The sequence below is a fragment of the Ischnura elegans genome, chromosome 2 (assembly GCF_921293095.1).
Source record: "Ischnura elegans chromosome 2, ioIscEleg1.1, whole genome shotgun sequence".
Taxonomy (NCBI): Eukaryota; Metazoa; Arthropoda; class Insecta; order Odonata; family Coenagrionidae; genus Ischnura; species Ischnura elegans.
This window is the reverse complement of record NC_060247.1, coordinates 141,722,681-141,784,657: the sequence shown is the minus strand read 5'-3', so window position 1 is coordinate 141,784,657 and position 61,977 is coordinate 141,722,681. Positions and strand designations below refer to the sequence as shown.

Below are 61,977 nucleotides of genomic sequence, written 5' to 3'. Positions count from 1 at the left end.
CTACCAAAAATGCACCAACGCTCCCCTTCCAGTGGGTGTGCGAAACACAATTAGCTCAAAAACAGGTTAAAATAAATTTGTGTATGGACTCTTTCACACTCAATAATGCGATGACTATTAATAACTATACACTTATTTTCGAAAGAATATCATCCATTTCCTCAATATTTCATAATGTTTTGAATAATCGGGCCGAAATATATATCTATTTGGTAATCTTATGGCCTCACCTTCTGATTTCACCTCTAGCAACGTAAGAAAAACACCCCGCTGGATCTTTCACCCGACCTAAGCCCCATGATGTACCTATGTGGAATTACCGTGAATTACCTCTCACACCGAGCCGGAGATGAGCAATATATAAGGACCATGATTATGACAAAGGAATGGCAAACGATGGGCGCCAAAACAATCGAAGTGCGAGAAGCGCATGTCCACGACTTGTGGAATGCATTTTGGCCCCGTAAGTGTGACAAATTAGTTAGGTCAACGCCTAAACATCTCGAGAAAGTTGTAGAAACAGCGAGTTACGTTACTAAAAACTGTATAGTTTTTACTTCTTAAGCACTTATTTCACCCATAAAAATATTCATCCGAGCAAAATCACGTGTGAGCGTGAATAAAGTTTGACGAGATGATTGTCATCCATTTCGGTCCTTTCTATTAGGAATACATGTGCAAAAGTTGAAGGAGTCATTAGTTTAATAAGTTATCCGTAAAAAATTCATTATTTACTTGTTATTGAGTCATCTGCATATATTATGCTGTTTCTAAAAATGCCTCTTTTAAAAAATGAACTAAGTAACTGTGATTACTTCGGACTCGTAATCTCCCAGAACTTCACCACAACAATCGCGCACGGAATATACCCACAGGGCTGCGGAACCACGTATTATAAACAGTGAGCCCAAATATGAATCTAAAGATATAAAAAAAATCGACGAGGAGCCCGAAAGAAACCAATTCGACGCACAGTGGGCTGAAATCGAAAAAAGATTACCAAAACCTTAAAAACTATTTTTTTGAGCAAGGATGTTGAAAGTTGGCACAAATTTTCTCAAATAAATTTTGCATAACTTTCCCAATATATTCTTTCTTGTGCTCTCAAGTTAATAAATACAAATGTAAGTTAAATATACCGCCAAAGTTGAGCAAATTTAGCTGATAACGGCCAACTTAGATTTTTACTGAAAATTGCCAAATTTATGACCTTTCAGTGATTTCATGAATTTATTTATAGACGATACTGTAATTATTTGTTAATAAACACCTCTTTCTCTTCCATTTGGGTGTTTCCAAAGATTTTATTTCATTATTAATCATCGATATAAAAAATGGCGAAGCCTTTATTCAGCTAATTTTTTTAGAAAAAACTTTGAAAAAAGTATAAACTTCCGCCGAATTACCACACCTCTCTATGAAGCTTCTACATTGTGTCTCTAAAGTGAAATCCTGCTCATTCTTACAACCCCGAGTTCTACATCGTTTTCTCGAGGGTGCGTTCGACTCCTGTTCTGGCTGGCGGGGGCGGAGTGTGCGGCCATGTGGCAAGCGTGTGGAGGCATTGTGGACGAATTCACTTATCTATCTTGATAATCGATATAATAGAGGTAGCGTATAGTCACCATAAATCAAAGTTAATAAGAATTCCGATGAAGGACACTTATTATGTACTCGCTGAGCACTGCAAGAAGTATACTCAAAGACTTTAAAGACAGATCAATCCCATGTTTTCTCTAATTTAATTTTGCAGGTTAGCTTTTCTCTCTCGCTGTTCGTATCTAAGATCTCCCCGCGTCTATTGGTGACGTTGAATTTTAGTGTTCTATTCAAATATTAATGGCAACATATTTTCTAAATTGACGGTTATTTTATCTGCCATTGCTTGAAATCAAGACGATAAGATAAATGCAAGATGCACTCGAGAAATCCGATGTTACTGTGAATTGGTTGAATTTCCACACTACTGCTGATCTCCACTCGCTGGTCTTTGCTTACGTGGTTCCTTCGTAATTCCCTCAACTTGGGAAGACGTAAAATTGAATGGCCCAATTAAACTTCGGCGGATGGAGTAAAACCACGGTCGAGGCAGAGAAATGGATAGTTTGAGCGGCACTTCAGATCACTTGAGACATGCGAAAATTTGTAAACGTGCATTTAAATCACATTTTTTCTTTCCTAATCTAGCAGTTGCTAAAATAAGGTCCTTATCCTATAATCATAGTGACGACGTGATAGGGACAGGGATTTGGAGCGATTGAGAGGTCCGACTGGCAGGGGCGCAGCTAGGAATTAAAACTAGGGGGGGTTTCAGGCGAAACTAATTCTGGGGGGCCTGCGGGTATTGCATACCCGCCAGGGTAAGCGGGAGGTGCAGGGGCCCTACTCCAAAAAAAATAAGATAAATGGTTCAAAATGGTGAGTTTTGCGGCCTCCTGAGGGATATTTTATTAATCCTTACACTATTATACAATTAATATTAATGCAATAAACTAAAATACATCTACATCTACATAATACCCTGCGAGCCACCTCTAGGGTGTTTGGCAGTGGGTGATCAATCACCAGCATGCAGCAAGCATTTGGACTCCCACATGCACACCACACCGTCCAAAAAACGTCCCGTATACTAACAAACTATACTACTATATGCTGTTAGAAATAATAATTGAATTAAGAAACATGCATTAATTTTTACATATGTTAGTAGGCTACACTACAAGTCATGCAATCTATTTACGAGTTCTATTGCTGCCGTTATAATCTCTTATTGATCGTGGAAAAAATGACATTCGGAATCTGTCTGTTCTACAATCTATCTCTCTTATTTTATTTATAGGATCTGATCTTCCGTAGTATGTTGGGGTTCGTAAGATATGGTTAACTTCTTTAGAAAAGACACAGCTCTTGAATTTATCTAAAAGGTATAGTCTATTTTTCAATCTACGGTCCGACAGAGATTCCAATCCGAGTTTATCTAAGAGGTCAGTTACACTAACAAGACTATCGTAACGACCTTTCACATACCTGGCAGCTCTTCTTCTTTGTTCTCTGTTATTAAGCCTTTTTCATAAGGGTCCCAAACACTGGCAGCGTATTCTAAATGTGGTCTAACGAGGGAAAAGTAGCTAATCTCTCTCACTTTGTCGTCGCACTTTCCTAATATTCTTTTAACAAATCCCATTTTACGATTAGCTTGACCGGTTATTTCTCGAATATGTTTATTCCACGATAGATCATTATTGAGTCTAACTCCTAGATATTTCACGGATTCAACAGTCTCTAATTGGGTACCCCGAATTATATAGCTACGTTGTAGGGAGTTGTTCTTCTTCCAGAAATTCATTACGACGCATTTTTCCAAATTTAATTCTAACTGGCAAGCATCGCACCAAGCTTGGATAGCAGATTAAACTTAAGGAAACAGAAGGAAATAGATTAAACTTAAAAATTTCTCTTACCTCTGGGTGGGGTTTTATCCCCCAAAACCCCCTTCGCTGCGCCACTGCCGACTGGGTCTAACCCACGGTAGCCGATCATTCGCACCCACTTTCCGAAGGAGTCTCCTCGCCCGGGGAATCAAGACTCGCTGTTCCGCCTTAAAAGTAATGAAGGATATTTACAATACGAGCAACTATCCGAGTTACTTACCTCAAATGGAAATACTTACCTCTTATTCTGTGTATTTGTGAAGCAGACACACCCAATGCGGCGCACGTTCGTCATTGGCTGCAAATGATAACGTCATTGTTTCATCCGTCAGTTATTGCGTCTATTCGAAAAGCTTTTCGAATTCGAAGCCGGCGAGTCGAAGGTCGTTACGTGGTCGCGCCGAAGCACCTTCGGCTTCGTCTTCAGCAAGCCTTCGGAAGCGGACCCGAAGTCGAACTCCGTGCCGAAGGCGAATCCGAAGACGGTCTCGAATTTACATGGTAACCCCCCTGGAGATCGGAAGTCGAGAAGCCTTCGGCTGGTACACAAAGACCCCCTCAGTCGCCACCGACCAGTGGTTCGGCCTGGCTGAGGGCCCCAAAAAGCACACACCCCTGACCATTGCACGCCTTTTGCACTCTTAAGGCAGGTCAGGGCTTCGACTTCAGAACACCGTCCCACACAGACAATGGCGTGGCCTGGCTGACCGAGTCCCCGGTTCTCACACGCTGGGGCAGAATTGGGTCGTTGTTCTGCACTCTCCTGCGGGGGAGTGCTCCAATAGGCACTCAGAGGTTGGGGGTTAGAGGGGATAGGTCAGAAAGGCAGATACGCTAACGTCAGTCGAAATGGAACGATTGTGGTCTCGTAAAAACCATAGCTATCCAAGGAAATAACAAAAAACAGTGTATACTAAATATTCACAGGGACATGATAATTTTTAAATCTCGTATTTTTGTGTGTCCCTTACGCTTTAACACCATACAGCATGTACAGCGTAGTTCGCTGGTCTTCGATATAATCGTTTCCTAACTGTGTCTAAAGACGTTTGAAAAATAAGTTTAGGTTTAGCAATATGTTGTGTCCGAATTCGCACGCTATTAATGTTAATTGTAGCCTATCGAAAAAACAATCAATCTTTGAACTTTTACCTTAGGTATTTGAACACCTCTCCTCCTCATTGGATATCTTCAAGCGTGCCCCTTCTTTTTAGTTAGATATGAATTAAACGAAAATATGTGTTCGGTGACGAGGTCGACTATAGCCAACGATAAATCCGTGTAATGAATGACAATCAGTTTCTAAAGGCAAGGCAATTAAAGGAATTCTTTATTATTAGTGATGAGGTTGTCCACGAACTCTCTTGCAATATGGTGTAAGCATAGACTAGCTGTATTCGATTGCTAGATGAATTTAACGTTGTCATTCTTAGCACGAGTTGCCGTGTATGTATCGAGGTTAACTTCTCTCAGTATTTATGTTAGGGAGTGGGGAAATCGATATATAAGAACACTCCGACGGCCCAACGTGTGCGTTGAAATGAGTTCCCTCACTGCATTCCATTCGATTATAATAAATCCAATAGGGCCTTTTCTTCTGAAGTTTGACTCCAGCTTCAGTAGCCTTGTCGTGTCCGTCTTCGTCGGCTTTTGGTGCCCTGAAGGCGAAGGATGCAGGTTGCTTCATGTGCCAACCTTTCAAGTTTTCACCTACCCAGCCCTATAAGCTAAGGTGGCCTCGTTGATGTCTACATATTATAGAATACCATAGGTTATTGGGTACTCGCTATGATTACGATATGGGTTTGCCATTTTCCGCTAAGCAACGGGCAGTTTTTACGATTGTAAGCAAATATAGGAGTAAAGAAATATTTACGTCCACTTTGGTATAAAATTGAGATACCTGATTACATTGCGACTTAAATCGGTTATGGTGAAGTCATCATTCAATTTCCATCGCCTAAAAAAAGAACATGAGAATAGTGGTAAATTACTGCTATTCTTTGAAGTTGCAAGGATAAGTGCGTGAAGGGCTTCAAAAGAACATTTCACTAGCAAATCTTTCATAAATGTTCATATTACACGCATTCTACATTCTCTGATGTCTTTTTTTAATTAATCTCCATTTTGTTTATTGGTATGACATGCATAAACATACTGGTTGTATAAAATTTAATTTTTCTGGTTTTACTGTCCGTATTTGGGTTTAATATTTTCAAACAATGCTTAAAATCTTAAGAAACTTAAAATCGAATTCCCGATAAATTTAAAGATCGTGATATGTATACTTATCGATATATATCTCCCAGGCCCACAAAACCACCCAAAATCAGGGGCTGAGAGTATAAGTATAGTACGAGGTCTCAGCTGAACGGGGAAATCGAGGAGGATCCTTTTCAGTGACGTTACGTCGACGATAATTCACTGCGCACACCACACGATGTCTCGTAGCCATCGAGCTGAACAATCGTCGCTTTTTTAACAATGTCATGTAGGAGACCGGATGCTGGCTCTTCATATTGAAGGAACCTACCTAAGCATCCCACGCTCTCTCCGTTCTTTTCCTCTGCTTGCACCTTACCTGCACATCCCTCTGGTTTCCGGTCGCTCCTTTCCCACCAATAGGTACTGCAACATCAGCGACCTACGAGCCTCACATGCCACGGCGATGGCAACGAATCGGAGAGGTGAATACCGATCACGTGGGGACGCCTAAGGTGGACTTGGGAGTCTAAGCAGCTTGGCAGCAGGGAGTCAAGCGCGAGATGTAGAGAGAGCAACATCAAGTTGGGGATCAATAAAAGAATGGTCTTTATCTCACAAAATCTTTCAATTCTGTTCCCTGTACTTCCTCTGACGGACCAGTAGCGGTCGTAAATCTTACATTGGTGTCAGAAGTGGGATTTTAGTCAGAGGAGGATACATATCAGAAGATAAGACCATGTCTTCTCGAATCAGTTTAGGTGGACGAGAGGTGGAGCTCCAGCAGGCCATGAACGAACTGTGCGAACGACTCCGCGTGGTCGAAACGGAAAATAAGAGGCTGAAGAATAACAGCGCGGCAACCGCGACAGAAACTCGACCACAGCTCGCATATTTCACGGCGGTTGGCGAGTTTTCGGGAAAAGTCGAGGAGGATGTCGACGCCTTCTTTTCAAAGTTGGAGGGAATCGCAGATCTCGGTGGATGGTCCGATGCCGATAGATTGCGAGTCGCTAAGCTGCGTATGCTCGGAGACGCTAATATTTTCATTCGTAGTAAAGACGAATGCCGCGAGGCAGACTCGTACGAAGTTTTTAAGGCTCTCGTTACGGCGCGGTACCGCTCCAAAAAGAGCGCGCGGTTTTTCCGGGAGGTGTTGTCGAACCTCCGCATGTCACCGGGCGAAGGCATTGAGGCATTCGCTGACCGAGTGCGGGCGATAAATGCGCGAACCTACTCCACTGAGGGCCCAGCAGAACGAGTGGCGGAGCGACGTGTCGAGGCGGATCAGCGGGCGCTCGACACGTTCCTACGTGGGCTAACTGGGGAGGTTGGCCATCAGTGTCGACTGACTGCCCCTGAGACCTTCGATGCTGCCATCGCTAACGCCATCCGGATCCAGGAGACTGAGAGGAGGCCGGCGGAGGGACCAAGGGATGGACCACCCGCCCGCCGAGTATTCCATGCCCCTAGCCAGCGCGTCTGTTTCAACTGCGGGCAGCCCGGTCACCTTTCCAAGCAGTGCAGCCGAGGAAGGCGCTGTTTTATCTGCGGAGGGGGAGATCATCTGGCCCGTGATTGTAGGAGCCGCAGCGGGGTCCAACAGGCGGGAGATTTAAACGGCGCTGGGGCCGGAAGAGCCGCCGAATCCGGCCCCTGGTAAGTGTAATCCTACCTCGTGTGGGCAGTAGGGGGGATTCATGCGATTTGGTGGCAGTAGTTAATATTTTAGGAAGAAAATGTAAAATGCTGATAGACACGGGGGCTCAGATTTCCCTAATCAGGCGCGCTGTATGTGGAACAGACAAAATCAGAGCACCTGCGGTCAGAATTTTGGGTATTGCTGGGGGAAAAATGTGGAATTACGGGGAGAAAGAAGTGACCTTTTTTGTGGGGGCAGTGAAGTATGATGTAAATATGCAAGTGGTTGAGCGAGTTGCAGAATTTGACGGGATTTTAGGCTTGGATTTTCTTAAGAAATATGGGGCATCAATTGATGTGAGTGGGAGTAAACTTTTTGTTGGCAAAAATAGTTGGCCATTAACAGGGGAACTAGTAGAGAAGAAACAGGACCTGAAGGACGAGATTAGCCCTAATAAGAAGGACAGTAGTTCTAAAAGACACGAAAAAACTATTAAAAATGTAGAGTTGAGGTTAGCAAATCCTATATCTGTGCCGCCGCGTAGCGAAAAAATAATTAGAACAACAATTGTAAGTGAAACCTCCTTTCAGGGTCGCGAAGTTATTGTGGAACCCATAATTCCGGATGTTGAGGGGTGTGCCGTGGCTCGTAGTTTGAGCGGCATAGGCGAAGATAACTCTGTTATCTTTCAAGTGGCGAATTTTGGGACAGAGGAATTAAATTTCCCAAAGGGGACGTTATTGGCTACGGTGGACGAGCTAGTTACAGGGTTGGCGGGCGAAAGTGATGTGGTAAGAGTTGGCCAATTAGGGACGATAGAAAATGTCACCGATAAATTAAATTTTGCTGACAAGCTAAGTCACCTATCGCCTGATGAGGTGAATGTGTTGAGGCCTGTTCTGGAGGAATATTGTGACCTTTTTAGTCATAAGGAAAATCTACCTGCGACAGATATCGCGTACCACCACATACCTACTAATGAGGTAAAGCCCATATATCGTCGCCCATACCGCACTCCGTACCATCAGAAGCCATTGGTAGAGAAATTTGTGCAAGAGCAACTTGAGGCTGGGATAATTACACCTAGTGAGAGCCCATGGGCATCACCAGTCGTTATCGTGCCCAAGAAATCCACAGATGGGAAGCCAAATTTTAGATTTTGTGTAGATTTTCGGCAATTGAACTCCATCACAACACCCGATGTCTATCCGATTCCAAATATCGTCGATACTCTTGATTATTTGGGGGGGTGTAAATATTTCACGACCTTAGACATGACCAGCGGGTATCATCAAATACCCATGCACCCTGAATCGCAGCCTAAAACCGGTTTCGTTGTCGAGAGTGGGCACTACGAATACACTAGAATGCCATTTGGTTTGCGAAATGCCCCTGCTACCTTTCAGCGAATGATGGACGGAGTGCTCCGCGGATTAAAACCCTTACAGTGTTTAGTATATTTAGATGATGTTATTGTATTCAGTAGCGGAATTAAAGAACACTCCGAGAGATTGAGACGAGTTTTCGAAAAATTGAGGGAATCAAAACTTTCATTAAAATTTGAAAAATGCCACTTTGCCTTAGAACAGGTAAATTATCTCGGCCATATTATTTCGAAAAAGGGTGTGCGGCCCGACCCGGGAAAGATTGATGCGGTGAAAAACTTCCCAACCCCAACGAATGTGAAAGAGTTGCAATCTTTTCTCGGTCTAGCCAACTATTACCGACGCTTTGTCGATCGATACGCCGAGCTGGCCAGGCCCCTTACAAGGCTTTTGAAGAAGGGGACAGCGTTTATCTGGGGACCGGATTGTCAACACGCAATGGGTGTTTTGAAGGATGCACTGACTTGTAGCCCTGTGCTTGTATACCCTGATTTTAACAAACCCTTTATTCTCTCCACGGATGCAAGTAATTTTGCGCTTGGGGCCGTCTTATCACAAGAGGTCGCGGGAGAGGAGCATCCAATAGCCTATGCATCTCGGCAACTAAATACCGCGGAAATCAATTATTCCACGACTGAAAAAGAATTGCTGGCGATCATTTGGAGTGTTCAGCATTGGAGGCCTTATTTATTTGGGAAAAATTTTAAAATTGTGACAGATCACGCAGCATTGAAATGGCTTTTCAGTATGAAGGACCCCTCTAGTAGGTTGATGCGATGGACGTTAAAGCTCGGCGAATATAACTATTCCGTTGTTCACAAACCGGGGAAGAAACATTTGAACGCGGATTGTTTGAGTCGTAAAGTGAGGCTCGTCGACACCATATTTGATGATGACGTAGCAAAAATGCAAGTAAGGGATATGCAGTGTAAACAGTGGCGTTCATCACAAGGTTTCGAAGAAAAGGGAGGGTTTTTATACAAAGATACGCGTAATGGATTGAAACTAGTGGTTCCGGAGATAATGAGATTAGATGTTTTCAGACAGTATCATGAGCACCCTTTGTTTGGCCACGCAGGTGCGCAGTCAACATTCAATAGAATAGAATCTCTCTATTGGTGGCCTAAAATGCGAGCGCATGTTGAAAGGTTGGTGAAAGAGTGTGTGTCATGCAATCGCCGTAGCCCGTATGGTAGAACGAGAGCGCCTTTGCAGAAGCTACCTGAAGCCGAAGCCCCTTTTGATTTCGTAGCGGTCGATGTGGTAGGACCCCTACCCGTGACGGAGAGTGGAAACAGATACATTCTCTCCATATTAGATCATTTTTCGCGGTATTTGGTCATGGTCCCCTTGGCGGATCAGTCGGCAGTGACTGTAGCTGAGGCTTTCGTGAATAGGTGGGTTTTGAAATTTGGTGTGCCAAGTAAGCTTTTGAGCGATCAGGGATCTAATTTTATGTCTGAACTGTTTACAAATATGTGTAAATTACTGAAGATTACGAAGTTACGCACAACACCCTTCCATCCGGAATGCAATGGGAGAATTGAGAGGGTTCATCGAACAATTGCGGTTATGATTAGCCATTACGTAAACTCTAAAAACAATAGCTGGGATGTATTACTCCAATATGCAACTACAGCATATAATAGTAGCACGCATAGTAGTACAACATGTTCGCCACATGAAGTTGTATTCGGGTTTCCAATGAAAACCCCTTTCGAGTGTTTGGACAGAGAGAGTAAAAAGATTGTCGGCGATTATGTTACGGGTCTTCGGAAAATCCTGATGGATCTGAGGTCGAAGTGCCGCAATAGTTGTAGGAGTGCGCAGAGAACACGAGAGATTCAGTACAATAAAAAATGCAGGGATGTGAAGTACATGTGTGGGCAGTATGTGTATTTGAGTGATGCCCAAATTAAGTCAGGCCGAGTTAAGAAGTTTCATTGCCCATGGAGGGGGCCATACGAATTGATTGAAGTTCTCTCGGACACAAATGTGCGGCTGAAGCTTCCCTTTCGAAATGTTGTTGTACACAAAAATAGGCTTAAACCATATCATGGTACTTCCCCTCCCACTTCAACTAGCAGATTCCAGGAGCGACGTCGAGGGCGCCCACGGAAAACCCAGACGACGGAGGACGAAGGAGCCAGCTGTGCGCCCTGTCCAAGTGTGGAAGACCCCCCCTGTTTTCCCCTTCCCAGTGTTGTTTATCCCCCCACCTCATCAGTGCCCCCAGCGAGTCCCCTGACCAGCGAGAGTGATAATCTGGAAGAGTACGCACATCCCAGAGAAGACCGCGAAGAGGATACCAACGTCCTTGCTTCCCCATTCCGTGCGCAAGCACATTCCGCGGAAGGCCGCGGAGACTGCGGGAGCACCGACGCAGACGAAAATTCCCTTATCTCACCAACCCTCCCCGCGCGCTCTCCCTACCCTTTGAGGTCGCGAGCGGCTGGCCAAGCCGGACCACGCTCAGAGAACGAGGACGTTAGTGTAAATGTGCCAGCAGAAAGTGTGGTGAACGAGGAGAGAGCCGAAGGTGCATATAACCTACGACCACGTAATAATAAGAAATAAATTGTGTCTTGTGAGATTGAACATTGTTTAATGAAATTTTGTTGATGCTGGGTTTATTAGTATTTAATCTTTGTATTGTTGATCAAGGGTCGGAATGATTATGTATTACGGGATGGTATGATTTTTACAGACGTTTTATTGAGTGTTGGGTTTATTGTGGTATTTCATCTTGAATGTCTTCTTAAAAAAAAATTGTCCACTGTGTGTCCAATTTTGTTTTGCGGGAAGGCGATGTAGGAGACCGGATGCTGGCTCTTCATATTGAAGGAACCTACCTAAGCATCCCACGCTCTCTCCGTTCTTTTCCTCTGCTTGCACCTTACCTGCACATCCCTCTGGTTTCCGGTCGCTCCTTTCCCACCAATAGGTACTGCAACATCAGCGACCTACGAGCCTCACATGCCACGGCGATGGCAACGAATCGGAGAGGTGAATACCGATCACGTGGGGACGCCTAAGGTGGACTTGGGAGTCTAAGCAGCTTGGCAGCAGGGAGTCAAGCGCGAGATGTAGAGAGAGCAACATCAAGTTGGGGATCAATAAAAGAATGGTCTTTATCTCACAAAATCTTTCAATTCTGTTCCCTGTACTTCCTCTGACGGACCAGTAGCGGTCGTAAATCTTACAGTCACCGAAAAATTCCAGAAATTGTGTTTGTACCACATTCCAGAAGCGACGACGAGAGACGCCAGTCTATTAGAGCAGATGCTTCTAAAGTTTGGACTAAAAAAACGGTAGAGCCAGCTGTCTACCAAATATTCGGTAGTTTGTCAATGCAGTATTTGTGATGCTCGAGCGTGACTTTTCTAATAAAGCACTTCAAATGTCAAAATCTAATACAATTCCGGGAAGACGCTATCACAGGATCTAGCATTTTTTATCCTTTAATCTGTGTGGTCTTGCATACTCAGTAATTTTACTATTTCTTCTTCACCTGTTTTATTTAATCTTCCATTTATTTCTTCTCTCCGGCGGTGCAAACTTACCTTCAAAGCTGAAAATTGTCAAATTCTCATTGCCTCGGACACTGATTGTTCCTTCTTACATCGAAAATAAGTTTTTATGTTTATAAAATATTTAGCATTACAAAAGTATCAAATATATGACCGTTGCGTTATTTATTAATAATTGTTTAACTTCCTAACACCCGACCGTTTTCTCCCGCCCCTCGAGCTATCGTGTTGCGTAAAAAGCGCGTGCTACCGCGGGTTAACACCTTAAAACTAAATTAAATGCATGAAATGACTGAATAGGACTTGACCATGATCTGAAAACCTGATTGCAAGAACCAGACAATGACCAATTTTTGCGAAAATGAAAAATAAAATATATGAAAACTCCAAATAAGTTCAGCAGAAATTGTCGAAACCTACCTTCTACCGATTCTGCCCTCCGAGTGACCATTATTATTTTCTATTTTTCTCCAAAAATTCACCTTTAATTATTATCCGGTCCTTGAACTGTCTTTAATTACCTAATTAATGCTCTTCATTCAAATATAATGATAATAGATCTTATAGCAAGGCGGAACTTCCCCAGGTCGCACCTCCAGTTCCAAATGATTCCAAATTTTGTTTTCCAATTTTCTCTGTAATCAAAAAGTGAATGGGATAAATTTAGGATAGTGGGTATAGGGCCTATATTGAGCAGTGTCCCAAGCCTACAATGATGTCGGTGCGTCACTGGGGGAAGTTTAATATCTATGCGGAAGGAGCTCTACTTGTTCCAATGTGAAATAATCAGGTTGGGAAAAGACGTATGGACTACTGCACTTCAATCTCGTAGTAGGTATTACAACTTTTTGTTTTGCGAGGTAATGGCAATTTCCGCCTCGCTATATTTAAATATATAATATGTGAGTAATCAAACCACTTTTTATGGTTAATTTCCTCCGCTAGCAATAATAATTTATATAACTTTATTCAAAGTTAAACTTAACCAGCTTCTGATTTCTCACATGAGAATAAATTTTAAAAATCGATAAAAACGAGGGATTTCAATTTGAAATCGAAATAATTTTTGATTCAAAGGATTAATTGTTGTTTTATACCATGTCTCTTTTAAACTTTATTAATCTTATGATTACCCTAAAATCTCAATCACGTAGGAGTCAACAATTGATTTCAAGTACCCTTCATTCGTTACCATGGATGAGATGTTCAAGGCTCTGGCGCTGAGCAACAATGGGAGTTCCATGGAGACCACTTCTCGGGTTCCTCATTTGGCCTGTATAGCTGCTTAGTTGTGGACTTGCTGTCTTTAAGCCATAGCTAAGAGATATAATGGGCTGCGTTCTTTGCTGCTGCGGACGCCAAGAGGAGGAGGTGACGGTCCTGGCTGAAGCAGTGATGGAGGGAGTTGTGGAGGGAGATGATCCCTCCGAGATTTCGCTGGATGCGTCCAGCGAAATCTCGGAGGAAGGCTACCTGGGGGACATAGAAGACGAAGGAGAGGAGGAGCTTCTACCTGTCCCCCACGATGGCCGCGGTGAGGGCTCGGGGTCCTATCACCACTTTCAGCCGCTGGTTGAGAGGGGCCATGGGTCTTTCGAGCGCAGCCTGATGGCTGGAGGTGACTTCTCGATGGATGACATCTTCCACGAGTGGTTCCTGCATGACCTTCTTTAATACTAGTATTAAAAGAGGCCATGAGTACCTCAGTAACCAAGCTGTGGAGTGAGTGAGAATGAACGGGGCCAGAGGAGGGTCACGGCCCTACTCTGACCTCGGGGGTGCGTGGTATAGGCCTGACCGGAACCGAAGGGGACCGGAAGGGGAATCCCCACATTAAACAGGATAACGAGCCGAAAGCGCGGCCTCCTGGGCTCGGCATGGAATGCGCTGAAGAAGCGGTGGAACACGACAATTGTTCAACCCAAATACAATTGAAATCAATCCATGTGAATTAATTTCTCAAATAAAATATATTTTCGTCTGTCTTTTGCCTTTATTAATCCTTCGTCATTCAATCCCGACGAGAGTAATTGGATGTCCATGAGTTTTAAATATTTTTTATATTTCTCTGAGGCTTTGGAGGAGGATCTATCCCCTCAATCCCCCTCTCTCCCCCCATAGTTACGCCACTGTTATGAGACATCAATGCCTGATGGAGTCGAGGTACAACTGGGTGGCAGGAATGGAAAAGGAAGACCACGAATAGAGGACGTGGAAAAGATTAAGAAGGACGTGATATATAAGATATTCGTACAGTGGCGGCTCGTGAGTCAAATGCTGGGGGGGCGCACTCCACCGAGGGGTCATACATTTGTAATATTTTGTGTAATTTAGTGAGTTTTTTAAGGCAATATAGGAATTAAATTTTGTGATACCATATGTTCCGTTTTTTCAACAACAATACCTAGTTTTCCTAATAAAGCTTGATTAATAAATTCTTAATGTAGTAGACTCTCGGTCATACGGATCAGCTTAGTCCGGACTCTCGATTGTACTGATCAATGATCTTGAAGAATAAAAATATATTTTTTGCGATATTTTACCAATAAAAACGAAAATACGTAACTTTACGTTTTAGCGCCTACATCATTTTTCGCGCGGATATGACCGCAATAGACTTCTTTTTCGTTTTTGCAATCATAATGCGTTATTTGTCAAATCTATACAATATTTGCAATGATTTAGGTAGCAATGACACTTGTAACACCTGAGGAGGGAGGGGAGTGTCAATGACCTCCACTAGGCAAGAAACACTTCTACAATGCGCGCGCTTTGTTATTTGCAGATGTAACCTTCGATTGCTGTGTTTTCGTTTTTCTTGAATACAGTATGATTTCAAATCAATAATTAAACATTTCTCACACATTTTTAACAAAATATGAAATACTCTACTTTCTTACCTGTCTTTAGTTATATCGCTTGTAGCAGAAGTCCATCATTCTTTCCCTTTGTCCAGCAAAGTGATTAATTACACGTTCGTTGAAATCAGCGTCCGGCAACAATTTTTTTCGATTGAACACATGGCAAGGGCACTAAGTCTATATTCTTTTATCGTGCTTCTAGTAAATGTCTTTAATCGTTTCAATGTTTAAAAACATCTTTCACTTTCTGCTGTTGTCATTTGTATGGTGCCGATGATCTGGAGTAGTTTAACTCATTCTGGGAGAACTTTTAGGTTGTTGTCATAAATAAAATTAAGAAGCCGCAATGAACCGGTTGCCTTTGAAAAATTTCTTCTGCTGTATATAACTAGAAGTTCTTGTTTCAGTTCCACTTTGCATAGTTTAAATTGTTTAGCTATGGTTTCAAGTTCACCTCAGAATAGAACCTACTTTTTCCCTCAGTGAGGAAGTACTAATGCTTGTATCCTTTAAAAAAGAAAAGGACTCTTATGATTGGGTTTACTTAATAAACAAGGGGCGACACAAAATAGGCCAACGAAAAATACAGAGTCCGAGAGTCTTGCCGTTACTATTAGGACGACATAAGGGAAATAGAAGTCGTGGTCCACTAATGCTGATTCAGCCGAAGGACGAATTTAAGGTCAGCAAAGGCATTCAAGCAAACAAAAGACGTCACGGACCATCTCCTTGAGTCTAAGATTCATATGTGGTAAACACACGAAACGCCAACGGGTCGCACTTGGAATAACCGTGTCTTCGAAATCATTGCCATGATAAAATAGAAAATAAATGCTAGATCGTAAAAGAAGACGACTCTAAGCCACAGATGGGAGTCGTTAGGATCTCCGCACTCATATAAACTCTTCGAAGCCACTTAAATCAGACCCAAGTGGACATTTTCCGTCAGACAGCTACCGCTCTGCCGCTGAGGAATTAGGTGAACATGAACTACGTAATACGACAAGGACGGCTAGGAAAATGATGAACCTGTACACAAAAGGTGTATTGCACGCGGCGCATCTTGACATTCATTGAATGCCTCTATTTAAAGTCACGTTCTACGGGGTAAATCATGTTCAATCCTTCACCCTATCACGTACGCACCTAGTTCCTAAATTATAAATCAGTGGGAATGTTACCTGATTTTTTCCAATACTGCAGGTCTTTTGATAAATTTATCTGAAGAATAGGTACCGCATTTCTAATCATCGGGAAGTTAGGACTAATTCGTAACCATAACAGAACTGGTAAAGGAAGTCCTAAAAGTACTGGGAAAGGAAATTATATATCAGTGGGAATGTTACCCGATTTTTTCCAATAATGCAGGTCTTTTGATAAATTTATGCGAAGAATAGGTACCGCATTTCTTATCATGGGGATGTTAGGACTACATTGTCAAGCCCTAAATATTATAATATTAGTTTCCCAAAGGTTGTTGAAATTTGTAACCATTACAGAACTGTGGCAAATACTCGAGAATAGTTTTCCTGCTTCAATACGGCCTTTAACTGGTTGGATTTTATGTGTTCCGGGATTCGAACACCCGAAAACGCAAGCATAATGGGATGAATTATTTTCTTTAGCAATACCAACCAGTAATTTAAAATGAAAATCGTATGACTACACCCAGAACAGTGACTATTCTGATTCCGTAGGTCCCTATTCTATGGCAACACCAAACAGGCGCCAGATTATACGCCCGCCGCTCCGGCCGGCGCAGCGATGCCAACACACTCGTCGATCTGCGCATGTCCGGACGGCGTCCCAAGACTCCCATAAGGCACAGCCTTAGACGCGTCATAGCACCAGCAGCCCTCACCACTACCACTCTCCATATAACTGCATTGGGATGGATTGGGACGTTCTGGCCAGCGCCCCACGGCTACAAATACGAACTTTTCGCGCTATTTTGTTTCGTGTTTTTCGTACACTCTCGATGCATGCGATTGAAAAAAAACTTCGATTAATTAGATGTATAATTATAAATTAACGGATGTTTATTTTTTTCCTTACTCAAATCTTTTGGAGGAGCGGCGTCCGAGAGTCCTTATGGGCAAGACGCCACTACAACTTGACTGGGGTAGAAAAGATTTAGGTGGTGAAAATTGAAAAAAAAATTGAAAAATCATTGAAATAACCATTTTTCCTCGTTTTTTATTGCATATGATATGGTAGCTAATGGAAATTTTTTAAAGTGATTAAACCACGTTCAATCCCTCCCCATTTTGCAAAGGATTAAGTAATATAGCATAAAATTTAAGAGGGTAAGGGGGGTATACGAGTGGGTATAGGAGGTGGTATAAAGAGCTGCCAAAAAAAATCTGGACACAAATCATAATTGTCAAAATGTTATAGTAACAGCGTTTGGGGGGGTCATGATTTGACTTCGTTGTCCTCCTTACTTTTAAAGTAAGAGCTGCCCTGATAAAAGTAAACTCCACCATGGTGGGTAAAGGAGGGGTAGTAGGCTTCATGGTGGGTAGTTACCCTTGCACAACCCACGCCCTACCCACCATTAAGGGTAAGGGAAGGAGAGAAAAATCCTTTGTGTACCCTTACTTGGAACTCCTTCCCTTACCATCCGTGTACCCTTCCTCTACCCACCGTTAAGGGTAAGGGAAGGGTAGAAAAATCCTTCGTGTACCCTTACTTGGAACTCCTTCCCTTGCCATTCGTCAACCCTTCTATTACCCACCGTTTAGGGTAAGGGAAGGGTAGAAAAATCCTTCGTGTGCCCTCCCTTGGAACTCCTTCCCTTACCATCCATCTACCCTTCCTCTACCAACCATTAAGGGTAAAGGAAGGGTAGAAAAATCCTTCGTCTACCCTTCCTAGGGACATAGCATTTATAACTGAGGAAAACATATCCTGAAAGTGTCTCCTCAGCTACTTTCACCTGCTAAAGAGTATTGAGGTCTGTACAAGAACATAAGCAGTCTTTGAAAGAAAAGATAGACGGGCTACACAACTAATCTTTAAAATTTCCTTGAGGAAAACAATAATATACATATTCAGTGGCGTAGTCAGGGGTGGGGTGCGGGGGGTTCGGACCCTCCGCCCCCCCGAAATATAAAAACACAATCATTTTCTTTCATAAAAGAAATCAAAATATTGAAAAATAATGAATTTAAAAAATATTTCTTTGACTATTGAAGTTTTTTCGATTATGGAAAGTGTTTGAATAAGTTGAAACCCAATACTTACCATCCTGTTTTTCAAAACTTTCCTCACCTGGTTTTGGACCCCCCCCCCCCCACTTCCCCTGGTTTGGGACACTCCCCAGTCCCCCTGGGGGACTGAGGAGTTTATTTTTATCAGGGTGAGTCCTTTCCATGAAATACATTGGAAAACGTTGGGAAATACATTGTAAATACATTGGGAAAAATTAGGAAATGCACTGTAAAAGTTACTAACCATATGTTTTGACACACTTGGACACTTTTAAAGGTATCTTCATGTGTCTTGGCAGTCGCACTTGCGGATGTTCATCTATGAAATAAACTATAGGTCTATTCAGTACGTCACTCTCTTTCCTGCGTGTCGGTTTATAATCTTCCAAGTTATTTCTTTATTTTTCTGGCTTAAGTTCGATTTATCGTGTTAGTTTGTGAGCGATGAAGTGTTTTCTCGCGATCATTCCGTGATCTTGCAAAAATCATCCCAATTCATTCTCCAAAACCTCTGGATATTTAGTGTTTAAAGACCAAGGGAAAGCTATGACTGCAATTGTGCGGAAATCTTATGAACTTTATCTCTGGTGTAAAATTGGTGACCAAGACAAATCGTGGGCTGCTATAATTTTGTTGCAGTGGTTGTCATAGAAGATTTGTGAACGGCTAAACTGGGGAAATCGTTCCGTATATTTCGGAGTGCCAATGGTTTAGTTGAACCCACTTGCCGTTAAACGGATAGCTATTTTTGCCAAACTGATACTATGCGTTTAAAAAATATAATCCTCAATTTATTTTTTTATCCAAATTTACCATCAGCAATTCGCCCGGTGAAGCATAGTGATGCTATTCCCATCCCTAAAGATGAAGCTTCTAGCACCTTCGATGATTCTGATGTCTTAGTGAACGAAACTACACCGGAAGTGGAAGCAGGTCCTAGCCGCCGAGATGTAGATTACAGCCCTGATGTGGAAGAACCCCAGAATAGTCTAAAAGGGCACCTCATCCCATAACACAAGAGGTCCTAAGTGATCTAATGCAAGATTTAGACTCACCAAAGTGTAAACCACAACTTCTTGGCTCGCACTTGCAGCAGTGGAATCTTTTGGCCGATAGTGTGAATGTTTCTTATTACAGAGGCAGACAGTCAGCCATCACTCAATTTTTTTCAACAGATGATGAAAATGATATGATTGTCTGCACTGATATTGAAGGGCTGATGAGGGAATTAGCGACTAAATGTTTAGTGCCAATGATGTAAAATGCATTTCCAGGCATGTCATTTTTCAAAAATTTGTCGTTGCCCCCTCCTCCCCCGCCAACCCACCCCCCAAAGCAGCTCCCCCTGGTTATGCCACTGGAAAGTGCACGTTGAGTCTCTGATAGATGGAAAATCAGCATGTAACTGGAATACTGTTGTTGTACTGCCAATATTCAGAAAAACTCAAAAATTAAGCATCCTGTTACCCTTAAAATTGTAAGGCAAGAAAAAAAAATTGCATATATTTGCAGTTTTTTTCTCAAAATTTTATTGAATAGGAAAAAATTCTGACAGTAAATATTAACCAATTTGGAAAATAACTCATATTTATCTGTATTATTAATATTGGTGAACAACTCTTGTGCGGTATATCACAAAATCCACTTCAAGAACAAAGGGACAAAATGAGACACACTATTAGATACCTGTTAAAAATTACTCTTTAGCACAATGGGTTGGTTAACCAATTTAATATTATTTTTATTATGATAGATAGTGAAACTTAAAGAGAACGCTATTTTTCCATTCATAGATTTTTTTTCACCCTACTTTTGAACTATTGAAAAATCAAGGGCCTCCATCCCTTCTCAGATGAGTTGATGAGGTCGCAAACTCATGCTCAATGGTTCACCACTTCTTGGCAACTCTCTGCCCCTATGTGATTTACTCTTATGGAAAAAGTATTGAAAAAATGTAATTGGATTAATTTACAATTACACTATATCAAGCTTTTAATGAATCATAATTACATATTTCTCTTTGAAAAAGTAGTCAGTAGGATTACACTTATGATTACTTTCAATTTTGCGACAGTACATGATGAAATCACTATTAATATTTTTCAAAACAGGGACTACCTACTAACCAGCATTTTAATTCTTGCATAATGTCATTGCATACTTTTACTACCTTGACTAGTGGCAAAGTGTCTGGTCATCTCTGGATTCCCTGATTACTTAACCAAAATTTGAAATATTATGAAGACTTAAGAAAAAGAGAGAAAACAATTCAAAGTAATGGTACAGCAGCAATTGTTCCATTTGTTGCCAAAGAAACGACGTGAAAACGTTAAAAAAAAAGCCATAAATTTGCTCACTTTGGAGAATTCCTTATGGTGGCCCCTCCATGCCCACCCTCGCCTGTCTCCTCAACTGAAGATGGCTATGGTGTGACCCCATTGTTGTATCAACCAACCCAGTGACAAATACAGAGCAAACTCAAGAGGGGGGGTGGTGCTAAAGATATCTTGAGCTACCTTCACTTTTATCGTAATTAAAAAATAATCAACTACTCACTCGCAAAGTACTTAAGACAGTTTTCACTTTTATTTAAACTGATCATACACATTTACCCAATACTATTCCTTTTGAAAATCTCTATTTTTTTTTCTTTTAGGGATTTTGTTTTCCTATAGTAATTTGACAATGGGAAACTCGTTCGTATAGGAAATTTTTATATCCCATAGGAAACTTCTATGTTCATATAGGAAATTTTGAAATTTTTATAGGAAATTCAAATTTTCCTATAGGAACATGATTCCTATATGAAAGTTTTGTTCTTATAGGAAAATTTGATTTTCCTATAGAAAATTTCAAAATTTCCCAAAGGAACATAGAAGTTTCCTATGGGAACATAAAAATTTCCTATACGAACGAATTGTGTATGGCCTCTTAATGGGAAAATAAGAAATTTAACCTCTCATGGTAGTGAAATGGAAATGCAAGAATCAGCAGAAAAGACTGCCCTAAGAAATGACTAACGCTGTCACACTGAGCCATTACATAGTGGTGGCATTGATGGGGGGATTCCACAGCTGCTGTAATAGCTCTGAAATGCACCCAATCACAGTGCTGGATGGTAGGAAAGGGGTGATGAATACGATACGATCGACGTGAAACCTTCACTAATATATAACAGTCACTACATTTTTCCTGTCTAGCTTATCTAAATTGACATAAAATGCAAATTGTAAGTTTTACGTGTTTTAATCGGTTGAATATATTATTTATAGCAAAAAACAATCACAGCAAAAGAATTCTAGCCAAGTTAATCGTCCAATCCAACTTTTTAAACCAAGAAATGTGCATGGGTAAAGTGATAAATCGATTAATAATAATAATAATAATGACAAACACACAAACTGTCAGAGTGTATCGCCAGCAGTGAGTTGGGGGAACTAGAATGACCCATACGCTCAGAGAGAAGTTTTGAAGTGGATAAAGGCCTTTAAGGAAGAAATTCACACCCAAAAAGGCAATACATAATGAGCAAATCAAAAGTAAAATCAAAGTTCATCGTCTTTTTAGAGAGCAAAGGAGTGGTCTATAAGGATTATTACCATAATGCTAGCAAGGCAGTTGAGGCTAAGTTATATTTTAAACTCTCCACCAAATATTGCATAGCCACTCTCAGCATATGTATTTCAATAACCATTGCCTAAAGTTAGGAGTTGTTCATAAACACAAAATATTCCACATACCCCCACGTCCTGCCTTGGCTCTGGGTATAAATACATACTGATAGAGTGCCATAGTTGTATCAACTTGAAAATGGCAATATGTTTAAACCATGGCCGATAATTGAATTTTGTATTAAAGTATAAATACCATTTGTGGTTTTTATCATGTATCAATAATGTAGTCATATTCACTCATAGCCCTGGTGAAGGTGCTAAAATACATTGGCAAAAACTTGAATTAAAAATTCTTCATGACCTATACTGCAAGACTTTGAATCAACATTCATTTACAATGTTGCAGATTCCTTTGAGAAAGCTAAAAAGGAAATGGTAAGCTACTTTTGGCATTTCAAACTTGGAATCGGAGGAGGAAGCTCCTTCCCAGCCAGCTCATTATAAGTCATTGAGATAAGGTGAAAGGAAGAAATAAGGAAGGCGCTTATCAAGTAAGCTTGTTATGGATTTTTTTACGGCCAGGCCGACAAACATCCAGAGTAATGACAATATGGATGCCAAACTTTCAGCACTTCAGAAGATGTTGTTTTTATTCCATCGTTTTATGGTATTCATTAATGGATTTATGTATAAGAATAATTTTTCCATTCTTGGCACTTCTATAACATGAGTAGAAGTAACATCATACGGTCATAATTTGAAAATCATTCACATTTATGAACTTATGGCGAAACGACGGTTGTAAGAAGAACACATAATTTCATAAGAATAGCGATGTAGAATAATATAAAAATGCTGGAAGGAATCTCTAATATAGTACATATCGTATTCATTGAGTTATCACGCCATAAATTAAAATTCATATAAATATTGTGTGGACCTTGAATACCTAATTTCAGTTATTTATGCACTTATCAGCCAAGTTTTGCTACATAATTGGATTTTTAACTGGTAACACTACGCCTCCAACTCTCCTCAGTTGCCATGGTGTAGTAGTTAGCGTACAGAGCTGGGGATGCATAGGTCAAACGATTGGTTCTTTCTCCCCATAGTCCATTTTATTTTCTTTCCACCGTAAGGATAAAGTAATTTCATGTGTGGCGGGCGTTCAAATCATAGCGCATGAAAGAACATGAGACTTCCAGCATGATCGAACCAGTGGAATATGAGAATGGAGATGGCCTGTTTTTACCCGGAAACAAAGATTTGGGTGAAGATAACCTAAATCTTGCTGATATTAATCCACCCTCAGCATCTGAACTGAAGTAAGTAAAAATATACTCCAAACAGTGGTATACCAAGGCTACTTGGCACCCTGGGCTAAATAGATGTCAACTGCCTCCCATTAACCTTTAAAGATTCAAGGTTAAATGATTTTGGCAAGTATATGGTGCCAGTGGCGCCGACTCCATGAGGCATGAGGTGGCCCGAGCCCCCTCAAAGATTCGTTTAGGGGGGCGGAGCCCCCTCAATAATTCAAGAATATAATTAAGTTATATTATGCTTTGTGAAATCACAAAAATATATTGGTGATTTTTTTTCCCATGTTTGACGATAGTTACCTTTTAAAATAAATTCAACAATGTGTTAAAGCAAATAATTATAAGGTTAAGCAGGTTAACTGAATCAGGTGGTGTGAATCACGATAGCTTTTCGGTGCTGCGACACACTTTGTATTTAACCTCTTCCCGGGGAAAGACCTCCAATATGGGTCCCCCATTATTTTTTATAAGTCGGCGCCCCTGTATGGTGCATGAGGTGGCTGCCCTATAAATATATGCTAATGAATCCAAACATATTTCAACTCACAAAAATAATGTAGTGGTAGGGAAGAAAAGGTGTTTCTCATGCAAAATATTTATCACATTTCATTTCACTAGCTCTCAACGGGAACAAAATAATTCAAGATTGATGTCAGACAATTAATCTTCACAACAAGAATCGATTAAGAAAACAGTTTTTTTCTTAAAAACACAAGTACCCCTTCTCACTTGCAATGCCCTCTTTTATTTTAGAATGTACTTTGTTGTCTTCTACAGTAGGTACAGTTACTGTCCCTTCAAGAAGTCGATATACGTAGATATTTGAGTTCTAAAGTGCTGTATGTCAGATACTACTTGGTCAGTTGTAACAAAATATGTAAACTAAAAATGAAAGGCATTTATATCCATGTTTCCTCAGTATCGTCAGCAACTCATCCTTAGATGAAGGAGCTATTTTTTATCTGGCTCATAATTATCGTGAAAAATGGTATGGTTTTTGATGCTCAGGAAAGAATAGTTCTTCTTGGCTTGCTATTTTTTCAAGAACATCTCCATGTAGTGACGTAAGAATCCATGCAATGGTAGAACAGATTCCATTAAATGCCTACCCAAGAGCAGCACAATTCTCGTTGAAATATCAGAGATCATTCTGCTTTAGTAAATGACTTTTTGAAAAAACATAAGCATTTTAAGCATTGTGGAATTTTAAATGGGTTTCTAGTGTTAATAACAACAAAGTTAGTAAATACAAGGTAATAAGGCTGTAAGCGTGGAAGTCCGTTATTTTAAACGCAAAAATTTCGTTAAAAAATTGCTTATGCACAGAACAAAACAAAGAATTCATTTCAGAGTATAAAAAAATTGTAGTATGCAATAAAATACGTATATCATTGTAAAAACTAAAAAAAAAATAACCACTTCGCTACAGATTCCTGCAGTGAGGATGGATGGTCATAAATGAGTGAGAGGGTTGGACGTGATGTGCCGAAGAGTGGCCTTAAGGATTCGCTAAGCCGGGTCTCAGGGCAAGCCTGAATGCATCTGACAATTGCTACCTCAGCTGCCACTTCCCTTCCCTCGCGTCACCCAGAGCCGACGTCCAGTCGTCTGCTTTGAAAAATCTGCGACAGCTATACCCGACGTCAGGTGTTATGCGTTTGAAAATAGCCATCGGCTCCACCTGAAGTCCAGCGTGAAAGGGTTAACAAGTGAGAGGCATAACATAACTCTGTGAAACAATCGTTTAAACAACTTGTTAATATCAGCTCAGCGTTCTTTTTAATCTGATCCGTTCAGCCATCCATAAGTAGGTAAGTGTTGATCTCAGTTTACTATGGTGAGTTTTACTCTTGCACTATTTTAATATTCTTTCTGGGCCCCCATTGCCCATTGCTCATGATATTTTTATTTATTTATTCATTGCCGCACCACCAAGTGTTCTTTGGCCTTTACATCAGGGTTTTCATTACATTTAAATGTACACAAACACCCATGTCCTGGATAGGATCAACCTACCCAGGCAGGACTCGAACCCACGACCTTAGGTTTGGAAGATGAGGACTTTACCCTGCCACCACCGAGGCCGGCAATTTAATTGATTGAATTTGATAATATATTTAAGATACAAAAAAACCTGTAAGACTTAAGTGCAATGTGATTCAAATGCATTCCGCAGGGATCCATATTGCCCTTCTTTAAAAATTTGTATTTTTCCCCTTCCTTGTACGTACATGTTCAAGGGCAAAAAATTCTAGTTGTTCTGCAGCACATGGATTTATGATTATACTGAAAACTCCTTAGAGATAATGTGTGAGTGTAACTCACGAGTATTTGAAAAAAATGTCCATGTTCAAAAGAAAACTTATGGCATTCCTCATGACTCATTGATTTTATTCCATCGTAAATCATTTTTTAGCAAGTCATTTCATTTATAATTGGTGTATCCTGTACAATGGAACAAGAGGGTACCATATCCTATTCATTATTTTATATACCATATAAGATCTATTATTATTTTCATTTTATGTTTATCTCATAATAAAAGTATTCTGGCATCATCAGACATGAAAGGCAAGTACCAAGTTGTACTTACTTGGATTGCTACTGTGATGGTATATGACAATATTGAATTTTTACAACAATATGCTCTCATATCAGAAAGCATTTTTTTTGATTCAGTAGTTTGTGTTCATGGCGAAGCAGTTGAGTTTGTGCCCTTGGTTCCATTTCAGGTACACACACACATTTTCAGCCAGCTCACGGTTATTAAACCCTTGGTATGACTCATACATAATATGAAAAAAAGTTCCGCAACATTATATTTCAGGGCCATGGCACAAAAGTATGGACCTCTGCTGCAAAAAGATCGCTTCATGTTCATGGATCAGCTGAGAAATTTTTGGGCTGCCCTCAATGCCAATAAGCTGTATTTCTACAGCAATGAAAGAGAAGCTAAACCTCAGAATTGGATCTGCATAGATGGATACACAGCCAAATCCGCACCCAATGCTGTGAGGGATTTCAAGAAAAAGCCATTGTGCTTTGAAGTCATTTGTCCAGCAAATAAAAAACTGCAGGTAAACAATTATCATTTTCTTGGATGAAAATGATAAATGCTGCCATGTCTGTTTCCTACACAGAATTTCAGATATCACGAAATAATTTATTATGTACTCAGGAGTTAGAAATGGGAAAATTGAAAAGGATAAAAAAGCATGACTGCCAATCATTCATCAGTATTAAAATTCTGTGTAATATATAACATGTGAAGCAAAAGTGATGTATTTCCCTTAATGCAATTCATAAGCATATGGTCTGCAGGTCCACATCATCCAGTCAAAACTGGAAAAAGCCTTCGGAGGCATTTTATTTTTTACTCTCGCATACATGTACAATGGACAACAATGATTTATTTATTACATTTGGAGAATTTTCATAGTGTATATATATGATTTCATATTTTTTTCTGAGTATAGCAAACTGAAAGTTGAAAGGATTTTTTCCATGTTTTTGTCCAATATCATCAAGAGATTTTAGCTCAAATTTTTGCTACTGCAGTTGCATTTTTCTTAATTCAATATTATTCAGTCTCTTTTTTTGCATCAAAAGTTGTGTTCTATTTTTGTCATAGTACCCAGATAGCAATGCAAGCTGGAATCAAGCTTGATTCAAGCTTGACTGATCAAGGCTGCAAGCTTGCAGCAACCTGGAAAAAACAAGCCTGTTAGCTTGATTCAAGCTTGAATCAAGCTAACTAGTCTCCACCAGTCAAGGTTGTTGCAAGCTTGAAAAAACAAGCCTGAATCAAGGGTATGACACCTTCCCACATAGCATTGCAAGCTGGTAATAAAAGGTGGTATAACACTGTGTGCTCTTGCTAGCCACAGGTGAGTGAGTTAGTGTTATATATGAGTGGTGAGTTGTAAGTGAGTTTTGTGAGTGACTTAGCTTTCTGACCAGAAAATATTTCAACCTTGACACGACAAGGGAAAATCAAGTTTGGCAGCTTGACATACGCTGGACTCAGGCTTGAAACATTCAACCTTGACATGACAAGGGAAAATCAAGTTTGGCAGCTTGACATAGGCTGGACTCAGGCTTGAAAAATTCAACCTTGACATGGCAAGGAAAAATCAAGCTTGACATAAGCTAACATGCTATGTGGGTAGAAACAAATTAGACCATTAGATTGTACTAAGTGTATACTGCTGCGTGGAAAGTTGCTTCAAATGTCAAATGACATGGCATTATTAACAGAAATAAAATAAAATGCTCTATTTTAATTTTAAGATTATTAGTTAGCTCTTCAAGTCAAAACCACAACATATATTGCAAAGCAGTTACATCGTGCCACAGTGCAAAAATTGTGAAATTGCAAAAGCAGGCCATAAGGACTCTCTTCAACCTATCTTATAGAGAGTCCTGTAGACCTTATTTTAGTAGGGCCAGCATAATGCCCCTACCCTCCTTGTATATTTTTGAACTCATTCTGTTTGTTAAAAATAACATATGAATTTGTATGAGTTAAACTGCAACATTCACTAGCATCATACCAGGTCAAACCTAGATATCCACATCAAAACTAGATCTACCACACTAAATACTGAGGGTCCATACCACAAAGGAGCCAAACTCCACAATTCACTCCCTCAAAATATTTAAAAAATCAGCAATTTGTATAAATTCAAAATTGAGCTAAAAAAATTTTTAATACAAAAACCTTTGTATTCTATTGATGAATTTTATGCTCTATGCAAGGAAAAACTTAAATGAGTAAGGGTAACTATATTATTTATATGTATTATGCCTTTACCACTGATTTAAATATTGTCCTGATATATCTTTAATTGCCATTGGTGTACATATGTACTGTGTTCTATTGCCATAATTTGTTTGTGTTTTATGCTTTATGTAATGTATTCCACTTGACGAAACTATGAAATTGTATTGCCTTCAGTGAATAAATTATTATTATTATTATGATAGTGACAGCTTTGTTGAAAAATGGTGAACTTCATCGTTAAAATTTTTCTGGTCTAAATTGGAAGTGATACACTCGCTACACTTAGCCGATGAAGTCTATAAAATGTGAGGAGTAAAACAATACTTTTCTCACTTACAATGGTGCTGTGGTTAATGAATACTTACTACTTCTGGTATAAACCGGAAGTGATACTTTATTAACATGCAGCCTAAAAATCTTACAGAAACATAAGTAGAGCGATTCATTGTTTGTTCACTTAAAATGGTGCAGTGGTTGAGGAGATTTATGCCACTCCTGGTCTGAACAAGAAATTAAATTTTGATAAACATACCCCATGTTATTATCGTTAGGTAATTAAAAAATGCCAACAATAGTTTGTTTATCAAAATATGTGGAACCATTGACCACTATGGTTGAGAAATAATGCATACAAACATACAAACTGAGGAGCTAAAAGCAATACACATACTCTTCTTTCGTTCGGCAGTTGTGTAAAAAACTAACTCTCAACTAAAATTAATATTTGTTTATGCCCAAAATACATAGTTCATCACATTTATTGAAGGGAAGAATGGTAAGGAAAACAAAACTGGATATGTTCTTGAGTTTTTTAAATGATATCCATCCTACAATTTCATTTACCTGTGAAAGAGACTCCAACCATTGCTTAAATTATCTGGATCTTGCAATCAAACTCGATACATGCCAGCATTCCTTCTCCATTTTTCGGAAACCCTGTGATTCCCATCATGTCATCCCAGCAAGTTCAAGACACCATTACTCACACAAACTTATGGCTTTTCATTTCATGATTCATCGCCTGCTAAGCATACCACTTTCAGAAGAAGACTTTAACAAAGAAATCACCACCACTAACACAAATTGCTTCTGCCAATGGTTATTCTTAAAATTTAGTAGATAAACTGATTTTTTAAAAACAGAGAAGATTGGCTATCGACCAAATGTTTTCGGCGGACGAGGATAAAAAGAAGCAGTGGTGCACAGTGTCGTACCTCGATGCACTTTCTCTGAAAATGACTCATCATTTACCCAAGGACAAATTCCGCATGGCTTTCAAACCTTATGCCACTCTAAGGAGACTGATCGTTAAATGCAAGGACCATATAGACCGATTGGATAGATGTGGATTATATTCATTGAAATGCAGCGATTGCAATGGTGCATACGTGGGACAGACAGGAAGAAGTTTTGAAATCTGCAAGAAAGAACATTTAAGTGGTTACAAACATAACAAAGATGAAAAAAGTAATTTTGCTAAATACTTAATATGTAACTGCCATAGAAGCGTTTTTAAAATGAATATTTTAAATTATTGCAATGACCACCGTGAACTGGATTCTAGGGAACAGTTAGAAATTTTAAAAATTATTGAAAGTCAAGACAGTACTCTTATAAATGAATATCTCTACCCATCCTTTTCCCCTATTCTGGCGTCTGTCTTAAAATTCATCAAGTAACTAGGTAACATTAAGATAAACAAATCATAATTAGCGCCTGATGATGATGATTATTCATTGTAACCCGGGTTGCGCTCTCATATAAATAAAAAAAAGTGGTATAAGTAACTGTGTATATCCAGGAAAAACTTATAATGGAATACCACAAGGTTAACGAAGAGTTAGTGAATTATGTGAAAGGCTTTTCTAAATTTCAGAGGCAAATGAATTGCCAAAATATTTGTGAGGAAGCAAAGCCATTATGTATTTTGTTTTTTCTTTTTTTGTGTTTGAAAGTTTTGAAGCATGCTTTAACACAATGGGGAAGTGTAAAGGAATAATATGTATATGTATGGATGAAAATATTAATCATAGAAAAATGGGTAGTACGTAATGTAATGAAGCCATTACTATTTATTCCACAACAGTTCATAGCAAGCTCACCGAATGATATGGAGCAGTGGGTAACAGCCATAAACAAAGGAAGTGGTTCATCAAGCAACATTAGAAGCTCAGACACAACAATCCCAGATGAGGACAACACAAGCACATATGAAGATGTGGATCTTATTTGTGCATCGCTCCAAGGAGAGTCAGGAAGTCTCCAAGGTGCACAGAATGAGAATCGAACAGCCCAAAGGAGAGCGGAAGATGATGCCATCTACTATGACATAGACTCAGCCTTCAATGCAAATATCACCATCCCTCAAGACATTTATGATGATACAGACTCTTCGAAAAAGTTTGACTAGGCAATATACGATGATGTGGATGCCCTCAGAAGTTTGATTAGGAATAAGTTCTAATCAGTAATTTATGCCAGCATTAGATAAAATTAAAAGTACCGTACGCATTTATCTGAATATAGTCCCCCCCTTTTTTCAAAAAATGTCCATGGTAATTATAAAGGGGGGGTTAAAACATTCATATCTTCCAGTATTAATATTAAAAGTAATGTTTCATTATTTTAAGCAATCTATAACCAGCAATAAATCACAAGATGAAATGGGTCTCATTGAAAGAGGCACTTTGCACTCTATAGGTGTATCACCGTATAAACATGTCTTTGTATAATGCCTTTAAGTAAGGATCAGAAATCACAGTTAAGCAGGGGTACACAACCCATAGCATCAGGTGATTGGAGGAAGGGGAATGTAAAAACTACTACTTATATTTTTAGGGATTTCTGTTGTAAAATTTATTAAATAAATCACCAAGACTACGGGTGGAAATGGTTAAAGAGTGGAACATACCAGCTACAAAGAGTAGAAAATTTGAGCTACAACACTATACAGATGTCTATTTTAGGTGTTACCATGACTTATGATCTCACTTTTCAAGACCATATTGACATTATTTGTGACAAAGCATCCCAACTCTTAGGCTTTATACATAGAGTTACCAAAGATTTTACGGACCCTAATATTATGGCTATCTTATTTAAATCTCTAGTTCGTTCAATATTAGAATACTGTGTTGTTATCTGGTCCCCATTCTATGATAGTCATATCAATAGACTTGAAAAAGTACAAAAAAAAGTAATCAGAATGATAGGGTACAAGTTGGTTTATTCATACCTGGATACACCATATGAGGAAATTAGAACTGCTTTCAACCTTCCATGCTTAAGTCAAAGACGACAATTATATCACCTCAAATTTTTAAAGAAATTGGTAAATCGTAACATTTTTTCAGAAGATTTGTTTAATATAGTTTCCTTTAATACTCAAACTTTTAATCAACGTCATCCCCTGCTGTTCAATGTTCCTTTTGCCAGAACTAACTACAGCAGACTCCCGATTATCCGGCTGCGGTTTATCCGGGTTGCGGATTATCCGTGCATGATTTTAACTCTCGCTCAATTTTTTCCGCAATCTTGTAAAAAAACTTAAATCGGACCCAAAATCATCGGAATTACTGCATTAATGCTAGGATACACCAGGCTTATCATTTCCGTCAGAATCCCGTTCGTAAAACGGAAGCGATCGCGCGCTAGCCGCATTCAAGGGAGCACCGATTTCGTGTTTTCCAAGCCTATCAGTGCGCGAACGCACTCCGTGATCACGGATACACGTCCCGCAGCAGATGCAACCCGGGCAACTTGTGCGAGACGCGACTGCGTGGCGTGGTGCCTGACAATGTAGTTTCCGACGTCGAGCAGTCGTTTTGAAGCATTCGCGCCAATCACTTTTCTGTATCCGCGATCACACAGCCACGAAAGTGTGGTTTTCGAAACCGGGCCTTACATGACCCAGACGGCACAGGAAGTTTTCGTACCTAAATACGAGGGTGGACAATCAAGATACAAAAATCGCGCTTAGGAAGTTACTTAGAAGGTTTTGTTTCTTTATTTCCTTTAATGACGAATAAAGATGCAAGAGGACTGGCAAATTCATATGCATCGATAAAATTGTATCTCATCGATAAAACTGTATTCGGTCTGGGACTATTTTCTTACGCGGGTGGTGCCATCTGGTGCCATCGTGCCATATCCTCCTAGAAAGATCACATGTCTTCACAAGCTAGCACAAGGCGTTGGAGATCGCGTCGTTTACGTAACGTCTTACCACATTTCAGGGATTTTTGTGGTTAAGTTTGTGAAAAATAGAGTGTCTGGTAATAGTGAAGTTTCCCTTATTCTTTAATTTCATTCACTGGGCTTCAGAAACGTGTTTGTGAGATATTTTTGTTAAAAATGCCTTTCGTGTGTTTATTGTCGGGATGACGTAATGGAAACTCCGGGACATGGTTCAAGGTTTTAGCTTTCCAAAAGATCCTGAGTTGAAGAAGAAGTGCATTTGGGCGATAAGAAGAAAACATTTCACCCCTACGAAAAGCTGTGAGGTATGTACTCTTTCTCGCTGTAATTATTTGGATGTAATTTTAAGTTAGAAGTGGCTTGGGGATGTTGATGCATCAACATCCCGAACTATTCAGTACTGAAGTACTATAGTACTATTCAGTACTAAAAATGGTGATTCAAAATATTGTAGCAGCAATTCTTTTGAAAATTCTTGCATTTTAGTTGTCTTTTTTGTATTAATTCATTCGGTAAACGTGTGGTTTAAGGAGAAACTATAGGAATAAGCTGCCAAGTTTATAGGTTCGAATATTGCTTCTTAGCTTGCCCTATGGTGTATTACACGTCGGCTTTCATCATTTCAAATTATCTTATGCTATAGTTTAAAACAATAAAAATATCAGGCATACAAATATTTACTATATTTACGAGCCTAGTAATTTGATTTCTCATGGAGAAATACCAAAAATTGGAAATGATTTGACCTAATAAGTTACATGGTATTTTATTATTTATTAATTTTAGGTGTCTGAGCTTCACATCGCACCTTGTGATATCAGAAAATAATCTGTGGCCTTGGACGAGAAGACGAGGAGAAAATTCTTGCTGAATTGGAGGTGCCCAGATTGGAGGAAGGTACCATTGCTTCACTGTTACCTGTCGCCAAGAAGACAGACATTGTGGCAGAAGTGACATATTTGTGGATGTGGATTTGATTTGTGCAAGTTGGTGCAGTGATAGTGGACGTTCATCGGAGAAAGTATTGACGATAGTTTGTATGTATCGACCAGTCCTCTTTTAAATAATTTTCTATTCGAAAGAGAATAAGAGTAATTGTTTCGCTAAATTAGATGTGGGATAGAAGAGAAAATTGGAAATATTATTGTGGTTGACAATAGAAAATACATAATATATGTATTGTATTTCTGTGGGTTTTTTCTTTCCTGCCTCTTTAAAATTTCTTGCGGTGGTGACTTCATGCAAAGTAAGTATAAAATCGGAGGTGTGATCTAAGAGATAACATGTTTTATTTTACAAGTGTTTATGCTGGTGATTTGGCAGGACTTTCATATTTTTAATAGGGTGATACATTTACTGCAGTGACCTAGGGACTTTTACTCATCCCAAATAATTTTTCAAATACTTTAGCGCCTGATATGGGTAAGTTTTAGTAGCTGAGACTGAACTATACGTTAATTTTTGCTTGGATTTTGATGAATTCGATCATACTAATAGCAGATGTGTCAGCAATCCTGTTTCATCGGCAATTTTTATTTAAAAATTTTATTTCGTCAGGCTTAAGGGTAAGCTTTTTAATGCTCGTGGGCTATGTGATGTCTTATTTAGTGTCAAAATTAATAAGAATTTACTCTCATTAACATCTCAAGGTTTCAAAGTAAGTACGAGCCACTTAACAATGCTGGATGCTGGGGGTGCGTGAATTAGCCATGAGAATCTCATTTTTCGCAGAGTTATTTAAGTGGCCGAGTAAGTTTTGTAAGTTCTCAATGGGTAAATAATACTATATCATGAATTCTAATTACCATTAAAAACTCACAACCGACAAAACTTTGTCGGTCGTGAGTCTTTCATGGTAATTAGAATTCATGATATGGTGTTATTTACCTATTGAGAACTTACAATTCATAATGATTCGTATCAAGGTTCTCGCTACGGTCGGTAGCTATCGATTGTGTTGCGTTCGATACATTTTTCGATCGTGCGAGTTACGATATATCTAATGTCGACCTAATCGATTGAGATTAGCCTGAGTGCCGTGTTCCTGCGCGCTTCGTATCCAATCGTACGTGCTTAGTAGCGGACATTCACATGCTGCGTACGCGCTTCGTCGACAGGCCGCGAACGGAAATTATCCATTGACGAAAAGTGACGAAGCGGCATAGTATCCCCTTAGTCAATGGGTACTATGTACATACGAATTAGATACGGAGGGTTCTGTGCCGTCTGGGGAAGCATTAATGATATGAGTACATTCATGTTATTGCCGCTAAAAAGATCGCGAACTGGCGAAGAAAGCTCTCAATGAGTCCGGGAAGCACGCTAATAAAGCAGAATAACGGCATAAATAATAATATATTGTTTGTTTTACGTAAATTATGATCATTACAAGACATTGGAGTTGATGTTTGGGTTATCCGTGTTTTCCGATTATTCGTGCCGTCCCTCCCCATCATTAGCCCGGATAATCGGGAGTCTACTGTATATGTATAACCACCCAATATTCAGAATGATGCGCTTGGCTAACTCCAACTAGGAAAAAAACTTATCAATTCATCCTCATTAAAATTCACATTTTATACTGTTAGTGTATGTACCTTGGTACAGTGTATGTACAGTGTAGTTTAAGTACCTTGGTACCTTGGTTTGGCTACCTGCATAAACTGAATATAGGTATGATATTTTTATGTTATTGAACTTATTACAACTGATTTTATATTTGTAATGTATAATTCTTGTCAAAGGGTAACTGCCCGTTTATGAATAAATGAATGAAGTCATGAAAAGTAGGTTACAACTTCTGCTTTATTTATATTTGCAAGTAGATAGAGATTGGTTGAACAAGGATGATTTTTTAATGTTATAGCTTACCTTCTATTTCATTAACTGAATGATTTAAATGAATTTCGAATTTGGGTATGTGTCTGAATTGTCTGTTACTAGCCTTCATGGCATCTTGTAAAAATATAGATTGATGATGTAATAGAGAGCTTTAATGGAAAATGACCCCCTCGCGAGGCCACTAAAACCAAATCAGACTAAATCAATAAAGGAAGAAACGGAAAAGTTATGCTTTATCTAGCATCCTAATTTTGTAATATTCAAATAAATGTGTGTATGGGGGAGTTCTCTGCATTTGGGACACTCTCAGAGAGCTAAGGGGCAGTTTGGGTGTTATTCCTCCCCTCCAAGTCTATCCTCAAAAAATGCCACCCAGTGAGCGTATATGTATCGCATTTTGAGCACTGAGAGGATCTAACCGGAATATCTGCAATGTCTACTCCTTACTCAAAACATGATACATACTATCATAGCCAATCCACTTTCAGTTTTCCCATGCTAACAGAGTTTCTAAATATATTTCATACTTTATATTTGTTAAGTGAAAGTATTTAATTATCTAAGGATGTTATTATAATTATTATAATGATTTTATTTCTGCTGGTTAGCAAATAACATAGAAATTGTCAAAAGAAAAAACCACTGTTGTAGAAAATGTAAAAGTTTTCAATTGCTGATTTGACTTGTTTTACGTTTTTCATTGCTCTTTTGTTTTTTTTGGCTGACTGGGTTTTTATCGTGATTATTCCCTGTATGAGTCTAGTCTTGTTCTGCGCTGCGAAGAAGCAACAAATAAATTCATGTTGAGATAAGTCGATCTTTCATTACGGAACCTCAACATGGTAGCAGAGCGTGGCTCCTTGCGTTCCTTGGTTGCTTAAATAGTCTTCGTTGCTTTCAATCGTGTTTTTTCGCGAGTTAAATAACGTTTTCGCGCCACGTTCTCGTTTGGACATTTGCTTGGTTGCACTTGTGAACGAACTGTTTGCTGTTAAGTGTAAAGCATGGAGCTCCATGGAATCGAGAAGTTACGCGGTAGTGAGAACTGGACAATTTGGAAATTCTCGGTGAAAAATGTACTACGAGGTATTGAAAATGCATACGAGGTCTGCACTGGAGAGGTCTCAAAACCAGAGGTTGTGGGAAGCAATTCATCCTCTAATGAGCGCACTTCCTATGATGCAGCGTATAGAGTTTGGGACAAGGCGGATCGAGCGGCATGCCAAGTCTTGGTAAGGTCTATTGAATCTAAAGTGGCTGCTCTTCTCGTCGCGTGTGACTCGGCGAGAGACATGTGGTGCAAATTGCATGCTGTATTCGAACAACAGACTAAACAAGCTGCTCACACTGTTCAAGCGGAATTTTTTGGCTTCGATATGAGCCTCGCCGACGATATGGTCACTCATATCGCGAAGTTTGAAGGGTTAGTCTTACGAATGCAGCAGTTAAACGTGAAGCCGGATGAGTCATCGTTGATGGTTAAGTTACTGGACACATTGCCCGACGAGTACGAGAGTCTGAAACAGGCATGGTGGGCGAAACCTGAAGATCATCAGACCTTCGCAAATTTGGTGGCAGTGCTGACTTCTGATGAAATACGTCGTTTGAAACGAGCTGAAGGAAAGGAAGTGGCAGTAGCACTGATGACTGTAAAATCTAAAATTCAGGGAAATAGCAATTTTTCCACTTATGCCGCAGGTTCAAGTAGAAAGAAAGGGGAATCTTCACGAGAGAAAGTAAAAGATAAAAGGAAAATCAAGTGCTATGGTTGTGGTGGACAAGGGCACATGAAAAAGGATTGTCCTAGTTGGAAACAGAAGAGGGTACAAAATAAATATAGTGCGCCAGACCGTAATGATGAGGCTGATCAGGCTTTCATTAGTGAACTTTTGAATGCAGAGACTGTTGGTGATATGTGGGTTGTAGACACCGGTGCCACCGATCATATATCTAACCAGAAAGAATGTTTCTCTTCTTTTGAACAGTTTTCAACGCCATTGAAAATACATATTGGTGACAAATCCACAATGGATGCACTAGGTAAAGGGACAAACAAGTTTGAATCCTGTGTTAACGGTAAATTGCTACCGTGTCGCATGGAGAATGTACTATATGTACCCACTGCCCGGAGAAATTTGTTCTCTGTTGTTTCCGCCCTTGATAAAGGCTTGTCTTTTAAGTCGTCGAAAACTAAGTGTGAATTTCTTAAAGACGGTGTAGTGAAAGCTTGTGGCGTCCGGTATGGACAATTATTCAGACTCCACATCCGTGTGCTGAAGTTAGATGTAACGGGTGCCAAAGAGATGAATGTAGCATCGAAAGACACACTACAAATTTGGCATGAGCGTCTTGGTCATCAAAATAAAAGACATGTCCTGAATTTTCTCAAACAACGGGGAATCGAGGCTACTGAAGGTGAAAGTTTTTGTGCCGCTTGCGTTCAAGGTAAGCAGCACAGGAGTAGCTTTCATTCAAGAAGTCAGCGAGCCAAAGAACCTGGGGAGTTGATACACGCTGACATCTGTGGGCCGATGGAGTGTGAGTCTCTGGGTGGAGCACGTTACTTTCTATGCTTTACATGCGATTACTCGAGGTTTCGCATGGTCTACTTTCTGAAGGAGAAGTCAGAAACTGCACAGAAGATTACAGAAGTGTTGCAGATCGTGAGGAATCAATGCAGACGACCTGTGCGTGTATTTCAATGCGATGGTGGTCGAGAGTTTGTCAATCATGAGGTAGAAAAACTGTTAAAGTCAATGGGTGTGGATTTCTGTGTCTGCAATCCATATACGCCAGAGCAAAATGGTTGTGCAGAGCGTAGTAACAGGACTGTGGTTGAACTCGCTCGCACTATGCTATTAGCAAAGAATTTGCCTAAAACATTGTGGGCAGAAGCAGTTAATACGGCTGTTTATGTTCTCAACCGAACAGGCCCAAGCAGTGTGGATGGAAAAACACCGTATGAGATCTTTACAAGGAAAGAGTTTCATTTAGACAAACTTCGGGTTTTTGGTATCAACTGTTACATTCACATACCAACAGTCCGTCGGAAGAAATGGGACCCAAAGAGCCAGCGTGGGGTTTTTGTGGGGTATTCTCAGAATATAGATGGATTTCGAGTGTGGATAAAACCTGGAAACAAGATAGTTCGGAGTTGTGACGTCGTATTTGAACCTGAGACTTGTGGGGGGCTGCTGACGTTATTTCCAACTGACGTGCATGATGAGCTGGAGCCTTCAAATGATCCTGAAGAGGACTGCGTTACTGAACCCACTGATAAATGTGAGAGAAACCTACGGGATCGTTTGAAAATCAAACCACCTGAACGCCTCATTGAGTCAATGTTAGCTGAGGTTGATGAGCCAAGCAGCTACTCGGAGGCAATGAAATCTGATCAGCGATTACTCTGGGAGAAGGCTATGGAGGAAGAGATGGCTGCCTTAAAGGAAAACTTGACCTGGACCCTCACTACGCTACCAGGTAATCGCAAATCCATCTCTAATCGATGGGTTTACAAAGTAAAACGTGCAGGTGATGGTCACATTAATAGATACAGGGCTCGACTTGTAGTGCGAGGGTTTAGCCAGCGAGAAGGAGTAGATTATAGTGAAACTTTTAGCCCTGTTGCCCGGCTCGATACTATACGAGCTGTATTAAGTATTGCTGCCAAGGAACACATGCATTTGGCACAATTTGATGTTAAAACTGCTTTTCTCAATGGGGTTCTTGACGAAGAAATATTCATGAAGCAGCCAGAGGGGTATGATGATGGCACTGGCAGAGTCTGCAAGCTTCACAAAAGTTTATATGGGCTAAAGCAATCCCCCCGGTGTTGGAATAAGTGCTTTAAGGAAGTTCTTAAGGACTTTGGACTGTGTGAGAGTGAAGCAGATCCTTGCTTATTTTATGGGACAAATTGCCATGACAAACTGATAGTGGTCATTTACGTTGATGATGGACTTGTGGTAGCATCAAATAAACATAAAATTACTGAATTTATGCAACGTTTAGAAATGGAGTTTAAAATCACTAGTGAACCAGTGGGATACTTCTTGAACTTACACATAACTCAAAAAACAGATGGTTCAATCTTCATAAACCAAAGTTCTTATGTGGAAGAGGTGCTGCAGCGGTTCAATATGGCTGAAGCAAATCCAGTTTCTACACCAATTGAACAGTATTTGAAAGAAGAGGAAAGGAAGGATGCTGAGAAAACAAGTGCACCTTATCGAGAGGCTGTGGGCTGCCTGTTGTATCTGGCTGTTGCTACTAGGCCAGATATAGCATTCTCGGTGAACTATGCATCCCAATTCCTTGATAACCCAGAGGTAAGACATTGGGGTTTAGTTAAACGGATTTTGAAGTATTTGCAGGGTTCAATGTCACAGGGGATTCTCTACAGTTCATCTGAGAATGGTGGGGAACTAGTTGGTTACAGTGATGCTGATTATGCCAGCGACCCCACTACGCGGCGGTCAGTCAGTGGCATTGTGTTTATGCATAGTGGTGGTGCCATCACCTGGGCCAGCAGGCGGCAACAGTGTGTGTCGCTGTCAACCACAGAGGCTGAGTACATTGCTGCTAGTGAAGCCGCAAAAGATGCTGTCTGGTTGAAGAGACTCTTTGACGAAATTTCCCCATTAAAGTGTCCCCCGGTGTTGTTCTGTGATAACATTAGTTCTATTAAGCTTGCTAAAAACCCTGAATTTCACAAGAGGTCTAAGCACATTGATGTACGTTATCATTTTGTTCGTGAACAACTCCAAAAAGGACAATTATCAATTGAGTATGTTCCAAGTAAAAATCAAGTTGCAGATGTTTTTACTAAGCCTGTTCCAAGAGTACCATTTGAAAATTTGCGTTCTTTATTGGGCATGTGTGAACTTTAATTTGAAGTTGAATGTGAATTATTTATTTGGAATGTAAGGGTTTTCTCTTAATTTTGCTACTGATGAAGTAAGAGTCATTTTGAGCAAAAGAGATGTTATTGATATTTGATGTATTTCTTTTGTTTGTTATTACAGGGTTATTGCTGGGTGTTATTGCTGGGTGAGGCAAGAATGTTTATTCACTCTAATCCCCCCTATGTACATTTGTTTCTCTTTCAATTCTTGAATGAGGAGCATTTTTCAATGAATTCTACATGCAAATAACAATAACTATTATATCTGGTCTACTGATGTGGAAGGCAGATGAAAAAACAGCATTATCTATGGTACAGTTTAAATCCATGACTTTTTCCAGAGTGTCATTCAAAATCATTCCTGAGATATGAAAAAATGCATTTCTTAATATTAGACGATAATGTTAACATTTTGCACAATTAACTGTCAGAAAATAATGTGTAGATAGTACTATTCTTGTGTACCTAATATAAATACTTTGTGATTTTTGAGACGTGAAAGAATTCTGACAATTTGATTCAGAAGTTTTTATACAGATTGATGTTTAATGTAACTTATAATAAAATATTTATTGAATAAAAGTATGTACCTATATTGGGGTTATTTCACAAAAATATCTGAAAGGATTGTCTCAGTAAATCTCTGAGTTGAATTTTTTTATGAGGAATGTGGCAGTTGACACTAAATAGAGCAATAGAATAAATTCATACTATTCAGAGTTTTAGGGATTATGCTGTAATATGTAAGGAAAGGTATGAAAAATCCAGTTTAGCGACTCTGAAAGACTTGAGCTTCCCCACTACCCTTGAGCTACTGGTATTGTTAGCAAAGTGGATTAGAAGCAATTTTTGTAAGAAAGTCAATGTAGAAAAGGATGTTTATTGCTGATACATACCGTAACAGAATGCGGAAATTTACTTCATCTTGCAGCACAGCACTGCGATTGTTAAGGTGGCAAGACTGTGTGAAACATCATCCTAAATAGTAGGCAATCACTCACACAAATGCTAGACAAAACCACTGGCAGACGTGAGTGAATGATTGCATATACAACAGGATGTAAAAGAGCCGAACAACATTGCTTTCAGGGCCTTTCAGCACCACACTATCCTATGCTTACCATACTACTCAAACCTCTCAATTTCTCCCGGTAGGTCCACCCATGCCATATAGGCCGAAGGGTAGGAGCCAGACGAATGGCATTCCTCATGATGGTGACACGTAAAAAACACAGTTGAAATGGAAGTACCTACCAATAATCTCTTCCCTGAAAACATATTCAACCAAACAGCCAAACCAAATGGGCCTCCGAAAAACATTGAACGGGACCTGTCAGAAAACCATAGATGTCGCTCATGGCGGCAGTGGCGGCTCGTGAGTCAAATGCAGGCCAATACCATGGCCCGACGTTTAACTCTGTGACCTTTGACCCCCATTGTGACCCTCGGAGGTCAATTAGTGAATAATACGTGTATTTGGACAATACCAATGACTTGGGCACCCTATAAAACCCATGGATCGACACCTTTGTTGGTACGTCATTCTTTTTGTCACCCCTATGACCTTGACGGTGACCTTACTGGGTCAACGGTTGAATTTTCGTAAATAAAAGTGTTATTGTTGGGTTTTCGGGTCCGAAACCCTAAGAAATGACACCTTGGTCAATGAAATTCAGACATTTTTCTATATCGATTTATTTAACATTGAAACCCCATAAGGCATTTTCAAAATTTTGGTTTGGACCCAAATTGTGAGGTCAAAAGGTCAAAATTGTAAAATTTTGTTTGCACTCAACAAAACTTAGGACCTTTCCCCATAAGTATGCATATTTTCATGAACATTGCTCAATGGAAAGTTACTAAAATTACAGGTCAAAAATGACACACGACCCCTAGGACAGTATTAAGCTGAGCATCAGGATAAGAAGTTGACTGCTAATTTCCGGGTTCTCCAGCCGCGTCTGTCGTTTATAGTTGACTACAGTTTCGGAAGCCATCCTGCTTCCGTCTTCAGGTCGAAGGTGAGAAGTGTTCATTTTTTGCCGTCTTATATAGCACTGGCCGATCTCCTCCTGTGCGCTGATTGGTCAGAACTCTCTTCCAAACGTTGCTGATTGGGTAGCCGTTGTCCCTGTTAATATTTTGCCTTTTGTGGATTTCAATCGCTTCCCTAATTTGCCTTGGGTAGTAGCGACTCTCTTTTGCCACTATCTTCGCTTTTTCAAATTCAATGTTATGGCCGGCCTCACTCCAAACATGCTCTGCAATGGCTGACAAGTGCAGTTGTTTTTTATTGGTAGCCCTCACATGCTCCTTCATCCTTGTCGCCATTCCTCGGCATGTTTCGCCAACATATGATTTTCCGCAGGAGCATGGCACTGTGTACACGCCTTCGCATAGTGCCTGCGGGATACGATCTTTTGGTCCAGGTACAATGTTTTGTATCTTGGTCACGCAATTGAACCTTGTGACCACGTCATGCTTCCTTAGTATCCTAGCAATACACTCTGACACTCCTGCTATGAATGGAATTGTAAGCCGTGCTGCAGGTTTGGTCAATTCCTCCTCCTCTGTGGCCTGGCGTTCCTCAGATGGTCGTGAGTGCATCTTTTTGACCTTAGCGGCCCTTTTGAGGACCATTTTCCGGTCGTAGCCATTCCTGATTAGTGCTTTGGTCAGGTACTTCTTCTCTGATTCTAATGATTCGGCGTCGGAAATGGTGAAGGCTCGGTGGAGTAGAGATGTTACCACCGAGGCCTTCTGGGCGGGATGGTGGTGTGATGCTGCGTTCAGGTATCGGTCCGTGTGCGTTTCCTTTCTATACACCGCATGTCCAAGACTGCCATCGTCTTTCCTCTTAATCATTACGTCCAAGAAGGGCAACTTGCCCTCGCATTCCTTTTCCATTGTGAAGCGGATCCTTCGGTGTTGTTTGTTGAGATATATCAAAAATTTGTCCAATTCCTCTGCACCGTGTGGCCATACGATGAACGTGTCATCAACATACCGAAGCCAAAGCTTTGGTTGCTTGTGGTAGGTATTCACGGCCTCCTCCTCAAACTTTTCCATAAAGAGGTTGGCCAACACAGGGGAAAGGGGCGAACCCATCGCTGCTCCGTCTGATTGTTCATAATAATTGTCATTCCACAGGAAGAAGTTGTTCCTCAGGCAATGCTCCACAAGCTTGGGGAAGTCCTTGGGAATTCCTGAGCTTGTCAGGTTTTTCACAATTTCCACTGATTCTTCAATGGGCACGTTCGTAAACAGCGACACTACGTCGAAGCTCACCATGATGTCTTCTCTCTCGATGGTAATGCCTTTTATCATATTCACGAAATGGGCTGAGTTCGGCTGGGCCGAATATTACGTTGAAAGAAAGGGCCGCTCTCAATGCCCTTCGTGAAAACAAAAACATCGTGATCTTGCCTGCGGACAAAGGAAATGCCACCGTTCTCTTGGAGAAGGAGAAATACAACTCAAAGGTAGAAGAACTTCTGTCCGACACCATTTACGTCAAACTACAAAAGAACCCCATGGCCAAAGCAGAGCGGGAGACAAGAGCCATGATCAAGAGGTCCTCTATTCCGACTGAAGAACAGAGATGGCTAATTACGTCCGCACCGAAACCACCGAGGCTATACGGCTTACCGAAGTTACACAAGGAGGGTGTACCACTGAGGCCCATTGTAAGCCAAATTGACGCTCCAACCTATCGACTCGCCAAATACCTAGCCCAAACTCTACAGGGTTGCGTGGGAAACACCTCTTCATATGTGAAGAACTCAGCCCATTTCGTGAATATGATAAAAGGCATTACCATCGAGAGAGAAGACATCATGGTGAGCTTCGACGTAGTGTCGCTGTTTACGAACGTGCCCATTGAAGAATCAGTGGAAATTGTGAAAAACCTGACAAGCTCAGGAATTCCCAAGGACTTCCCCAAGCTTGTGGAGCATTGCCTGAGGAACAACTTCTTCCTGTGGAATGACAATTATTATGAACAATCAGACGGAGCAGCGATGGGTTCGCCCCTTTCCCCTGTGTTGGCCAACCTCTTTATGGAAAAGTTTGAGGAGGAGGCCGTGAATACCTACCACAAGCAACCAAAGCTTTGGCTTCGGTATGTTGATGACACGTTCATCGTATGGCCACACGGTGCAGAGGAATTGGACAAATTTTTGATATATCTCAACAAACAACACCGAAGGATCCGCTTCACAATGGAAAAGGAATGCGAGGGCAAGTTGCCCTTCTTGGACGTAATGATTAAGAGGAAAGACGATGGCAGTCTTGGACATGCGGTGTATAGAAAGGAAACGCACACGGACCGATACCTGAACGCAGCATCACACCACCATCCCGCCCAGAAGGCCTCGGTGGTAACATCTCTACTCCACCGAGCCTTCACCATTTCCGACGCCGAATCATTAGAATCAGAGAAGAAGCACCTGACCAAAGCACTAATCAGGAATGGCTACGACCGGAAAATGGTCCTCAAAAGGGCCGCTAAGGTCAAAAAGATGCACTCACGACCATCTGAGGAACGCCAGGCCACAGAGGAGGAGGAATTGACCAAACCTGCAGCACGGCTTACAATTCCATTCATAGCAGGAGTGTCAGAGTGTATTGCTAGGATACTAAGGAAGCATGACGTGGTCACAAGGTTCAATTGCGTGACCAAGATACAAAACATTGTACCTGGACCAAAAGATCGTATCCCGCAGGCACTATGCGAAGGCGTGTACACAGTGCCATGCTCCTGCGGAAAATCATATGTTGGCGAAACATGCCGAGGAATGGCGACAAGGATGAAGGAGCATGTGAGGGCTACCAATAAAAAACAACTGCACTTGTCAGCCATTGCAGAGCATGTTTGGAGTGAGGCCGGCCATAACATTGAATTTGAAAAAGCGAAGATAGTGGCAAAAGAGAGTCGCTACTACCCAAGGCAAATTAGGGAAGCGATTGAAATCCACAAAAGGCAAAATATTAACAGGGACAACGGCTACCCAATCAGCAACGTTTGGAAGAGAGTTCTGACCAATCAGCGCACAGGAGGAGATCGGCCAGTGCTATATAAGACGGCAAAAAATGAACACTTCTCACCTTCGACCTGAAGACGGAAGCAGGATGGCTTCCGAAACTGTAGTCAACTATAAACGACAGACGCGGCTGGAGAACCCGGAAATTAGCAGTCATCGTGAACGACGCCGCGGAAACCTACGCACTAATTTCAGGATAAGAAGTGTTTTTTTTTCAGTTTTATTTTGCCATTAAGTATGGTCCTGGTCAGTGGCGTAACTATGGGGAGGGTTGAGGGGGATAGTTATCGTGAATGACCGTGAATCGTAACTTTAAGCAGTAATATCGTTATATAATTTTAGGAAGGTATTTTTAAAGAGCATTTCTTATTCGTGTGGATATTTTTATTCATTTTTATTTATTTCACGCAAAATTTATTACATATTTCTACGCTTTTTCCATGTCCGAATTGTCACATAATTCACTTAAAGATTTGCTTTATTTATAATATTTTTGGTTTGGCCGCTGAAATGGAAACTTGCGTGAGCGAGGAACATTAGAACGTCGTTCCCAAGTTAAACAAGGGAAGGGAAACTTTTTGTTGGCTATTTATCCTTCAATACTCAACTAGTTTCACTGCCAAATAACATTTTGCTGGTTTTAGCTACTTTGTGACAACACGCGTCTCGCGACTCCGCTCCCGCCCAAGCCATTCTATCTCAACGGTAGTTGCTCCTCACATGCACCATCTTTAGAACGGAATTCCAATGACTACCGAAAAAACCTCACCGTTCACCATTGCAAACATCAACCTGTGGGAAACATTAATATTAATCCCGTCTGAAGCCCATTTTGTTAGCACGATGTTTCCGATTTGCATATCAATCCGCACCTGATATAAATTGTTTCCTTCTACATTTGCAAGTTAATGGGCCAGCCACGGGCCATTAGATAAATAGCCAGCAATGTCAGGCAAGCCATTAGCCAGCCATGGGCCAAAGGTGAAGAGTCTTTTATTTTCTCAAACTATTGGTATCCTATATCTTGTATGATATGTGGCACGATATGATGGAAGTAAAACTTGTAAATGTTGCTGTTACAACGAAACGCGTCGAGTGAAAATAAATTGAGTGGAAACATTGCAATGTCTCTTTTAAACGAATGTTTGTATCCTTTTTGTCAGCGGTTTAATCCAATTTATCTGGGGAGTAGTATAAGCAGGTAAAACTTCGAGCCGTCAAATAGGCCTCTTTACTGTTATATTTTAAGGAGTGGCCCGAGCATCCATCATATCAGGTATTCATAAATTGCTGGAAGTCCCCTGAGTGTTCCCTGCGGGAAATACATCTCTGGATCATGCATAAAATAATTTATGAGTGGAATAAATACATGTCTGATTTTAACGCCAAATAAGAAGACTTACTCGGTACAATTCCGGGAAGACGCTATCACAGGATCTAGAATTTTTTATCCTTTAATCTGTGTGGTCTTGCATACTCAGTAATTTTACTATTTCTTCTTCACCTGTTTTATTTAATCTTCCATTTATTTCTTCTCTCCGGCGGTGCAAACTTACCTTCAAAGCTGAAAATTGTCAAATTCTCATTGCCTCGGTCACTTATTGTTCCTTATTACATCGAAAATAAGTTTTTTTGTTAATAAAATATTAAGCTTTCCATAAGTATCAAATATATGACCGTTGCGTTATTTATTAATAATTGTTTAACTTCCTAACACCCGACCGTTTTCTCCCGCCCCTCGAGCTATCGTGTTGCGTAAAAAGCGCGTGCTACCGCGGGTTAACACCTTAAAACTAAATTAAATGCATGAAATGACTGAATAGGACTTGACCATGATCTGAAAACCTGATTGCAAGAACCAGACAATGACCAATTTTTGCGAAAATGAAAAATAAAATATATGAAAACTCCAAATAAGTTCAGCAGAAATTGTCGAAACCTACCTTCTACCGATTCTGCCCTCCGAGTGACCATTATTATTTTCTATTTTTCTCCAAAAATTCACCTTTAATTATTATCCGGTCCTTGAACTGTCTTTAATTACCTAATTAATGCTCTTCATTCAAATATAATGATAATAGATCTTATAGCAAGGCGGAACTTCCCCAGGTCGCACCTCCAGTTCCAAATGATTCCAAATTTTGTTTTCCAATTTTCTCTGTAATCAAAAAGTGAATGGGATAAATTTAGGATAGTGGGTATAGGGCCTATATTGAGCAGTGTCCCAAGCCTACAATGATGTCGGTGCGTCACTGGGGGAAGTTTAATATCTATGCGGAAGGAGCTCTACTTGTTCCAATGTGAAATAATCAGGTTGGGAAAAGACGTATGGACTACTGCACTTCAATCTCGTAGTAGGTATTACAACTTTTTGTTTTGCGAGGTAATGGCAATTTCCACCTCGCTATATTTAAAAACATAATATGTGAGTAATCAAACCACTTTTTATGGTTAATTTCCTCCGCTAGCAATAATAATTTATATAACTTTATTCAAAGTTAAACTTAACCAGCTTCTTATTTCTCACTTGAGAATAAATTTTAAAAATCGATAAAAACGAGGGATTTTAATTTGAAATCGAAATAATTTTTGATTCAAAGGATTAATTGTTGTTTTATACCATGTCTCTTTTAAACTTTATTAATCTTATGATTACCCTAAAATCTCAATCACGTAGGAGTCAACAATTGATTTCAAGTACCCTTCATTCGTTACCATGGATGAGATGTTCAAGGCTCTGGCGCTGAGCAACAATGGGAGGTCCATGGAGACCACTTCTCGGGTTCCTCATTTGGCCTGTATAGCTGCTTAGTTGTGGACTTGCTGTCTTTAAGCCATAGCTAAGAGATATAATGGGCTGCGTTCTTTGCTGCTGCGGACGCCAGGAGGAGGAGGTGACGGTCCTGGCTGAAGCAGTGATGGAGGGAGTTGTGGAGGGAGATGATCCCTCCGAGATTTCGCTGGACGCATCCAGCGAAATCTCGGAGGAAGGCTACCTGGGGGACATAGAAGACGAAGGAGAGGAGGAGCTTCTACCTGTCCCCCACGATGGCCGCGGTGAGGGCTCGGGGTCCTATCACCACTTTCAGCCGCTGGTTGAGAGGGGCCATGGGTCTTTCGAGCGCAGCCTGATGGCTGGAGGTGACTTCTCGATGGATGACATCTTCCACGAGTGGTTCCTGCATGACCTTCTTTAATACTAGTATTAAAGGAGGCCATGTGTACCTCAGTCAGCAAGCTGTGGAGTGAATGAGAATGAACGGGGCCAGAGGAGGGTCACGGCCCTACTCTGACCTCGGGGGTGCGTGGTATAGGCCTGACCGGAACCGAAGGGGACCGGAAGGGGAATCCCCACATTAAACAGGATAACGAGCCGAAAGCGCGGCCTCCTGGGCTCGGCATGGAATGCGCTGAAGAAACGGTGGAACACGACAATTGTTCAACCCAAATACAATTGAAATCAATCCATGTAAATTAATTACTCAAATAAAATATATTTTCGTCTGTGTCTTGCCTTTATTAATCCTTCGTCCTTCAATCCCGACGAGAGTAATTGGATGTCCATGAGTTTTAAATATTTTTCATATTTCTCTGAGGCTTTGGAAGAGGATCTATCCCCTCAATCTCCCTCTCTCCCCCCATAGTTACGCCACTGTCATGAGACATCAATGCCTGATGGAGTCGAGGCACAACTGGGTGGCAGGAATGGAAAAGGAAGACCACGAATAGACTATGTGGAACAGATAAAGAAGGACGTGAAATATAAGATATACGTACAGTGGCGGCTCGTGAGTCAAATGCTGGGGGGGCGCACTCCACCGAGGGGTCATACATTTGTAATATTTTGTGTAATTTAGCGAGTTTTTTAAGGCAATATAGGTATTACATTTTGTGATGCCATATGTTCCGTTTTTTTTCAATAAAAATACCTAGGATTCCTAATAAAGCTTGATTAATAAATACTAAATGCAGTAGACTCTCGGTCATACGGATCAGCTTAGTCCGGACTCTCGATTGTACTGATCCATGATCTTGAAGAATAAAAATATATTTGTTGCGATATTGTACCAATTAAAACGAAAATACGTAACTTTACGTTTTAGCGTCTACATTTATCGCGCGGATATGCCCGCAATAGACTTATTTTTCGTTTTTGCAATCATAATGCGTTATTTGTCAAATCTATAAGTACAATATTTGCAATGATTTAGGTAGCAATGACACTTGTAACACCTGAGGAGGGAGGGGAGTGTCAATGACCTCCACTAGGCAAGAAACACTTCTAGAATGCACGCGCTTTGTTATTGCAGATGTAACCTTCGATTGCTATGTTTTCGTTTTTCTTGAATACAGTATGATATCAAATCAATAATTAAACATTCCTCACACAATTTTAACAAAATCTGAAATACTCTACTTTCTTACCTGTCTTTAGTTATAACGCTTGTAGCAGAAGTCCATCCTTCTTTCCCTTTGTCCAGCAAAGTGATTAATTACACTTTCGTTGAAATCAGCGTCCGGCAACAATTTTTTTCGATTGAACACATGGCAAGGGCGCTAAGTCAATATTATTTTATCGTGCTTCTAGTAAATGTCTTTATTCGTTTCAGTGTTGAAAAACATCTTTCACTTTCTGCTGTTGTCATTTGCATGGTGCCGATGATCTGGAGTAGTTTAACTCATTCTGGGAGAACTTTTAGGTTGTTGTCATAAATAAAATTAAGAAGCCGCAATGAACCGGTTGCCTTTGAAAAATTTCTTCTGCTGTATGCAACTAGAAATTCTTGTTTCAGTTCCACTTTGTATAGTTTAAATTGTTTTGCTATGGTTTCAAGTACTCCACAGAATAGAACCTACTTTTTCCCTAGGTGAGGAGGTACTAATACTTTTAGCCTTTAAAAAAGAAAAGGACTCTTATGATTGAGTTTACTTAAAAAACAAGGGGCGACACAAAATAGGCCAACAAAAAATACGACCAAGAAGAACAAGGTGCCTCCACACAGAATTGGGACAATTTTTTTCTTTTAAACAGCACTTTCAATGAAAACAAAAAGGAGCACTGTTGATGAATTCAAAAATGTCTTCTTGAATGTACACACAGCACTAAGAAACTTCTAAGTCGGCAAGTACACACAGTTATCTCCTCGAAAATGATGTCTGAACTCACTTCACTCCGTTTTTTTCCGAGAGTCTTGCCGTTACTATTAGGACGACTTTACGGAGATAGAAGTCGTGGTCCACTAATGCTGATTCAGCCGAAGGACAAATTTAAGATCAGCAAAGGCATTCAAGCAAACAAAAGACGTCACGGACCATCTCCTAGAGTCTAAGATTCATATGTGGTAAACACATGAAACACCAACGGGTCGCACTTGGAATAATTGTGTCTACGAAATCATTGCCATGATAGAATAGAAAATGAATTCTAGATCGTAAAGGAAGACGACTCTAATCCACAGATGGGAACTGTAAGGATCTCAGCACCATGTTATGAACATTTCGAAGCCACTTAAATCAGACCCAAGTGGACATTTTCCGTCAGACAGCTACCGCTCTGCCGCTGAGGAATTAGGTGAACATGAACTACGTAATACGACAAGGACGGCTAGAAAAATGATGAACCTGTACACAAAAGGTGCATTGAACACTTCTTGACATTCATTGATTGCCTCTATTTGAAGTCACGTTTTACGGGGTAAATCATGTTCAATTCTTCACCCTATCACGCACGCACCTATTTCCTAAATTATATATCCTAAGGGAATGTTGCCAGATTTTTTCCAATAATGCAGGTCTTTTGATAAATTTATCTGAAGAATAGGTACCGGATTTCTTATCATCGGGAAGTTAGGAATACATTGTCAAGCCCGGAATATTATAATATTAGTTTCCCAAAGGTTGTTGAAATTCGTAACCATAACAGAACTGTGGCAAATACTCGAGAATAGTTTTCCTGTGTCAATACGGCCTTTAACTGGTTGGATTTTATGTGTTCCGGGATTCGAACACCCGAAAACGCAAGCATAATGGGATAATTTATTTTCTTTAGCAATACCTACCAGTAATTTAAAATTAAAATCGTATGACTACACCGAGAACAGTGACTATTCTGATTCCCTATACTATGGCAACACCAAGCAGGCGCCAGATTATACGCCCGCCGCTCCGGCCGGCGCAGCGATGCCAACACACTCGTCGATCTGCGTATGTCCGGACGGCGTCCCAAGACTCCCATAAGGCACAGCCTTAGACGCGTCATAGCACCAGCAGCCCCCACCACTACCACTTTCCATATAAATGCATTGGGATGGATTGTGACGTTCTGGCCAGCGCCCCACGGCTACAAATACGAACTTTTCGCGCTATTTTTTTTCGTATTTTTCGTACACTCTCGATGCATGCGATTGAAAAAAAACTTCGATTAATTAGATGTATAATTATAAATTAATGGATGTTTATTTTTTTCCTTATTCAAATCTTTTGGAGGAGCGGCGTCCGAGAGTCCTTATGGGCAAGACGCCACTGCATGGCAAGGCCCTCAAATATGCGAAACCGTTGCAGAAACTTATGAATATCGTCAGCATCAGCAATCGAGAAATGATAAAAGATGGAGAAGAAGAAGAAGGCAATGAATGTTAGGACATGGAATTGGAGGATATATTTTTTGGGACTACGTGAAGTGAGGTGGAAGAATAGCTGGGACTACTGAAATAATGGGTGTGGGGTGATATATGTGGTGGGGAGGAAAGTCAACGAGGGGTAGCTTTAGTATTATACGGGAAAATGGGTTAGAGAATGATAGATATAGATCAGGTAAGAGATAGGATTTTGGATAGGAAATTGAGGTGCAACTCATCAACCTTGCGACAATTCAAGTTTACATGTCAACTAGCAATCATAGGGAGGGAGAAGTAGATGAAGTGTATGAATAACTCAAGGAAATAATTAGAGATCTCCCATGTAGGAAAAATCTAGTAGTGATGGGGGAATGGAATGCTTAGTCTGGGAAGGGAGGGATGGAAATGAAATAGGAGACTGGATTTGGAATGCAGAATGACAGGGAAAAGAAAGCAGCAGAATTTTGCCTTGAGAAAAAAGTTGTTCATCACAAACACATGGTTCAATCATCATATAGGGCAGAGGTACACATGGAAGAGTCCAAAGGATATGGAGAGATATCAAATAGACTACATATATATAGACTATATAGGACAAATAGGCTATATAGGACAAATAGGCTATATAGGACAGAGATTTAGGAAAAGTGTGAAAAACTCACTTAGCTTCACTGCGGCCGATGTGGATTCAGACCATAACCTAATACTTATGAAATGCAACATAAGATTCAAAAGATTACTGAAAACTAGAAAGGCGAAGAATTGAAATGCAGGAGCGTTAAGGGGATTGTAACGTTCAAATCAGTGCATGCTACCGCCGAAAGGCAGCACCGCCTGGAGGGAGATAGGCGGAGGGCCCTTGGCGCCGGCTGGGTAACAGGACTGTAGGGAATTGTCACCCTTATCCAAGGAGTTGCGCTCCGGAGACCGCGCGAGGTAGACATGCCAGCCGTAGTGCGAACCTGTGACTGATTCCGCAGCCATTGCGATTCACCAATTCTCTGAGTGCAACTCACTTGTATTCGTATCTCAATAAATTGATACATTGTTCATTGCCACATAGGGTGTAGTTATTTTGCACGAAATACCCTTGAAGACCCTAAAGGGATTATGAAGGAAGCATGTCAAGAGCAAGTGGAGAATAGTATCCAGGAGATTAAAGATATAGAGACTATAGGAAGGGTAAAAGGGGGTGTTGGGAGATAAACCCCCACCAGAGCATAGAGAAATTTTTAAGTTTACTCGATTTTATTTAATTGGATTAATATTACTTATAGGATAGTGTAAGGATTAATGAAATATCCCCCAGAATGCCGTAAAACTCACCATTTTGAACCATTTATCCTAAAAATATTTCTGGGAGAGGGCCCCCACACCAGCCGCTTACCCTTGCGGGTATTCTATACCCCAAGACCCCACAGCATTAGTTGCACCTAACCCCCCCCCCTAGCCTTAATTCTTTGCTGCACCCCTGGGTATAGTAATATTAAAACTTTAGGTTAATGTCGCTCTCGTGGGGACTACCGATGGTCAGTCGCCCTAATGAGGGTTCACCCTCGACTCCGAGCCTAATCCGACCCTTTCTCAGAGACCCAAGCTCACGACGGACTGACCCAAAACACCGGGAGGGCCCCCACCCAACTGGGCCACGTGTCGTAGATTTTGCCTTTTACAATTGTTTTAGTGCCATCAACAATTTATTGGATTTATTATCTTCTTGATCATACCAGAAATACGGGCGTTTTTTGATCGTCTTTCTACGATGATTTTTAAGAATTTTGTCCAATCTGTGATAAAAGTCCCCTTTTGACTTGGCAACGCTGCAACCATCAACTGTGGACTGGGTAGTGAAAGTTCTCTCGGGCCTAAAGCACTAGACGCCCAAGAATAACGAACCCTTTTCTGACCTGGGAATTGGAAAATGCTATGCTAACAAAGTATACTTCCACTTTCACGCAAAGGAAAATCATGCCAACTGCTCATGCAGGCATGATGAGAAGGCATGAGAAAAAAAGGGAAATTTCTGAAACATGAACTAAGGAATACATAAGTCAATAGGATACAACCTATCAAAAGTCAACAAACCCTTATAGTAAGTTCTGTATCTACATCTATGTAATACCATGCGAGCCACCTCCAGGGTGCTTTGCAGGGGGTAACCAATCTTCAACATGCAGCATGCAAGATGACCGACGCATTTCATGCCGCAATTTCATAGAAATATTCTGCACATTCATGCAAAGGCATAACTTGCCAATGGTTAGCAATTCCTATGGCGAATCCATGCAAGTTTATAACAAAAAAGAAAAACAAAACATCCAGTGATTCGTTCTAGTGAGTGACGCCTATAATTCTATTAATTGAGACACCGTTGCTATCCTTAATAGTACGATGGAAGAATGGCGTTCTAAATCATTCTGCTTTGCAGTCTATTTCTTTTAGTTTCTTCTCGTTATCACGTCATAGAGCGTTGGTAAACGTAAGCTTTGTTACACGCTGCTGTTTGAGAAAACATTTCCTCAAAATTTACTAATAAAATTATGCATATACTTCAACATACGCTCCCGTAAAGAATGAATAACCCTGTTGAGACTTAAGATTTTGCTAACCCTGTTAAGGCTACCTAGGAAATTTTTATGATTATGTGATAATTACAACACAGTAAGTGATTGAACAGGTTGGCATAATTTATGTTGATTTTGAATGCTAGCTTATCATAAAGTTATTAGGTTATTTAACTGTTCGTATTCTAGAGTTTCAATTGAAAGATATTTGAATATGATAGCAAAATTCTGTTTGCATTGGCGTCAAATAGTCTTCGTTACCAAAGACTTGATTTTCATGTCGTTTGGCCAGCCAAATGCTAATTTCTGTACGTTGCATTTCATTTTAAGCGTTTTCATTCCATAATTGCTTAATGTACTATTTCCGCATGCATTCATATAACGTTTAACATGTTTCTGTCATTTTGAAACTAGAGAGTTTTTGTTTCGTTTTTCGACTACGCATTTGAATGTTTACAGTCATGATATAGGATCTCGTCGATGGTCATTCGCAAGATAATTCGAATGATATTTCAATTGAAAATTCATCGTGTAAAGCGGCCTTAAGAAAAAAGGAAAATTACTGAAACATGAATTAAGGAATACATAAGTCAGTAGGATACACGACAAGTCTACAAAACTAATAGTAAGTTCTACATCTACATCTATCTACATCTACATAATACCCTGCGAGCAACCTCTAGGGTGTTTGGAAGGGGGTGATCAATCACCAACATGCAGCATGCATTAGACTCCCACATGCACACCACACCGTCCAAAAAACGTCACGTATACTAACAAATTATGCTACTATATGCTGTTAGAAATAATAATTGAACTAAGAAACATGTATTAATTTTTACATAGATTAGTAGGCTACACTACAAGTCATGCAATCTATTTACGAGTATTGCTGCCGTTATAATCTCATATTGATCGTGGAAAAAATGACATTCGGAATCTGTCTGTTCTACAATCGATCTCTCTTATTTTATTTATATGATCTGATCGTCCGTAGTATGTTGGCGTCCGTAAGATATGGCTAACTTCGTCAGAAAAGACACAGCTCTTGAATTTATCTAAAAGGTTTAGTCTATTTAAAGGGTTTATTTAGAATCTGTCTGTTCCACAATCGATCTCTCTTATTTTATTTATATGATCTGATCTTCCGTAGTATGTTGGCGTCCGTAAGATATGGTTAACTTCGTCAGAAAAGACACAGCTCTTGAATTTATCTAAAAGGTTTAGTCTATTTAAAGGGTTTATTTAGAATCTGTCTGTTCCACAATCGATCTCTCTTATTTTATTTATATGATCTGATCTTCCGTAGTATGTTGGCGTCCGTAAGATATGGTTAACTTCGTCAGAAAAGACACTGCTCTTGAATTTTTCTAAAAGGTTTGGTCTATCTACACCTAACACCATGGTGTTTGGCAGGGGGAGACCAATCTTCAACATGCAGCAATGAAGATGACACTCCATGCAAGTGTAGAACTAAAAAGAAAAATGAAACATTCAGAGAGTCGTCCTGGGGAGTGACGCGAATAATTCTATTTATTCAGACACCGGTACTATTCATAATAGTACGAGGGAAGAATAAAGATTTAAATCTCTTTCTTTTGCAGTCTATTTATTTTAGTTTCTTTTCGTGATCACGTCATAGTACGTCGGTAAACGAAGAATATATTTCACGCCATCTGAGGAAATATATTCTCCAAATTTACTATGTAAATTTTGCACACACTTAGATGACGCTCCTGTGAATAATGTGTTCAGTTTCACCAGACCACCCTTTTCTAAATACGAGCTGTTATTTTGCTAACAGTTATAGGCTGTCTAGATGACCTATTATCGAACGTAAAATAATATGTTCCAAAATATTGCAAGAAGTGGAAATACAGTAAGTCGAGGTAGATGCTTTGATATATTTGTCGTGAAATTAGTGAAAACACTATGAAAAAAATTTAAACGATCAACTTTATCTCGATTGTTCGTCACTCTATCGCCAACTACATTTATAAGTGAAAACATCGTTATAAAAGCGTCGTTTTTACCTCGATTGCGTCTATATTTTGTTTAATTTAGAATTATTAAACTATATTCCATAATTTGAGCGCTAAAGTTTGGGGTGAGAGTCCCAATTAATGACAAAATCACTGTTTTTTCAGTGAACACAGCAAAACGAAAACGAGCCCTTTCGTTATCTTGGGTCACCTATGAAATCACAATATTGCCTATCTCCCATCATTCAAGGAATACACCCGAATGAAATTTCGAGCATATCCTAATTTGCTTGAATGATTCCGTGAATGATATGAATGATATGGCCATTTGAAGTGTAAGTTTCCTTATGATCATGTTCTAGAGCGCACTATGGTGAAGCATAATCATCGTTGCTTTTATCGCATGCATCGCATCGCATTTTAATGGTGAGAAAATAACATATGCATCTGTATTTATCAGCGGTATAGAGCCTAAAAATAGTCAAATCGACTAGAGCAAATCAGAATTAGTCCCGAATCGCAATAATACTAGTTCCGAAGTTTTAACCGTGGTTGTGGTTAATTGCCGTAGTTTAAGAAATTATATTCCCGGATTCCACCATTTAATTCATAGTATGAAGTGCAACGTTATTTTTGGAACAGAAAGTTGGCTAACAGATAATGATTCAGACAATGAGATCTCTCTCCCCAAAATCGTTCGCTGCTTACCGGAAAGATAGAATTAATCGGGTGGGGGGCGAAGTTTTTATAGCTGTAAAGAATTCAATCGTCAGCCAGCGATAACCGTAACTGAGACCAGCGTTGAATCTGTGTGGTATTTAATTAAATTTCCAAAATTCAAAACTATTTTATTATGTTCGTATTACAGACCAACTAACTCTGATATTATGTCAATGCTGGATTTTCAAACTCAAATAAACAGCGTAGCATCCAAGTATTCTGAAAGAAACTTGATTGTAGGTGGAGATTTCAACGTACCTTCTATAGATTGGGAGACTTATAGCTTCATTCCTGGTGGGAGGGATAAAGTGATTTGCGAGCCTTTATTACACACTTTTACATCTAACTCATTGTTTCAAATAGCATCCGCACCAAACAGAGGAGAAAGTATTCTTGATTTATTAGCGACAAATATACCTCATCAGGTAATAAAATTTAGCACCGTCGAAGGAATAAGTGACCATAGGGTAGTAACTGTAAAGTATTCTCTAAATACCGCTGACTAATAACTTTCGCTAAAAGAGCGTAAAGTTTTCATTTTTAAAAGAGCTGATTTTGATGGGTTTAAGAGTCATCTGAAAAATGCTTTCCCTGCGTTTCAAGAATCAGTATAAAAGTTAAATGTAGAGGGTACTTGGAAAGCTATTCTTTCGCGCGTAACTTCGGGAATAAGTAGCTACATCCCTAGTAAAACAGTAAAACAAGGCAGCGAGCCGAGGTGGTACGACGCAGAAGTGAGGAAATCATTGAGGCGACAGAGAGCGTGTCATGATAAAATGAAAAAAAAAGAACACGGATTTATCCGATAATGAACGCGAGTTAATAATTAAAAAATATAGGGTGACTAAAGCCGCCACGAAGGAAGCGTTCAGGAATGCATTCACGAATTTTAAAAGAAAAACGCTAGTAGAACAATTACGGGATGACCCAAAAGTGCTTTGGTCATATGTTAGGGAAGTTCAAGGTAAAAGATCTACCGTATGTTCGCTGAGAAACGACAATGGAGATGTCTTGACAAGCAGTTACGATAAAGTCAATTTATTAAATTCCTACTTCAAGAGCGTGTTTACCAAGCCTTCCGAGAACTCACCCGAGAACGTTGACAAGCTCTGCATACGATAGATGCCGCCTATTGACATTAGTACACACGGAATAGAAAATATATTGAAATCGCTCAGTCAAAATAAATCACCTGGTTCAGACGAAATCCCTTCTCGCGTATATATAGAACTAGCCTCATAAATTGAACTCTACTTGCAGTTAATATTCAGTAAATCCATCAAGCTACACCTAGTACCTAATGACTGGAAAATCGCTAATGTGACGCCAATATTTAAAAGTGGAGACAAGGAACAGCCATCTAATTACAGGCCGATATCTTTAACGTCCATCTCTTGCAAAGTCCTTGAACACATCGTAGTCAGCTCGGTAATGAAAAACCTAGACGCGCAAAACTTATTTATGGGAACTCAACATGGATTCAGGAAAAGAAGATCGTGCGAAACTCAGTTAGCGCTTTTCGCCCACGATATTTTAGTCTCCGGGGAAGACAACATTCCAGTAGACGCGATTTTTCTTGATTTCAAAAAGGCATTTGATAAAGTACCCCACGGAAAGTTAATAATAAAACTGAAATCTTATGGTCTAGACGAAGATGTCATTTCCTGGATTAGAGAATTTTTGAGCAACCGCGTCCAAAGAGTAGTATTAGACGGTGCAGTCTCCAATGAGGTTACAGTCACTTCTGGCGTTCCTCAGAATAGTGTCATTGGACCACTCCTATTCCTTCTTTATATAAACGACATTGGCGAAGTAGCGCAGAGTAAGTTACGATTATTTGCAGACGACGCTGTAGTTTACAGGGAATCCGTTCCAGCAAAGATATAGATGAACTAACGAATGACCTTGCTGCTATCCAAGCTTGGTTCGATGCTTGGCAGTTAGAATTAAATTTGGAAAAATGCGTCGTAATGAATTTCTGGAAGAAGAATAAACCTCTACAACGTAGCTATATAATTCGGGGTATCCAATTAGAGACTGTTGAGTCCGTGAAATATCTAGAAGTTAAACTCAATGATCTATCGTGGAATAAACATATTCGAGGAATAACTGGTCAATTTAATCGTAAAATGGGTTTTGTTAAAAGAATACTAGGAAAAAGCGACGACGAAGTGAGAGAAATTAGCTACTTTTCCCTCGTTAGACCACATTTAGAACACGCTGCCAGTGTTTGGGACTCTCATGAAAAAGGCTTAATAACAGCGTTAGAACGCGTGCAAAGAAGAGCTGCCAGTTATGTAAAAGGTCGTTACGATAGTCTTGTTAGTGTAACTGACCTCTTAGATAAACTCGGATGGGAATCTCTGTCGGACCGTAGATTGAAAAATAGACTAAACCTTTTAGATAAATTCAAGAGCAGTGTCTTTTCTAACGAAGTTAATCATATCTTACGGACGCCAGTATACTTCGGAAGATCAGATCATATAAATAAAATAAAGGAGATAGACTGCAGAACAGACAGATTCAGAATGTCTTTATTTCCACGATCAATAAGAGATTATGGCAGCGATAGAACTCATAACTAGATTGCATGACCTGTGGTGTAGCCTACTAACACATATAAAACTTAATGCATATTTCTTAATTTTATTATTATTTCTAACAGCATAGGGTAGTATAATTTGTTAGTATACGTGACGGTTTTTGGACCGTGTGGTGTGCATGTGGGAGTCCAATTGTATGCTGCATGCTGGCCCCTCTGCCATCACCCCCTGCCAAACACCCTAGAGGTGGCTCGCAGGGTATTATGTTGATGTAGATGCATCGCTTTATGCATCGTTTATTACGTACTTCGTTACGGGATCACAAAGCGAACGATTTATTAAAGTGGTTTTCCGCTATCAAATTGTACCGTTCTAATCTCTCTAATTACTTAGTACGTCATAACCCACCGAAAGGCATCATCTCCTATCCCGTCATACCCCACCGAAAGGCAATATCTTCATTCGCATGATCTTTCAAAGGAAAATTCACTGTGTAAAGCGGCCTTTATGCCTTCTCATAATGCCTTTATGAGCAGTGGGCAAGGTTTTCCTTTTCATGAATGTGGAATTTGCCATTGTTGATCGTCGAGCGAGAGGGCTTTCCTATTCCACCCCAAAGTTGATGTCTGCAGCGTTGCCAAGTCAAAAGGGGACTTTTATCACAGATTGGACAAAATTCTTAAAAATCATCGTAGAAAGACGATAAAAAAACGCCCGTTATTCTGGTATGATCAAGAAGACGATAAATCCAATAAATTGTTGATGGCACTAAAACAATTGTAAAAGGCAAAATCTACGATACGTGGCCCAGTTGGGTGGGGGCCCTCCCGGTGTTTTGGGTCAGTCCGTCGGGTCCGTCGTGAGCTTGGGTCCCTGAGGAAGGGTCGGATTAGGCTCGGAGTCGAGGGTGAACCCTCATTAGGGCGACTGACCATCGGTAGTCCCCACGAGAGCGACATTAACCAAACTTTAATTATCAAAGCGGCATAGAAGTCAATTGGATATGTGAGGTTAGACGGATAAAGAAGCCGTGGATTGTGGAGGAAATGGGGGAGAGAAGGAAGTGGAAGAATGTGGACATAGAGCAGGGCACGCGGATGTATGGGCAAATAAATAATCGATTACGGTGTGGAACTAAGAGGGCAAGGGGGGCTTGGTGGAAAAGACTGTGAGGAAATTGAAAACTTTCAGAAGGAAGAAAGGAGAGGTAGACATGTAGTAGGCCAAGGTTGCATTATTGTAGGGTAGCAAATGAAGGCAAGCCATGTCAAAAATCAAGTCTAAAGATGGAAGGATTGTCACTGATCAGGACGAGGTACAGAGTAGATGGAAGGAATACCTGGAGGATCTGTATGACGAAAGGAGCAGACCAGAGAGATTGACTTTAGAAGAGGAAAGTGCCGTGGAGGAGGATAATCTTGGGCCGGGGATCTTAGACGCATGAATCAAGAGATTTCTTCGTGATGCAAAGGCTAGGAAAGCATTGGGAGAGGACAATATATATGTACCATGTGAGCTTCTGAAGAATATAGGGAGAGATAGCAAGAAAGGGTTTTTGAAGCTAGGACGCAGGATCTATGAGGAGGGATGTTGGCCGGAGAATTTCGTGAACACGGTTCTAATTCCGCCACCGAAAAAGAAGAAAGCTGTTAAATGCGGAGATTATAGGACTGTTAGCCTAATGACACTCCCGATGAGAGTGGTACTGAAGACATTAAACAGGGGATTGGAGGAGAGGGCAAACCAGTATTTGCGCGACAATCAATTTATTCTCAGAAAAGGTAAGTCAGCTTGAGGTGCATTTGCGGTAATGAGGTTCCTAGAGGCTGGAACATAGAATATGACCAGGATGCGTATGCCTGCTTCATGGATTTTGAAAAAGCATTGGATAGAGTACATATTGGGTAAAGCTAATGGATATTCTTAAGAAAATAGGTGTAGATTCGAGGAATAGATGACTCATTCATAATCTTTATATGGCCCAGACTATGCAAGTGACAATTGCGGACAGAGAATCTGGGTGTGCAAGCAAGTGGGGCAAGGCTGTTTATTGTTGCTGTGGCTTTATAACGTGTACGTAGAGGAAACGGTAAGAGAAGCGTGGGACGAGTTGGAAGCTGGAGTAAAAGTAGGAGGAATGATGTTTTAATCATTGAGGTTTGCAGATGGTCAAGCGTTGACTAGCCAGTAAGTGAGGGGGCCTCAGGCTCAAGTGGATGTTTTAGATGAGTGTTGCGAGGAGTATGGAATTAGGATTAATCATGAAGAAGACCAAGACTATGTGGTTTTGTAAAGCATCGCAAGCAAGGAATCTGAGACTCAAGGTAAAAGCAAGTGAGGAAAAATTTGAGTAGGTAAGGCAATTTAACTAATTGGATAGGATATTAGAGGAAAACGGATACAGCAGTAAGGACATTAAAGAAGAGAATTGCATTAGCAAAGGAGGCGTTCATGAACTAGTAGGAGCTAATTAGAGGATCGTTATGTAAGAGTTTAATGAAATGGTTAGGGAATAGTCTTATCTGAAGTATAGTGCTTTACGGTGCAGGCACATGGACACTAAGGAGGGAGGACGAGAGAAGATTT

The 61,977-nt window shown here is 40.3% G+C and overlaps 1 protein-coding gene across 1 annotated transcript; it reads left to right on the top strand.

Annotated features, from left to right (window-relative positions):
- The first annotated feature begins 23,067 nt into the window (after window positions 1-23,067).
- On the top strand, window positions 23,068-30,392 carry LOC124153287 (src kinase-associated phosphoprotein 2-A-like). Its single transcript, XM_046526385.1, has 3 exons — window positions 23,068-23,202; window positions 26,027-26,276; window positions 30,069-30,392. The coding sequence occupies exons 1-3, from the start codon at window positions 23,084-23,086 to the stop codon at window positions 30,390-30,392; spliced, it is 693 nt and encodes a 230-aa protein (XP_046382341.1). The 5' UTR covers window positions 23,068-23,083.
- Window positions 30,393-61,977: the final 31,585 nt, after the last annotated feature.

What these genes read in the sequence shown, in the direction of transcription:
- LOC124153287 (XM_046526385.1), top strand. Translation starts at nt 23,084, where the DNA reads ATGATCGAACCAGTGGAATATGAGAATGGAGATGGCCTGTTTTTACCC. An exon ending in CCCTCAGCATCTGAACTGAA is followed by an intron (nt 23,203 to 26,026) that starts GTAAGTAAAAAT and finishes ATTATATTTCAG; the next exon opens with GGCCATGGCACAAAAGTATG. An exon ending in CAGCAAATAAAAAACTGCAG is followed by an intron (nt 26,277 to 30,068) that starts GTAAACAATTAT and finishes ATTCCACAACAG; the next exon opens with TTCATAGCAAGCTCACCGAA.